We start from the raw sequence: 72,089 nt of genomic DNA on the forward strand, positions 1-72,089 counted from the left end.
CAGACATCTTTCTTTCTTTCTGTGTTGCTGTAATGTTTCAATGACACGGTACGTGGGACAGGGCCGGCGCAGCCGTGGGGGCCGTGGGGGCTCGGGCCCCCACACTTTTTGTGCACCATACAAAGGAATACATAAGGTATCATCACTTTGGGCCCCCACACTTTTTTCAACCCGGAAGTACGTAAGCGGCACTAAAATAGAAATAGAGAGATATGTTGAAGTTTTCTCTGAAGACCTTTTTTTTTTTTATAATACCTGGAAATGGGAGGGGGGAGAATAAGCTGAGGACCTTTTTTTCTTCTTTTTTTTTGCTTGTCAGCTCATGAAACCCGGAAGTGGGCCCCCACACTTTTGAAAACACTGCGCCGGCCCTGTGGGACACCCGTCTTTAGCAATACATTCAGTATGTCTTAGCAAAGTTGCGTTCTATGGCTATGCTGGATGAACAAAAATGAAGCATTATCATCATCATTATTATCATCATTGTTAGTATTGTTATCATGATCATTAGATTTTATCATTAGATTGTTAGTATACTTGCATTATTTCTAACAAAATAGGGAGAAAACCAACAGTAAAAGAAAAAAAAACAGTAGAAGACAGTATTATTATAAAGGGTATTCTAAGAGACATTGTACACAAAACGATAACTGATAGTTAGGTAGCAAGTAGCAATGTATACGAACGGGAATGGGCTGTTAGAAAACATATTATGAGGACTGGCATATTTGATTTAGGGGTGATGGCTGTACAACACAGGCACTGACACTTAACCACTGACATTTCATGATATATGGGGTGGAGAGGGGGGGGGGGGGGGGGGGGGTGAGAGGCTGATCCCCTTCTTTCTTCAATACCTCCCCGCATGAACTTTGCATCATTCTTTATACATACCAGACGATGCGCCACTATAACTAAATACTATAGGCGTTTTGTTCCTTCATGTACCAAATTTCTGAAAACAACATTTCATACTACAGTCTCGTGATCAAACTTTTTCTATTAACTCAAATCAGACAATTACTCAACTTGACAATGATAAAGAATCAACCAATAGACATTTGTCAGAATTGAAAACGATCACAGGAGCATGACGGGCGAGGATTTCGTACAAACATCGTGCCTTTTTTTCTGCGAGAAATGACACTAAAGGGACACGCAGGATACATAGTCCAAATCCAAGGCAGTAGGAAACCAAAACCCAAAGCGAAATGGAGATTGAGTGAAATCACCAGCATTAGCAGAACATATAATAGTGAAAGTTTGAGGATAATCGGACAATCGATGCAAAAGTTATGAATTTGTAGAGTTTTAATGTTGGAACCGCTGGACGAGGAGACTTCTTGAAGTTATGGTATCATTGTGTGAACAACAATGTAAAGAAAATATGAAAAAAAAATCAACATGCTTTCACTATTTTACAGCGTAATAAAAAAAAACAACAACATCAGGGAGGTGGAAGGAAGAGCTTTCCACCTCCCTGGCAATATTGATTAACCGCTTTTACAAGGCTGGGGGAATAATTTCTGCCCTTAACATTATGTCAAAACCAACTTCATGTGTAATTTTCATAGAAATAATATTTGTTGAATTCCCTTCACACTTTCTTGTTGTCCACACATGACGTCATGAATTCTAGCAGTCTCCATATCCATTCATTACAAACTTTAAAAATTCATAACCTTTGCACCGCTTGTCCGAATTTCCTCAAATTTTAACTAATAATGTTCTAGTAATGATGCTGCTTTCACTCAGTACACCTTACTTTTTGGGTTTGGGTTTCCTTTAAATGCAATTTCGCTTTAATTTCATTCAAAGATGTCAAAGTGTAGAAGAGCCACGATGGATGTTGCTATGACTACAGCTGAAACAACATTAACGTGGCGATAACGTCAGACATTCATTCGTGAAGTATTAACTGTGATGTCATCTAGACGCTAAAATAACAAGATTCTATTTTGTAAACACGTCCCTCATAATAGTTCAAGTTTCTAGTTCAAGTTTGTATAACATTTATTTTCCATATTTTTTCATGTAGGAAATCACATGCATGAAATTATTTTACAGGAAGGCAGAACCTCAAAAAAGCAAAGCTTGTGGTGAGCTGCCTTACAAAATACATTAAATCACAAACACAAACACAAAAAACAAACAAACAACGAAAACATGATAATAGTTCCCATGACAACATTGAAATGAAATATTCCTCAAAGGGAGTAGTACAGAGAGGCAACAATGAGTATGAAAATACATTGTATGTGACAAGCTACAGGCTATGGCAATTGTTGCATATACCAGGGTACAGCGAACCTCGCACGAGCCGAAGCTCTCGGGACTGAAAAAAGAAAAAAGAAAATGCGACTTTCGCGAGAGTCGATTTTATTCATTTTATTTATTTTTTGGACTCACAGTTATGTACATGTATAGTACATTTACATGTGTGTGTGTGTGTGTGTGTGTGTGTGTGTGCATACATGTGCTGTGTCTATAGTGCAACATAGGTAGCCACTGCTGGCAGACATTCTCTCAGCTGTGTGCTTTCATCCCTGCCAACCCTGAGACATACCGATGAATAAAGTTAGATTCAAATTTGAATTTCACACCGAGGCTTGATTTTACTTATTTATGTATTTATTTATCTATTGAAAATCTTTATACAGAACGGCCTGAATAGCATGACATATTATACAACAATACAAGATGGAAAAAGAAGATTCAAAACGACATAAGGAAGACACATTATTAAATATTCTGGATAAAATGTGACAGTGCGCCTCAAAACGAACATAAAGTCGCACACACTGATTTTGCGTGAGGACTTGAAATAAGTGAAATGGGTCAACCTAGCCGAACTTGACTTTTTCATATTTTCTGAAAGAGCGGGTCTTCTTTTACATTATGCTAAAATTTGGTATCATAAAATGGGCAGGAAAGTGTGTTTTTTAGCAGTTTATCTCGAACATTTTTGGTAGAATAGTGTGATTAGGTGTGTCTTTAGATTCCCTTTTTCATTTCTGAAAAACCTTGTCCACACTCTTCACTTTCAACTCTAATAACTTTTGAAAGGATAGTGCTACTGCTTTGAAAGTCGGCATTAATTATGGACAGAATGTGTTAATGAGGCATGCTTAATTTCAGTATAATCTGATAATCCCTTTATTGTTGTTACTCTGGTGGTTTACTTCCTGTTTTTTGTCCCATTCATCGCACAGCCAGCACGGTTTGGTAAAGATTAAGCGCTTGAATAGACATTGTACTTCAAAGCCTCTTTTCTCGGTTCACACTTTTCCTGAGTTTGTGCTTTCTTTCCAATATTTAGATAGGTTAGGAGAGTCCATTTGAGTTGAGTTATACATCATTTTAAAGCTTAAAGTCTGCTCTTTGAGAATATGGTCTTAACTAGAAATTCATGTCTGGCGACTTTTTGTTTGTTTTGAGGTGCATTGTCACAAATATGCAGATTTAAAATAGACGAACTAACGGTCTTCCTCACGGCTCTGTTATTGGTTGAAATACATTGAACATAAACAACAACAAAAACAGCAACAACAACAACAAATCAATTTGTTTAAAAGTAAATACTCGTGATAAATTAAAAACGAGACATACAATACATTTAGATAATATAAACAAAAACAAGTGCAGAAGTGCAAAATGAGTATATTATGTAAATGAACTTTAGAAACATCCTCAGATAGAGAGAGAGAGAAAAAAAAAAAGGACATGATTCAAAGTCACGTATGGCGACTGCCACTCGTCACGCTTTTACCACCGCGAGTGAAAAAAAAATGAACATGAGGGTGTCTTATGAACAGGGGAATCCCCTAATTCCAATGCAATATCTTGCCCTCAAAACAAGCTTTGACGCGTTTCAAAGCCTAACGTATTTGCATAATGGGGGTCTACACTGTATTACTATTAGGCATTCCAAAAGGTTCTAGGAACACTACCCCCTGGAAAACCACCCTCCGGATAACTACCACCCGGATAATTGCCCCCCAGGACAATTCCCCCCTAGGGCAACTACCCCCCGGACAACTACCCTCCAAGGGCAATTACCCTCCAGGGTAATTACCCCCTAGGACAACTACCCCCCGGACAACTACCCTCCTGGGGCAATCACCCCCTTGGGCAATTCCCCCTTAGGAAAACTACCCCTCGGATAACTACCCCTGGATAACTACCCCCTCGGATAACTACCCCCTGGATAATTCCCCCCCGGAAAATTACCCCCTGGGTAACTACCCCCCGGAGAACTACCCCCTGGATAACTACCCCCCGGAGAACTACCCCCTGGGTAACTACCCCCCGGAGAACTACCCCCTGGGTAACTACCCCCCGGAGAACTACCCCCTGGGTAACTACCCCCAGGATAACTACCCCCCGGATAACTACCCCCCGGATAACTACCCCCCGGATAATTACCCCTCGGATAATTATCCCCCGGATAATTACCCCCCGGATAATTACCCCCAGATAATTACCCCCCGGATAATCACCCCCCCCCCCCGGATAACTACCCCCCTCCAGATAATTACCACCAGGATAATTATCCCAAGGTTAATTACCCCCTCTGACGAAAACTAGACCCCAGATAACTTCCACCCGATAACTACCCCCTCCGATGACTTCCCATGGAGGATTACCCCGGATAAATAGGCCTACAACTCCCCCTCCCCTATAACTATCAAGAGGAAAATTACCCCAGGACAGTGCACCACGCCAATTACCCCCTGGGTAACTACCTCCCGGGTCATTGCCCCCACCCCCACCCCCAATCTTACTTTTAATAAAAAGAATATCATTACTACAGGAAACGAAGTTCTTTGTATTATTTGCCAGGAATCACGGAGATGCCATACTGATGCATCATCTTATGAAAACAACATCTTAAGGATTTACGATTTGTATCGTTTGCATTTAGGACGATTTATGTACAAGCTTAATTTCTCCCTCTGTATTTTGACTCTATGTTCATAAAAAAACGAAGCTGTCCCTTCATATCCTACCCGGCAATCCAGTAAATGTCAATGCCTTTAACCAAAACTATTTTCGCTAAATCTGTATTTTCTTTTACTGTTCCGAAATTTTGGATTTCTCTTGATAGTATAGTATAAAAAAAGTTTTAAGTTTGAATGCCTTTACCATTGAACTAAAGACATTTTGAAGAAATGTTACACTTCAGAATGAGTTAAACTTTTTGCAATATTTTTTTAACCACAATCGTCTATCGTTTACCACAACTCCATGTTATACTTCTTTATTTTGAGGAGCTTATATCTCATGCCTCACGTGCCCTGGTTTTGACCCATCATCTTCCTCTTCCCTCTCGCTTTTCTCTGTCCATCGTGAAGGTAGTCTATTCCTGTCATTCATAACTCACCATTCCTCTTTCTCTCATTACAAGGGATTTATCTTGTGTGTGTTCATGTGCAGTGCACTCCCATTAAAACGAAATGCTCAGGACCGGCAGTTTGTTTTTTTTTTCGTTTTAGCGAAATTTCGTTATAACCGAACAAATATAATATGCAATGTATGACGAAAAGAAGGAAACCACGCATAAAAAATTATGTTTGTTGAATCCTCATCATACGCTGGAAAGCTATGTGAAATGGGAGATTACCTTTTTAATTTCGTTTAAATATTACATTTTAAAAAGAGCATGAAGTTGTTTGTGTTGTCACACATGTGTAGAAAATGACGGTGTACGATTTGGTTACAGTTCGCTATTCCAAAGGTTCTTTTCTTACTAAAGTACGTTACTCCGAAGGCTCCTTATTCCGAAGTTTCGCCATCCCCGGGATTCCGATGGTTTGTTTATGTGAATGTTCGCATTTCCGCAGAATCATTATTCCGAGAGCTCATAATTTAGATGAAAATAATATATTGTTCATTTTCCGAAGGTTCGTTGACCTGAAAATGAAATGAGGTTCGTCATTCTGAAGGTTTATAAATCAAAAAAAAAAAAGAGAAAGGTTCACTATTCAGAAAGTCCGTTGTTCCGAAGGCTTTTTCATCCGAAAATGAAATAAGGTTCGTTATTCCGAAGAAATTTTGTTAATGAAAAAAAAATGAGAAAGGCTTGTTATTTCGAAGATTTATTTATCTTAAGACGATTATAAGAATTGCAATTCTTAAGTTTTGTTGTGTACTCTCCTTTTTCCACCATGGATTAACGATACTTTTTGTAATGTTCCGATTAACGAAAGTTTTGAATACCTGTCATTTTCGGACTAACGAACCGTATAAGAATAAGAATAAGGACTATATTTTATTATCGGATTAACGAACCTTTGGAATAACGCCAAAATGTGCTTAATAACAAACCCTCTTTCTTTTCCGAACTAACGGACATTCAGTTGTATCAGAATCTGTGTGTTTTGTATTAAAGGACTTCGGAACAATGAAACAAACCTTATCTGAATTCAGATTATTGTATTACAATAACGCAAGTTCCCCTCGGAAACTGTGCGTGATACACGGGAGTGAACATTCAATGATGCGTTCGCTCATGCAGACTGAGACGCTTTAAAAATGCTTGTTCCGCTATGCATTTTCGAATGCGATCCGCATTTCGTTATAACGGAGCACATTTCTTTTGTTTTTCTTTGTCAGTGGCGCTCAGAAAAGACTTCGTGATAACGAAAATTTTGTTATAACCGTCTTCGTTATAAGCGAATTTTGTACCATAGACTTTAATGGCGATAATTTTGGGACCAGAAGTTTTGCTTCGTTATGACGAAATTTCGTTATAACCGTGTTCGTTGTAATGGGAGTGCACTGTATCTTTATTTGTGTACTTCGTCTCTGTCTTAATGTGCTTTCTTTGTATTGTTTCATCAATTTTGTAACTATTTTACTGTTATACCGTTAACGCTCATTTCAGAATTGCCCTACTGCATTATCGGGCATATTAACAACTAGTATATCAAGGATGTGGGAAGGGATTGTCACCTCCTTGGTATGATCACTGCAGAGCATTACCTCCCTTGACAATTACTCCTTATTAAAATTAGGCTCCAAACAATCACCCCTCTTACAATAACTCTCCCCCAGAAAAGTACGTCTCTCATTGTTATTTTCGAACAACGTTTGCTATTTGAATTGAAAAAAAAAAATCATATCATCTGGTTTTGGTCGAGACCTATCTTCAGGTTTTAAACATCTTTTGGGTGAAATAATTAGAAACTCCTTACGAAATATTAAAGAGCATGTTATTCCAAGAAGAATTCAAGTTTTTGTGAAACAAAAAATACTCTTGAAATGGCCGGGATAAAACAGAGCAGCTCTTTAATGTAAAAAGGATTCTGTCAACTACAACTCTCTATAGATCTATTCAAAAAGAGGGTGCGGGACAAAAGACTTCGTTAACAACTAGGGGTGTTTTGTAAAAAAAAAAAGTACCGTTAAACTCGTAATATTTTACTCTTTCTAATGAGACTAACTTATATTTGAACTGGATTTCCACTTAAAGTGTCGAGAACATTTAATTTGAAAACTAGCACAATTCTACTTGTATGTAAAACAAGCTGTAATTTTACTCTTATGACAGATTAGGGCACCGTTTGATAAAAGTTGTCAGTTATGACATCTTGTTAGTCTCTAATAATTTCAATAAAACCATGGGTTCTGCTTGATTGATAAGCTCGAGTCACTGACTTGTTACCATGGACCTGCTTTGATCGACCTCTAACGATTGGTAATTGTGTGGAACTGTCAGGACTGATAACTTTCATAAAACCGTGCCCGGATCCTATCAGAAATTATGGCTTTATATCGAAGGGTCCCTCTCTAATGTTAAGGGAATCTTTCGGGGGGGTGAAAATACAAATGGATTTTCGACCAATCAGAGGAAGTTTGATATCATCGGAGAGAGAATCTATTCAGCTTGCCATAACCGTTTACCCAAAGGTTGAACGAAATTTGATCACGAACAATCTGTGGAACAAAGATAGCAAGGTCTGCAAAATGCTAATTCTCGCAAAGTTCGAGCATTTCTCATAGGCATCGCTTAACATTAACATGTTTGAAGGAAAAAGGATCACTGAATTTTGATTGAGATAAGACGAAACATGTATCAGTGGGAAAGTAATGAACTTTAGAATCCGTTCAACCCATCGTGCAACATCTGCTCCTTGTACAGGGATAATTATGTTTGCTTTTATCTTACGAAATTGTAGCCGAAAGCACATGTGCTCTAGAGAAGAGATGGGAGAAAAAACGTGATGAGGGTGCTGTTCGTTATTCCGAAGGTTCGCCATTCCGAAGGTTCGTTAATCCGAAACACACAGATTCCTTATAGTTAGAGGTTCGTTAATCCGAAAATGGAAAAGAGTTTGTTAATCAGAACATTTGTGGCGTCATTCCGAAGATTCGTTATTCCGGAGATTCGTTAATACGAAAATGGAATTCGGAATAACGAATCTTCGGACTAATGAGCCTTCGGAATAACGAACCTTCGGAATAACGAGCTGTATCCCGTGATGAGGTACTCAAAGAGTGGGTGCTTGACAATAGGTCACAAGCAAGTATCAAACAGCCCCTTTATGTGTTTGAGGTAATACTTAAATGACTCTATGCTATTTATAAAGCGGGAAGGTTCAGGGAGCTTGTTCTATTTCTCTAAGTCTGTATAAACAAATGATTTTTGATAAAAAGGCTGTACGACACTTTGGAAATCTTAAAGTTAGTCTAACTGTGCTACGGGTTATTCTTGTCGATGCCTTTTTATGAAATAAATACTGATCACGACGGTGACAATGTTTTCTTCCGTAATCCAAGGGGCATTGGTTCTTTCTCAATCGTTTCCTTTTATCATGGAATGTGTTTATTAACAGTCTTCATGAGTCAGGTATACCAGGATTTCCATGCTTCATTTTGTTTCACACATACTATGAATAATACTGAAATTTTCCTCAGGCAGCCTTATGTTATTCTTCAATGTTTGAAGTTTTTGTAATCTCTCCATATTTCTTCTTTCAAATGATTTGGGGCTCTCGTCTCCATACACAGTGAACAAAATGTAATGAGGACTACTCTCTTTAAAAAAAATCGAGTGAAAATATACAAAATAAAAGTGAATTTTGAGTGAAAATGTACATTTTCACTCATTTTGGAGTGACCTCAGGGATCACTCGAAGAATTTGGAGTGATCCCTGAGATCACTCCAAAACGAGTGAAATGAAAATTTTCACTCACAATTCACTCCAATTTCACTCCAAATTCACTCTTTTTTGTATTCACTCTTTTAGGAGTGAATATTTTCACTCGATTTTTTTTTAGAGAGTATAGATGGCGTTAGTAAATACTCGTGAAGTACAGTGAATATCTGGATTAGTAAAAAATATCAAATAAATGATAGATTTAGAGGAATGTGTTGTTTGAGTTAGGCATCGACTGATTGGTATAAAATAAAAATCCTGATATAATTCACTGTAAATTATTTCAAGTACTGTCATCTCCGGAAGGGGTCATATCACAGTTACCAACTATGATAACATGATGCATTTGAGTCACAATATTGGCTACTATGTAACTTAAAGGACAAGTCCACCTTCATAAACATAAGGATTGAGAGAATGCAACAATATTAGTAGAGCACATCAGTGAAAGTTTGAGGAAAATTGGACAATCGATGAAAAGTTAAGAATTTTTAAATTCTTGTGTTGGAACCGCTGGATGAGGAGACTACTACAGCTTGTGAGTCATATGCGTACAACAGTATAAAGATAAATGTAAAAGAAAATTCAACATATTTTCACTTTTTTCGCATAATAAAAGAGCACTTGACTTGCCTCTTTCTATTATACCCATAACATTTGTCGGTAACGAGTCGGGGGAATGCGTACTTTTTTTCAAAAGATGGAATTTTGTGAAATTCTCTTTATATTTTCCTTATATTGTTGTACGCATGTGACATCTAAGTTATACATACACTGCAGTAGTCTTCTCATCCAGCGGTTACAGCACAAAAACTTCAAAAATTCATAACTTTTGAACGGATTGTCTGATTTTCCTCAAACTTTCAATGATGTGTTCTACTAATATTGCTACATTCTCTCAATCCTTATGTTTATGAAGGTGAACTTGTCCTTTAATGAGACGATCAAAAATATGCAGAGGAAATTTGCGGGCTATACAGTCAGTGGTTTATTACCTTTTATTACCGTTTGCATTCAGATTGCTTCAATATCACTTTCCACATTGTTGACACTTCTAATAACCAAAGTATTGCTAACGTACATGGCTACTCCTCCGCCATGTCTGTTGCGGTCCTTACGGATGATCGTGTAATCATTTTATATCAAGCTCAAAGTCAACAATATTGTATTGTCATATTTGGATTCACATATATCAATAAGTTTTTTGTTTTTGTTTTTTGTCCGTTTGTTTGAAAAACAAATCTCATAGGCTAAAGAGAGAAAGTTTGTTTTTTTTGTTTCTTCTGTTTGTTTTTTCTCTTACCTCTCACTAACTAGGCATGTCAAATAATGTGCTCATAATTATATTCAGCAGAAAAACATACTAATACGGCAGAGGCGTTATTCATAAAAGATTATGTCTTTTATGACACCGTAACGTATCTTTCATGAAGGAAACCAGCACAAGTTTCATAGTAGGCCTACTTTGGGGATTGTGTGGGGACCTTTCAGTAGATTTCAAGGATGCATGAGTTGCGAGTTGCATCATGTAAATTTAGATTCAGATTAGGCACTCTTGAAATATGCTAAAACCAATCAATTCTTTTCATCTTTTGCCGATTCAGATGGAAATACACGTACATCTTTTCATTTCATTTCATTTCATTTTATTGTTTATTTCTGAAAGTGATCAGAATTGATTATATTGTGCCATACAGAAACAATAAAATGAAATGAAATGAAATTTCTCCCACAGTAAAATTAGTAAAATTCGTTAATTTCATAGATTGAATGGTACAAGGATTAGATTCAAGGCCCATAAAGAGTCCGACACGAGGCAAGAAATGGCCCACCAGATGGACACTGCGTACAAATAATAGCCGCGTGGAGTGTCGGATTCGTGAGAATTGTAACTCGCTGAATAGTAATGTCGATTTCCTGGGCCTTGTTTGCCGACTGTCAGACTCATAGGCCTTTTCGTCAAGTGTCGAGCTCGTGGGCTGTATGATTCGTGAGCTGTATGACACGTGGGCTGTATGACTCGTGGGCTGCGTGACTCGTAGGCTGTATGACTCGTGGGCTGTATGACTTGTGGGCTGTATGACTCGTGAGCTGTGGATGACTCGTGGGCTGTATGACTCGCAGGCTGTATGACTCGTGAGCTGTATGACTCGTGGGCTGTATGACTTGTGTGCTGTATGACTTGTGGGCTGTATGACTCGTGGGTGTCAGACTCGTGACGTGCACCCTTGCTTTCTGCCCACGATATCTACATAATATTAACATGTATACTTATAACATTAACTTAATCCTCCTGTTTCCACACATGGGGCTAGGTTGGAAGCATACATCTTTATTTTGAAAACAGTGCATAGAAAATACGCAGTATTTCTCTTCCTGGGAGTTATCATTTTATTCTGGCACGAAAGAAAATAAAAAAGATGAAATAATCTGCATGTAATAGGTAACCGCACTACTTTGCAGGTGACGGTATTTCGTCCCAGCGGAGCATTGGTAAAGTGAAGATGACGGTATGTTGATTCTGAAAACAAGCTCGATCACAGAATGCACTGAAATGAAATGTCATTCCCCCTCCCCTTCAATTCCTATATTTCTTGAAGCATCTGTCGCTGTGTTCGCAAGTCGGTACTCCATTTTTGCTCCCATCTTTGCTTAAAAAAAATAAAAAAGGATAGAAAGTCGATCCAAATAAATGGACAATGATAGGACAGCGGCGTGTGTGTGTGTGTGTGTGTGTGTTTCTGTGTTTGCGCGTATCTGTAGATAGCTAGGGAGATGTAGATGCATATTGTACTTACCTTCAAAGGGCATACATAATATCATTTATGCACACAAATACATAACCCTATAATATAGTTACATACACGCGTACATGATGTATAGTACATTCACCCATACCTACACATTGGCGCACGTTATGGTTACATTAGTAATAACCATACAAACATACATACACAATAGTACATTGCATTCACCATACATATAACGCACATTATTACATAATACACCTGTATCATAACATAACGTATCACACATACATGTACAAACCTTGTTAGGCCTAATGCTAACTTCAACAGTACTGAGTGTTATTAGTTATAACTGTGTGAAAGCGCGCAGATGGACAAGTTAAACGCCTTGTTGTTCTTTTGTATATGCCTTCACCCCATTTATTGATACGCTGTGGTGATTCGGTACGTTCTGTAATGCTACCGTTGTAACATCATCCACCTTTGTTTGTTTTCTAATTATGCTTAGAGATGAACACACATGACTACCACAAAAAAGGGAAAAAACATGATATCAGCCACGCATGCATTCTCCTCGGAAATTTGTTTTGATTGTAGTACTGATAGGATGACCATGGTTACACGCGAAAAAGAGAAAAGTAATTAAAAGCGTACCGGCAGCTGTATGAGTCTAATTTACCGTAAATCCAACCACGTATCTATGGCCGATATCTTGATCCAACGAGAAGCGCATAGCCACATCATAAGCGGAAGGTATATAGAACTCTTGTTGAGGTACTTTACTGCACTAGGAGCGAAGGGCGACGCTTGAGAAAGGGGAACCAAAATTAATAAGGCATTTTATAAGGCTTGATTTTCCGTCTCTTCGTCGTCGACTGACTTGAAGGTAAGTAGCAGACCCAGAATTCCTATAAAGAGTTTTATGATAAAAGTTCTTAAAGGGGGTGGCTAATAAAAGATCAGTGGAAATACTGGGGGATGATTGTTACAATTCTTGTGGGATTCATGTAAGCGTACATTATCGTATCTATTATTGTTGTGTGAAAATTATTTGCTTCAGAATGGTCTCATATTCAAGTAATGTGTAGTTTAATGGTTCCAGGCCAGCATGCCTGTACAGTGACGGGGCATTAAATTGCACATTACTTAAATATGAGACCGTTCTGAAGCAAATAATTTTCACACAACAATAGTTATATAATGTACTCTTAAATGAATCCCACAAGGATTGGAGCAATCATCCCTCAGCATTCCTACTGATTCCCACTGATCAGTTACTAGCCATCTCCTTTAAAGGGGATGGCTAGTAACCCCTTTACTGATCGCTGGAAATACTGGGGGTGATTGTTCCAATCCTTGTGGGATTCATTTAAGAGTACATCATAATATATGTATTTTTGTGTGAAAATTATTTGCTTAATAGAATGGTCTCATATTCAAGTAATGTGTAGTTCAATGTTTCCAGGTTAGCATACCTGTACAGTGTTGGGGCGATCGGTAACGACCCGTTAATGATAGTAATAATAATAAAATAACCTCTGACAAAACGCTTGATGAACTGCCCTCCAGATGACAATGTTGTCATGAAGACAAGAAGCTCTGTGAGAACACTGCCAACAATAGAGAGGCTATCCTATGGATATACAAGCACCATACTATTTGTATTAGATTTTGTTATCATTAATAGCGCTATTATTGTTGCCGTTATCATTGATAATTTCAATATCCTTAATTTTGTCACATTGTTAAAAAAAAAATATCATCGAGTCCCACTGGTTCCTTTCTTCCGACATGTTTGTTAATTTACAGATCAGCAGTTGCGATCTTAACAAATATTTCATTTGTAGAGGGAGACAAACTGAAGAAACTCAAACCTGTGTCTTTATCATTATTATCATTTTCATTATTCTTATTCTCATTATCATTATCAACATCATTATTATCATTATCAACATCATTATTATCATTATCAACATCATTATTATCATTGTCATTGATATCAACTCTACTATATCTTCTCTACTAGACATTTAAATATACCTTTTGTACATAGTTCAAATAAGGCACAGCGCTTATGAAAATCTACATAAAGTGTTGTACAAATAGATTTGATACATTTTTATGGAATCGTTCCAACTTAATCTTGATCATGATGATAGATCATTGCTGTAATATTTATTGTCATATCATCATGATATTCTAAGTGTTCTCCCAGAATGCACTGCAGGTGTCTTCGAATTGTCATTTCCGGCCTCGTGTTCATCTCCGTCTTGCTGACCATCACTCCGTGGTCGGATCACTTCACCCGAGATCACAGGACCAATCCGAGGTAAATAAATCAAACGTTTTCTTCTTCGACGCCTTTCTCTTTTTATCTCGCCTGAGCCAAAGCTGTTATATAAATCAGGAAATCTTTCTTCCACCTCCCTGTATAAATGTAGGGTACCTACTCTTTTGCCCAGGCAGGCTGAGGCAGCTCCCTATTTTAACACACGCACACAGAGAGCAATGTACTCGCACACAGAGAGCGCGACCGGCGAGCTGGGAGAATGTGCTTGCTCGGCCGTCACATGGTAAAAGGATATACATGTACAATCTTGAAAATTGTGACTTAAAAAAAAAAATCAATATTTACTTAATTCAAGATGCTCTTTTCATCGGTGACATTGGCTTGTCTCAAAATATTTCGTTCTTTAGATATTTCTGATCCTTTTTCTCTATTAAGATAGAGAGATATAAATGATCCGTACTATCGGTGATGTTTTGCAAAACGGGCTATCTTCGAGTTAGACTGTTTACGAGAGAAATCTGTCGATCGCACATCAAGGTTTTGTATGGTAAAGTCGGCTAACTTCGAGTTAGACAGTTTTATTGTAAAATATCAGTCACCGTACCGTCTAACTCGTAGTTAGCCGATTTCAACACGTTTGTAACAAGGTGACCTATACCACCATGAAGACCGCCCGCCGTATGAGAATCCATACCCATTGCGAGCCGCCTTCGCAGAAGGCTATTTTAAGTGAGATATGAATGAAAAAAACAACAACAACAACGTAGATTTTCTCCAAACTTGGTAGGTTGCAACCCAAGGGGGATAAACTCTCAAATTCTATATGCAAATGGGCACCATGCCCCCGGGACTCCACCCCATTCAAATTTAGGAATTTTTAACAATCTGGAACAAGAAGCATTATATGAGAAGTGATAGACCTGATTTGATATCAGTAGGAGCAAGTGCATTGATGACTGTATAGTTTCAAGTTTGTTCATGGCGGAGCCAGGGGTGCCCCCTTGGTGGTCGTGGGGAAAGGGGAAGGGAGGGGTCCGAATCAGGGCCTTACCATTGACAAAGTATGGTCAAATTTTCACCAAATTTTGGTATGGTGATAGATTAGATATTTGTAAAAATGGTCACAATTCAATACACCTAGCCTCCCTGGAGCGAAATTTTCTTGGCCTGGGGATAGTCAACCCCCCCCCCCCCCCAAAAAAAAAAAAAAACAACAACAACAACAACAACAACAACAGAAAATTATGCAATCTTTACCAATCTTCTTCTCACAAACCTGAATTGTTATAGCCAAGTTAGTGCTTTGAGAATCAATGGATAAGGGACTGTATAGTTCCACGCATGTTTGTCAGACAGATAGGGGGGGGGGGGGAGGTAAAAATTAATGGAGCCGATTGATATTCACATTTTCATCTTTTTGAAAATAATGGTCAGATTTTAACTAAGCCTAGCAGGGACTATCACTGGGGTGGTAGAACATGAAGAAAAATATCAGGTAATAGTCTTTAAGGATGGCTGGAAGGTGAACTTGCGACACTCATGTGAGGGCGAGACCCCTGCAGGCTTCTTGCTCTATAGTCCTTATTATCATACTCTTCCAAATAAACTTAGTGGTATCACAGCAGAGAAATATTCATTGAGAAAATGACTAATTGGTACAGACAGAATAACAAGGCGTTTCAATCTCATTCCTGCAAACATTGATACTGCATAAACTTTACACCTGCCATAATTAGTGTATATCCTTGCACTTTCATCGTTTACTTTTTAAAGTTTGTGACGTATGAAAGCTTCTTGTTAACCTGTTGAGTATGAATCCATGACGAGTTCATGCATACAAAGCATAGTGTAAAGGATCGGAGTATACGCAATTATACATTGTTTCCTCTTTTTTTTGACGGAAAATAAAACAAACTGAACTGAATTTATCTGAATGTTCCAGAACCTAAAACTGCATGATTAAAATCATGCATTACAATGATGGTTAACGGAAATGCGACATAATTATCTGTTCAGGCTCTTGCAGTGCATTGCTGTTTAAAAGCATAACAACTTGACGAGTATGACGTGGTGAATGCCATAAGTGACGTAATATGCTGCAAGTGTATCAAACTGCATTTACATCTTTTTATAATCTTTCATAATTATGTTTTGTATCAAATTCTAATAATTCCATGCTAAACCAAGAACTTGTGTGCTTACTTTCAGGCTGAATTACGCACCTCGCGTTCAGCCGACGGATAAGTTGAAGATCCAAGATTCTGATCGCAATGTTGTCTTCTTGAAAACCCACAAAACAAGTTCCACCACTACGGCTGGTATATTTCAGCGCTATGGTCTACGTCACAATAACACGTTCCTGATTCCTCAGTACTATCACATACTCTCCACCCGTAACTTGTTTAATGCGTCAAAGGTGAAACCCGCGCCGCCAGGGATCAACTTTAACTTTCTGACCAATCACATTCGCTTCCACCGGGCAGAGTTAGACAAAGTGTTTAAAGATGCGATATACGTGACTATACTTCGAGATACCGTATCCCAATTTGAGTCTTCCTTCACCTTCAACTACCTCGAATTATATTTGCCACCAAACTCCAGAAGTATCGAAGCGTTCCTAGGTGACCCGGAAACATTTTATCGGAGATTGAGGGAGAAAAGTTCACCATGCGCTCACATGTATCGAAATTATCAAATGTACGACCTTGGCTTAGCACCGGAAAATATGGATAATGAAAGTATCGTGAGAGAAAAAATTCAGGTGAATATTGTAATGTTCCTAATACTAAACTTCCATTCTTTTTACACTATAAGGAGAGTTCGTGGGATGTTGGTAAAGTTCACTTTGTATAGGTATGGCGCCTTGTTACTATGTCACGCGGGGGGAATGTATCATGTGATCATTATTTTTATTGTGCCAACTCCCTTGTCATACAGTGTACCAATTTATTATTGTCAAAAAAACGTGTCGTAGGGGCTCTATAGGAGCTAATAAGAATATCGGTGACCCACCATAACAAAAGGATCCGAAAGTCGCTGACAGCTGAGCGGAGAAAATCGAGTCTCGAGTCAGATCATCAAGACAGATCAAAACCACCATTTTGGGGTTTTTAGCATAATGTTGTACTGATCGTTCGTCTATCATCTCCCGAAATTTCGAAGCGAAATGATAACAGGAAAGGCAAGAAACTAGCGGGTTTTTTTTCTTTGCCATGATTTTTCTGATTTTCAACGCAACAGAAATGTGTAAGTCCGATTTTGGTTTTAGCGCCGCAGATAGACTCCGTCGCTAAGACAACGAGGAAGTGATGTTATTGGTCAGTGAGTGACATCAAGGTTACTGACTGGTCGCGCGTAGACCGCTGGCGCTAAACTTGAATGAACATCGCAGAAGTTACAATGATCGGACCTTCTATTGTCAAGAGATAAAAAATCGACCTCACTCGTCTTTCGGATCCTTTTGTTGTATGCGGATAACAATGAGTTTTAAAGTCTTAGTACGGCACTATCATTGCAATAAAATGACGTGGATAAGGTGTAAATATTCACAACTGGATGACACGCTGCTTACAAATTACAATAACAACAATAACATGATATATTTATCTTCGATACTTTTATTATGATGTCGATGTCATCTAGAATATCGCGTGTCATGCATTTAATGAACAGTCATGGTGATAAAAAAAATAATAAAAATGGGAAAAATCTGCATTGCTCCCTCATTGTCAGGAAGTAAAAAACAAAAATAATCAATTTCTAGCTAAAATTCTAAAACAACGAATAAACTTAACCGCTTCCGCTACTATGCTATACTGCTATATCAGCTTCTTCGACAATGCAATGTATAGCAATTTGCACATAACAAGTCTTCTCAAATTCTTCCCACTCTGACCTGATTGAATCACACGCAGGAACTGGAGACCGAGTTCGATCTCGTCATGATCACGGAGTTCTACGATGAGTCACTGGTCCTTCTCAAGAAGCTGCTCAATTGGGACTTTCCGGAAGTGACGTACCTCAGCTCGAACGAGCGAGTTGACGAATTACGCGCCAATTTAAGCGCCGAGCGCAAAGCCAAAATCCGGCAGTGGAATCACGCGGACGATCTCCTGTACAAGCATTTCAACCAAACGTTTTGGAAGAAGGTGTCGCAGTACGAGGGCAACTTCACAGAAGATTTGGCTACATTTCGAGACTTTCAAGCAAAGCTGATGACTGACTGCGTAAATTCTAGCCACCCGTTCCAGCTTGGCGACAGACGAGTTCGCCATTATCTCTTGAAGCAGGACGCCCCCTCTTGGTGTGATATTTACACTTTGGGTGATCAAAAGCTGACGGACATAATTAGAGATAGAATGATAGCAAGGAAGGTCCCGCTGTATCCACAAAATTGACCCTTTTTTCTTTTCGTCCACCAAGGTTCAGAGCGAATGGGTGCTCGATTTCCTTTGTTTTTTTGCAGAAAAACACAAAACTAGAAATGTTGCAATGGCGACTGGTATGCATCAGCCGTAATGTATGTTTCTCGTAATATACAATGTCTTGACAGTGTGTAATGTCACATAATTAGCAAAATTAGTAATAAGCAAAATGTTAAATTGACAGATTGGCCACAAATGTGCTGAACGTTCACTTTCCTTGAATAAGGTTTAACTGGATTAATGGCTAAATAATTGTCTGAGAGTGCAAGTATCTGTTTATTTGATGAATTTTATTTGACTTTTGACCCTTTAGTTTATGCATTGAGTAATTTTCAGGGCATGGAAAAAGTGTAATTTCAGTGTTAAATGGTGAAATATTAGCATTCAAACCTGGCCTTTGACCCTTGACTTTACGACCCTAAAGTTCTCAAGAGAATCACTGTCAGGTAGAACAAGCATAAATATGTATCAAGTTTTATGATGATACCTTGAGTCACTTTCGAGGTATGGAAGAAGTGAAATTTAGCACTTCCACTTGACCTTTGACTTTTTGAACTTTGACCTTTTGGCAAGAAACTTCCTACAGAATCTCTATTTGGTAATTATACAAATATACATATATGTATTATCAAGTTTCAAGAAAAATCCTACAGGCATTGCATACGTAGAAGCAAGTAGTGACATTTTGAGGAGTTGACCTTGACCTTCGATCCGGACCTGTGACCCCTGACCCCCAAATTCCCTAAGTTTACTACTGCCAGTCAGTAAATGCATATATATTAAGTTCCGCAAATAAAAAAAAAGGGTGGGGCTTAAACCATTTGTGAGATATGAAGAAAAATGTGAAATTTCAACATGACATCATGACCAAAATCTCCCTCATCTCTGGAGAATCTTTATTTGGTAGTACATGTAGACACTAAGTTTAAAGAAAATACCTCATGAGGCAAATCTCTCGTTTGAAGAAGCTACACCCCTGTAGACAATGCCAGTGTATATCTTGGCAATCAAGGACTTAAAAACCAAAGATATAAAACACCTGTTTCTTGACCCTGGCCTAATCTAAGCATCAGTCACCGCCCCGGGGGGGGGGGGGGGGGGGGGGGGGGTCACCCGCGAGAGGAGGAGATTGTTTTGGTTTTGGCATGGGCTATGTAGCTCCATGGTGCGTGTGTGTGTACGTATCTGTGTACGCATGCATTGTCAGCATCGGCAAACTTCTACAATGCTCTCCTTATTCCTGTATTTTCGTTATTTATGGGTCAAATTTTTTCGTTCGAAATTTAAAACGGATGACCATAGAATTTCTCAATAGAATATAAAATTGAAAACTTTAGAAAGAATAGAGAAAATTGAGTTCACTTTGAATGGTCTGCCACAGGCAGATATCCTTATCATGCTCTTACATAATATGACAGCTGTTGTAGTCATCAAACCCTGGCTTGGCCTCCAGATTTGCCACGCCTGAGTAGAAAGTTATTTTGCAATGGGCAAATACATATCCTCCCACTTCTCAAACGAGGACTCGTTAGGGGGGTATAGCACCCCATCAGCTTCGTTTGCCAATGGGGTCTCGTCTCAAACGGGGGTTTGACGGCATGTTCAGGCATTGCATGGATATGCGGTAAATAGTGAAATTTTGAGCATTTGACCATGAATTTTTGACCTTTGACCTTGAGCATGTGCGCTCAAAAGTTGATAGGCTCAACTTTGCCCACTCGACGTACATTACATGCCAAGTTTCATTAGGATACCTCAAACAGTTGTTTAGTTACGCTGTCCACAAAATTGATTACGGACGGAAGGACGGACGGAAAGACAGACGGACGAAAGGACGGACGGACGGACGGACAACCCGAAAACATAATGCCCCCGGCACAACTTCGTGGTGGAGGCATAAAAAATCTTTTCAGGAATACATCACTCATCGTTTTGAAAATGAAATCTCTCTACTGAAAAAATCATGACAAATGAAAAATTTGATGAGAACTGACTTGTTCTGTTTTTTCTCCTTTATGCAAATTAATTGTATGACCCCAACGGACCCGGTCCCGGGTCAGTTCTGACTCGGATTTTTTTTTTTCTTTTAGAGTGTCGATCATTTAGATTCACACGAACTGTATATGCAGTTAAAGGTCATGCCGCTCTTTTTATAGTTATATTGAATTTTATTCACTAGAATAATACTAGTAGGCAGTGGTCTTATTGTCTTATCGGTAGCGTGTAGTGATACCATGGAGAGAAAGACTGGCACGACTTGCGATGTATTCGGGAATAACCTTAACGATTTATGGCAATCAACTTTATCAACAATCTTTATGTACATAATAAGCATAGCCGAAAAATCTTGACTGGAGTCGAATGTTAGTAATGATTGTGCGCTTCGTTATAAAATGGGCTTTAGAATCTCTGCAATCTGATTGGTCAATTGTGACGCATTGATTTTTGCGGATCCACACTGAGCCTATATGCGTCCGGTAAAATCCGAACGCATGGCTCAAGTCTTGCATCACTTGCATTCACTGTGCTGTACGATAGCCCCCCCCCCCCCCCCCCGATGCTGTACGATGCCCCCCCCCCCCCCCCCCCGGAATTCAAGCTTGATAAATAGCCCAGGTAAGTTAGGGTTAAAGTTATCATTGCGGAGGGTCCCGTTGTAAATTTTTGAGGGGGCATATTACGGTATTATAACGAAGTCTTTGAGACCAGCAGTTTTCTTTCGTTCATAACCAAAAACCAAAGTTCATAAAGCGACATCGATAACCCTGTTGGGACTGTAATTCATACTTCGTTGTAACGAGAATGTCGATAACTGTGTTCGTTATAACGGGTGTGCACTGTGTCGCACTCTTGGTTTGATGAATTGACAATCTATCTTGATCCTATGGTATGTAATTATTGTATCGGAAACGGGCAACTACTCAGTCACACACACATGTACAAGCTATGCACACATTCACTCAATGAAAACTAACAGCCGATGCACGTCTGAGTCTGGTTACAGTATGCTGTTTTATTGGATCATCTTGGCAATGTGCTTTGTGTAACAACACAAGAACCAAATATTTTATAACAGGAACACAATAACAAAGAGAGAGAGAGAGAGAGAAAGAGAGAAATATATATTTCACAAAACTATTCTGACAACCTAGCATGAACTGTATGCATGAATATCAGCACTATGGAATCTAAATCATATACTAACAAACTACACTGTAGTCTAAACATGTATTGCCATAAAACAAGCAAAAATGTATTTACATTGTCATAAATATGTCTAACATTAACATAAAATTCACTGGATAAAAAAAGACAACATGAATGTGCTAACTTCAGCATCTGATAAGTCCAAATGAACCAAAAATACTGATTTTCATTCAAATTAACTCTATGCTTACAACCTGCTGCTCAGTTGAATATAATTATTGGTAAACTTGTAAAATGTACAATTATATACACGTCCCTCAAAGTTGGACTAGTGTTTCACAATCAAATGTAACAATTTCCCACAAGTAGATTCCACATTTAAAAATAAAGTAAAATGGCACCAAATTCTATCCTGCATCTGGGCCTGATTTAAAGGTAATTTCCCTCATTTACAAGCCTTAATAAAAGTTTTCAATGTCGGTTGAAATAGCTTGAAACTGGCAACTCACTTTTCTTTTTCTTTACACGATTCACAAATTTAACAATTCATCACATTCACCTACGCATCTCACGAATGGCTTTAAAAAGTGAGAACAATTTCAAAATCAAACTACAATTTCATAATGATTGTATTGAAAGAGAAAGATGGGAACGTCTATCTTGAAGCTACATTGTACTAGACATCTGGAGATGATGTTAATGGACATTTACCACGCCTGCAATGAAAGGCTCATACCTTTTCATGAAATCAATCATTACTACACAGTGTATAATATATGCATTTTGGCTCACAGGCACCAACCTAGCATAGCGTTGTCATGGCAACAAAACTTTGCATCTCAAAAACATCAGGAATACCAGAGAACAAGGGGGAAAAAAAGGAGTCAAATAACTAGAAAAAAATGGGATTACAGTGCACTCCCGTTATAACGAACACGGTTATAACGAAATTCTGGATAACGAAGTAAAAATTTGGGCTGCAATATCATCCACTCTATGTATTTCTATTGTTTATTTGTTCAGTTGCAACAAAATTGTGATATAACGAAAGAAAACTGCCGGTCCCGAGGACTTCGTTATATCGGGAGTCCACTGTACCTCTCCGTTCACATGCCATGCAGAAATCACTTTGGGGGTGAGACTGTAAGAATTTGGACAGGACATTGCGTAACTGATTATCTGACAATTCATATATCAAATGAAAGTGATTTTTTTCCCTAAAAATTTGAGATACAAGTCCTAGAAGCCCTAGAAATACTAGACAAGCTGACCTTTGACACTGCAGTCTCCAACCAATGACAGTGACTGTTGCAGGAGGAGAAACTATTTCAACTTGCTTACACAGACAAACTGTCAATTACCCTACAAATACCACGTACAACCATTATGGAATAGAAACAGTTGCATTCGTATTCAAAATCTGAACCTGTTTCCATGAGCATCAAAAATAGTAAAGTCATCAATCTTTGAGCAGATACTCGCACATGTGATGTTGTCATAGGATTCAATAAACTTTTGACCATGAAAAACATATTGATCAAGGAAGTGGAGGACTTCAAATGAAATAAGTGACTGCTCTGTTACTGAAGAAATTGCATCACAAAGTGAGAGAATTGCTCACTCATGAATGTTTTCTAGGACCCAGTGGTCACCTCACTGCTGTAGAAGAATCATTACAACTAGATTTCTTCCTTTTTTTCTGTGAAATTGTGAGAGGAAGCCAGTATACCTGTTTTTGTGTTATCAATCTAAATGAAAACACATCACACTGAAGTGTAATATGCATGTAAAATTATTTCCAATGCAGTCCTTTACACGTGCTTCGGACTCTCCTCTGACAAACACACGAAGACACCTTAACCCGTAGAGGACGTTGATTTTGCTACAACACGCATTTCCCATAGACACCTGCCCGAGTATACTCGGGACTCATCTTCAACGGGTTAAGGTTTGGGTAATTTTTGCTCATCAGAGCTAACATTCATTGACAACTAGACTGGGTTTGCTGTATTTGTTTTAATTTTCTTTCCCTTTTCACAACTCACATCATCAGGACTGCAAACAGTCCCACAATAACATCAGAGAAAATCCAAAGAGTAGTCAGGGAGATACAATACACTCCTGTTTTACCAAACATGGTAATAACGAAATTCAGGTTACAACAAAGTAAACATGTAGGCTGCAACATTACCTGCTCTTTGTTTTTAATTGGCTATGCGTTCGGTTATAATGAAACTGGTGGCCCCGAGGACTTTGTTATGACAGGAGTCCACTAAACTTGTGTTCTGAAGCATCTCCATGGGTAGAAATAATTCCTATTAAAAGAGATCTGTATATTCCCTTCTCAGTAGAAAAATCCCTTTATATGTAATCATGATGGAAATCTCTATTAGCAGAATCTGATTGTAATTGAGATGTTTCTTGTGTCTGAAAGCAAAAAATGATTCCTATCAGAGAGATGTGTACATTCTCTTCACAGTATATAAAGATGTGATAACACCCCTTTCAGACAGTGGATAAATCTCTCATGTAATCATGATGGAAATCTCTATTAGCAGAATCTGATTGTAATTGAGATGTTTCTTGCGTCTGAAAGTAAAAAATGATTCCTATCAGAGAGATGTGTACATTCTCTTCACAGTATATAAAGATGTGATAGCACCCCTTTCAGACAGTGGATAAATCTCTCATGTAATCATAATTGTAATCTCTATTAGCAGAATCTAATTGTAATTGAGATATTTCTTGCACCTAAAAGCAATGGATTGTAATCATGATTACAAAATCTTGATTACCAAATCAAGGTCCAAAAGGCCTTTTCATATCTTGATTTCTTCCATTTGTGGTTCACAATTTCTGTTCTAACAGGTTTTGATCTCCTAAACATGATTGACGAGGCAGTACTTATTCGACCTAACATGAACTTCCACAGATCACGGGACATAATGTAATCTGCCTCTGCTGCACAAGCTAGTGTCTGCTTTGCAAGTTTCATCATCATGTTACGAAGGTCATACCTCTAAACCTCATATCGAGATTGCAATAATGATTCATAACGATCATTACAAGAAAGATTTTCTCTATCCTGCGTTATTCTAAAACAGTTTACCATTTCTTTGTTTGTTTGTTTGTTTTTTGACATTCAAGCATGTGAACGTTTGGTAGCTCAAATTAAGATTAAAATCACAATTCATACAGATGATAATACGAGAGATTTCGTCATTGTCTGAAAGAGCTCTAAATTTTCACAGAGGGTCCTGTCGATTCAGGGAAACACGGCCACTTTGCAGCAGTCTGTTACTGCATGCATGTAGCTGTACAAATACCATACATTATCCTCATTCCTTACACATGCACTGCCTATGCAGGAAAATGAACATTATAACAATTCTTGTGTGCTTCACGAGCTCACTGCTCGCTGATCTTTACTTTTTCAGCTCATGGAAGCTGGCAATGGACATTAAAGCCATACACTGAAAACTCAATTTCCAAGACAACTGCACAGTACAGTTGTCAACCAATCTTACTTCTAAACTCCTGTGCCACTGAGATGCAGAAGGACTTATTGAGGAAAACTGGAGTAATTCCACTGAAAACACCAGACTTTTGGTCTACAACTTTCACAGTATCGCTCTATAATCATACCGTTCGAAGCAAACATTTTGACTTTAGACTGTGTAGCTACAAGCAGGCATTACTTTGAACTTGGAATTCTCCTCTGCTTTTGCGGGATGCAACATGGTACTGTATTTGGAGGGAAAGCAAAGCTGGTAATATATTAGACAAAGAAACAACATGGACTCCCCCCCCCAAAAAAAAAAAAAAACAAAAAAAAACAAAAAAAAAACATGCAGTCTGTGGTACGTGTGTAGCAAACTACCAACTTTTCATTTCCCCTTACACGTAATGCTTACCAGATCTGCCTCATTCCCCCCCCCCCCTCCTTTCCCAACCTTCTCCCGACACACACATGTCAATAAACATAATGGATCAACATACGCCATCTCAGTAGCCTGCGTTTTAAAACCGAACTTATCAACGCTAGCATCGATATCAACAGGAAAATTGTCATACTGTACTCACAAAAATCTATAACGTTCTGTCTATGATAGCTGTAGCTTCTAAACTAGGACAATATTACACCCACTTTTTAAATCATTATTGATTTTTCTTTGTATGCCAATTTTTTCATAAAATTGGTAGCGTTCCTGCTTTCACAAGAAATGAACCACACAAAATATTCAGCAAGAACAGCCAATCTCAGCTAATACAAGACATGGGAAATAAGTAGTACTCGTTCTTAAAAGACAACATGTGTAGAATACAGCTTTCCAAGTTTACAATCACAGTTTTGGCAGTTGAGAGTCAGAAAGGCATTAACTACATGGACTATGTACACTCTTAACAGCTTTCTGGCACTCAGCTAACATTTCTTGTTACTGAATGAAATAGAAATACAATGGTTAAACAGTTATTTACAGGTACACACATGTTCTTTTTTGTTTGTATTTACAAATACCTTAGCTTGAGGTTATGGCTAAACGAGAGACATAATCATGCTCCCTGAATCAATGTGGATTCAAAATTTCTTGTCATGTTTCTTAGAAGACTTGATCGATCCTGAATTGGGAAGGCCCTTGCTATGCGGACAGGAAACAAATCACTCTGTGTCTTGATTAAAGTAAAAACATTCGGCCTCCTACATATTTGTAGAAAATCAACAGAAAAATTGACCAAACAATTAAAAAATAGAAACAATCATTTTAATTGACAGAGCCTACAAGTTTGAGGGACTTCTTTTTGTTGCCATGGTAGACAAACTCATTGTTAAAAATTTCTTTGATGGCAACGCATGTTTCCAATAAGGACAGGTACGTAACAGATTGGTGTCTGTACAATTTACACGAAAACAGTATATTGGCTGTCAGATGCTACCATGCTGTACTGTCAATAGCCTCCTTCCCTTAGGCCATGTCATTTCAAGAGATTTCCTAATGAGGTCTAAATGAAGTCTAGCTTGAAGTCATCTATTCCTAACTTGAACACCCAGGAAGGTTCTAGAAGACTCTTTGATGATCTTATTTAGATCACACCAAAAACACAGGAAGGTTCTAGAAGATTCTTTAATGATCTTTATTTAGATGACACTAATGACCTTCAAGAAGACCAGATATTTTTGAGGAAAATTGACATTCCTGCAACCCTGCACAACTTTGCCATGAAGCCAATCCCACGATGTCTGAAAATTAGGAAATTTTTAAGCATTGCATGGAATTCAAGCAGGATGTTACATTCACTAATTCAGCAATATCTGCTGACAAAAAATATAGTATTAAAGACAATGACAGCATTAAGATGATAACCATTTTTCTTTTTTCTTTTTTCCATTGAATTTCGTTGGTTGCCTCAAAAGGAAGGTTTTAAGCTTGGTTTTTGAAAAAAATTATACTTCTTCAAAATACTTATCATTCTGCGATTACATGTTTTTGGTGGCCTTACTGTAAAAACAAATAAAAGCAAAATTAAGAAAGGACAAAATTACAAGCAATAATTCACATTTTCTTGCAGAGTCAGAATAAAATTGAGTCAGCTCTACTTATTCAGAAAAATGAATAAGAAAGAAAAAAAAAAAGAAGGAGAGTTAGGAAGTTTATCACGTTCACTTTACAATTCACACATAAATATTCTAAGTAATGAGCTTAGGAGGTAGAAGTGTATCCTGCTATACGATGCCTTTGGGAACGATAGTACATTTATACTGACATGATATCAACAGGAAATTATCAAGAAAAAAGAATTCTATGGGGAAAAGAGAAGATCTATGCATTTCCCGTGATTTTTGTCCACAACTGTTCATATATCTACAAGTTTAAGAAGACCACAATTACAATGTACAGCCATGATACTCTTAAAAAAAATGAAGAAAAACAAGATTGAGTGTATAGAGAGTTTCAGCATAACAAATCAACTGATCTGCAAACATGGTTTTGAGGACAAATCAGACAAGAAGGAATAATACTTTTTACCACAGAATTGAGGAGGATACAGCGATTACAACATGTCATCCCAAAAATTGCTTAAAGAAAAAAAGGACAAGTTGCTATTTCTAAAGAACGGATCAAGTTTCTTTTACGTGCTATAATTTGAACATGTCCATATGTCACATCAACCTAGTCAATACTCTTGGCAAATCAAAATGTACATAACAATGTTAATGCCCTTTTGAGGAGAGAGATTAAAGTGGAATGAAGGTAGCAGGCAATCACATTAAATCTAAAGCAGGGCTCAACATTACCAGTGGCCCAGAGGCCCAGGGCCACCAAAATTTGATATCCTGCCACGAAATTTCCAACAAAGCCAAATTTCAGTGGCCTGATCTGGCATCTAAACTTCAAAATGAATTTTTATATTCCTCTTTTATTGGTGTGGGGGTGCAACACATTTCTTTTTATCGGGCCACCAAAAGTTCATATTCAAAGATTTTAGTGGCCCAACGTGCCCCACAGATAAAAGTCAATGTCTGTCCTTGTTTGAAGTATTGATGCATCAAAGACTCCCAAGCTGGTGGTGATAATATTCAAGAGTTTCTATCAATAACACCCATCTTTAAAGGGATGCAGTCCTCACGAAATAAAAAAAAATATGTTGTTGTTGGTACCTCCAATGAACTACTTTCATCAAAAACAAACTTTCAAATCACCAAATAAGCTCGTACATTTCGGTTAAAAAAGTGTGACTCTGCAAATGAGCAAGTCTTGGCGGAGAGTCATACGTCATCGATGCACGACTCTTTCCAGCGGTGTTCTGCTCGTCATCCCTAGTTATTTATAAATACATGTTTACTATTTATTTTTATATTAACTGTATGTATAAATAAGCTTGAAATATTTTGTTTGAAATAATAAAACCACATATTGTCACATTTTTTTGAAAAAAATCAGATATGATCATTTTGAACACTTAAATTGGTTTTCTGAGGCACGGCTGTCAACTTGAGAGTAGGGCATCAATGACGTTGCACCTTTTGGCAGGCTCTTACACGATTGCTTGCAGGAATTATTTTTAAAAAATCGCGTACGGAGACAATTTTTGATGTCCACGCGTATAAATTGGTGAAAGGTTATATTTTTTACTCTTCTTAATTATCAGTACAGTGAAAATCTCAGGACTGCTTCCCTTTAAACACCATACGGGAAGCTGGTGGTCTGCCTATAAAGTCTATGGGCACTTCAGAATTCAGTATTGAATGGGTTAACAACAAAAACAATGAACAGGTAACTGAAAAAGTTGGCTGGATATGGTAGCAGTTTTCATGTCACTTTGTTGGATTATCTTAACTCTTGTGTGAGTTTATCATTTTAATTGGTGCATCAGTTTGTGTGAAGACAGCCCAAAGCTTTAGTCTTCTGCATCACACACCTGGATCAGCATAAAGGGACTATTAAACTACACTTTGAATGATGTCTGTGAGTCCACAGGATTCAAATTAGCCCTTAATGTGCACAGGCACTCAGCTTTTAATGGGATGGTATAGTCAGGATTGGCGAAGATGAGGATTGGATTTTTAACTTATGGAATAGTACACTTATGAAATAACACAGAGCATACCATTCTAAGAGGAATTCAAACTTTATATGACGAAAATCAGTTTTGGACTTGCTGAGAGATCAGGTTTTGGAATGGCCAAAACTATGCGATCGTAATAAAGACACTTAAAGGGTTACAGGAAAAACTCAAATCCATCCACCTTGGGACAAGCTATTACTATGTACCATAGTGGCTATCTGTTCAAGTTTAATTTTCATATTCTGTTGCAAAAATTTTCCAATCTTACAAAGAATCACTGACACTGACCTTTGTTTCACTAATTCACTTTTGGCCAACATAATCATGAAAAGGACTACCTGTACTGCTAATACTGAGTTTAAAAAAAAAAAAAAAGGATGCAGCCAGCTTTTATGATAGAGTCATAAATCTCTCTCAATGGCAAATACCACGCAGAATTTGAGAGAACTATCATTTCTGGTCATGAAATGACATTCATTGGCAGACTGTATCTTTAGAATGCAGTCAGATATTGAATGCGGGGAAAGACACCATTTTAAAGATTTGCTAATTTTGCTACTTGATACTACTGAAAGTGATGGATGGTATAAAACCTGGTGTGAGGCATTTAGGGAAAATCATCATCTTTCAATGCTCAAATGGTTTGATAAAGACCCTTTTAACCCATTGAGGACAGACTGGTTTTGTTTTACAGACTGTAGCACTCATTTCCCTTAGATACCTGCCCGAGTATTCCCGGGACTGGTCTTCAACAGGTTCAAACAATGATGATCAAAAGCAACTTCTTTCTATACTAAAATTAATCTGTGAGCAGGGCGGGCTGGAAAACTGTATGTCTACCAAAACTAAAGGATTCGCCATTATTTGCAGTAGAGTATCAGTAGTGGGAAGCTACCAGTTGGTGCTATGTGTTTTATAGCAACTTACATTTTAGTGCCATTCCTGGTTGAGCATTAAGAAATAAAGATGCTGGTATTTTATCATTGCACCTCCTTTGGTATATTTTGGCATGACTTCATCAGCAGATAAAATATATATGAGCATTTGTGAGTCAGTCTCACAAGAGTCTCACACAGTGCTGAGATGTAATGGTTACCGTCACCACAGAGACCACTACAAAGTATCTGACTGACATGTAGATAAGGACACAACCCTCTCCACAAAAAAAATGCTGGTTGAAAGTACCATAGGATGGCTGGAAGAGAAAGAAAACTGATAACAGACAGACAGAGAGACGGACAGAGAGATGGACAGACACAGACAGACAGACAGACAGACAACTTCCCCTCGGTTTCCCTACAGTCACGGAAGTAGTCAGTCATCTTCAAGGGAATCTTCAGAGACTGAAACTGTACATCATGAGCAGGGCAAGATTGGACAAACGAGGCCAAGAGAGGGCTCACTATCGTTACCCAGATCCTGCCTGGATTTTGGCGGTCGGCCGTACGAAGCCGAGACACTGTCAGCTCGCCTCGCCTCGTCTCCTCACCAGGCTACAGAAGCCCCTGGCGGGACTTGGTCACCAGGTAGTTCCTGATGAAGTCCTTGACGTTGCTCCAGGTTCGGTGACAGAGGACGGGTTGCCGTGCCAACAGCTGCTGGATGGGGCCCTTCCCCGGGAGTTTGTTTTGCAGGATTTCGTGCTGGAACATCTCAAAGACCGCTGCCTTCTCTTCCGGGGTCCAGGGACGCTTCTGAGGTTTCTTACGAGGACTGTCTGAGGAGGACTTTGTCCGGTTCTTTTTGGAGGCTGTAGGAGAATATGAAAGGCATAAGAGAGAGAGTGAGTCAAACAGCTTTTTATAACTACCCTGTCTTAGGAACATCATTGTATGAATTCCTATCCTTCAAGATGTCCATTCTACAAAGCATATAAATCGCCGAGGTCAGAGGTCACCCACTGATAATAATGAACTTGAACGTACACTATTATGGAAGTAGTCATTGTAGCTATGGATGGTCTGCTGTAATGTAATGGAAACCACACATTTTTTCATCCAGAAATGAAGAAATATCCACATTTGATTACCTAACAAGTCAGCTGCATTAAGTACAACACCCCAGGGTCCTGTTGCATAAAAGTTGCTACAAGATATAAGTCAGATAATTAAACATAAGTCTCTGAATACTCAGTTCTGATTAGCTGATAAAGTTCATTTACTTGAATTTCATGCGACACACACACATAATGCTAGGGCATCAATAAGAAATAGGACAAATCATGACACACAAAATACATGCATAGTGAGATCCAGTGGCGCTGGCAAAACTTTGCCCCAAGCCCAGAGGTGGATAAGAACAGTGAGAAGGAATGTGAGGGAGGATAACATAAAGCTGCTATGTGAGAAAAACATGAAGAAGACATACTAGGAGAGAAGATGAGGAAGAATGAGGAAGAAATGAATCAAGAGAGACAGAAGAACAGAAGAAATGTAACTGGGTGCAAAGCCCGGTGAAAATATGCACCCAAAATCGTATCAGGGCAATTACTCCCCCCCACCCCTGGCTAAATACTGGTTAGTGATAAGGTTAGGGTTAGATTAGGGTTAGGGTTAGGGTTACGTTTAGGGTTAATAAAGTTTGAGTTGGGATGTGAATTATGTTCAGGATTAGCATTAGGGTTAGGGTCAGGGGAAGGATCTAGGGTAATTATCCAGGGGGTAATGGCAATAGAACCGCCCCTAATAGACAGAGAAAAATGTAGCAGACCCGAGACCAGTCAATCATTACAAGTACAATAATATACCACAGGGCAATCAATGACTGTGAGGAAGAGGAAAACATAGAAAGAAGAAAAAGATGATAGAGAAAATACGGAGTTAAGCAAAGAATACAAAGAAGAGGATAGACAAGGCAAAAAAAAATAAAAAAGCAAAGAAAATAAAAAGAATTGAATGAACAGAGAGAAGAGAATGAAGTACGATGTACTTTAGAAAAAAAAAATTGAAGAAGGAAAAGAACAAAGATAGAAGAAAAGGAACACCATAAAAAAGATCAGAAAGAAGAGGAGAAAGAAAAAAAAACACAACATCATACTTGATTTGGTAGAGTTGGAGGCCGATGCCGTCTTATGTTTCTTTTTGTGAGATTTCTTGGCCGACGGTCTCCTCCTGGGCTGCTCCGTCACACCAAGCTGAGTCTCCAGGAACCCATCGTCAAGGAAGTTGAACTCAACTGTGATTTCTAGGAAGTTGGAAAGACAGCGGAAGAATTAACTTTCAACTCCAGCAGGGCTGCACATTAACCCATTTTTTTCTACTGGTCCGACCTGTCAGTGTGACCAGTAGGTACCCAGTTTTCCCACCTTTTACAGGTTTATTCCTGAAAAAGTTACTGGTCCAACAATGATTTTTACTGGTCCTGGACCATCAGACTTGTGCCAGTATGCAGGGTTGACTCCAGTGTAAGTTGTGACCACACCTTTTACAGCCCTGAAAATAAGATCTCTTTCTCAATCTAGCAAATTGTAGGGGTAGGTGAGTCAGACCTTTCCTCAGAATTATAAAGCTGGAATCTTCTTCATAATGGAGGAAGAATAAGATCTCATATCCACTGAATAATTGTTTGGACCCCCCCCCCCCCCCCCCCAAGAATGCCAACAATTACATTTGGTACAAAATGGTATTCTTATTAGTATTCTTAACCCGTTGAGGACGGACTGATTTTGCTACAACACACATTTTCTGCAGACACCTGCCGGAGTATGGGGACTCGTCCTCAAAGTGATATGGGGTTAGTTTTTACTTCCTTTCATTTTCAAACTCTTGAGATGTATTTCCTTCAGATCTCACATATAATACAATGTTGGGAGACATTATTCTTCAACCAGGCAAAATTTTGTGAAGTTTGTGAAAGAGATACTTGAACTACCTCAGGGTATAAAACACACAATGTAAAGATGTTGAACCTATGAAATCAATATCTCTCAAAAGATTGTGACTTTTTACATATCGTCGCTGGGGCAAAAAGACCCCGTATCTACAAAATGTCATATGTTCAGGAGAGCCAAAAAACATGGCGGCCAAAGCACTGTGGTGAATGGGATAGCCTTTCCTTTGACATGTCATGGTGGCTTCATTTTTGGAGTAAGACAGTTGGGATATGGACAGGACATCACTTAACCCATTATTTGACCATTAATCAAAAATTCATTTTCACCAAAATTGCAGATACAAGGTCTTGTCACCCCAGCAACGATATGCAAGTTTGAAAAAAAAAAAATAAATAATGATAATAATTTAATAAAATAAGTGAATCCCTGCACAAGACAATAAACAATTTTGGTCGTGATATGAATGTGATCCATCATGAAGGAATTATACTCACTCTTTGTGTGGTTTGATTGCCAACTGACACAGTAAACCCCACAGCATTGTACACACTGTCAAAAATTCCTAGCATAGAAAGTGTTGAAGGGGCTGTACAGTACTGGTTGAGGTGGGGATTCAGGTTTATGACATTTTTTGGAGAGGTAAATAATGAGAAACATCTTATGAAAAAGGAAAGAGCATGTAACTCCAAGAAGGATTGACCATTTATTTGATGAAAATTGGCCTTGAAATGGCTGAGATATTGTATTAAAAAAATTTTAAAAAATCCTAGTAAAATTGGCAGGCTACAACTTTTATTAGGATCTCTTTGTTTTAACTTATTTTACGATATCTCAGTCATTTCAAAAGTGGTTTTCATCAAATAAACTTTTGATTCCCCTGTATGCTCTTTAACATTTCACAGAGTGGTTTCTAAATATCTCGCAAAAAAATTACAAGCCAAATCTTCACCTCAAGCAGTACTGTGCAGTCCCTGTAAGGGAAGTTTTAATGCGATGGAGGGTTGGGGATTTACCTTCATCTCTGAAGAGTGGGATATCATCGAGAGACTGGGCCACCGGTCTAGACCTATCTCCATTCTCTATGGAGATGAGCACTTTACACAGCTTGATGACCTTGAGGAAACATAGACACAAACATTTGGTTTAAAATAAATACATAGATGTCACATCCTGCAATACTGACTGGACACTCATGGCATCCATGATTTATAAGAACACATGAAAGTTTGATAGCAAAATGGTCTAAGTGCAATTTTCAAACATTTTATAGTATGTCCATCATCAAATAGAGCAAAATAAATCCTTTCTAGTGATACCTCACAAAAAGGGAAAAAGTCAACCTTGCTTATTAAATATAAACCTCGCACAAGTTGAATAATTGCCTAGTCGAAGGTCTTTTAAAGATAATATAAAGTTTTGGTACCTCAAAAGTTTCCCTGAATTTCTTTGTCTTAGTTTGTGTTTCAGGTTAAAGTACCTTTCATATAACTAACACTGTGAGACTTAACTCGCCCCAAAGTGCTCTCATGTCTTTATAGTAATCATGCAATTAACTGCGACCTGTAGCCCCATACGCAAAGCGTAATGGGGCTTTGCATTGCAGCATTCAGGATCATGACAGATTTAGTATCGCAGGTAAATATCAACTTAAAATCCAAAAATTTCTTCAATTTGAAGACTAACCAATTAAGTTGAAGTATTGAAAACAGGCTTCGGGCAACATTTGGTTCTGCCAATAGTCCCTTTCTGTTCGAATTGATGACTGAATGTGACTCGGTCGAGAGGACCTTGGGAGAGCTACATACACTGAATACTACGGCCAGCACACGCGCACACATCACATGCGCACAAATTCCAAATCCATGAACGGATAAGATGTTTGTGTGCGCATACGCTGGCCGTCAATTCAGTGTAGCTCTCCCAAGGTACTCTCGACCGTGTCACATTCAGTCATCAATTCGAACAGAAAGGGACTATTGGCAAAACCAAACGTTGACCGAAGCCTGTTTTCAATACTTCAACTTAATTGGTAAGTCTTCAAATTGAAGAAATTTTTGGATTTTAAGTTGATATTTACCCACGATACTGCAAATCTGTCATGATCCTGAATGCTACAATGCGAAGCCCCATTTAGCTATGCACATAGGGCTGCTGGTCGCAGTTACATTGTAGTTATGCGTATGGGGCTGCACGCTGCTGGTCGCAGTTAGCTATGCGTATGGGGCTGCACGCTGCTGGTCGCAGTTATCATGCAATTATGGTTTCGTACAATATGTGTACTACAACTGTACCTCGCCGCCGTACAGCTGTACGGCAGCGGCTCTGGTACGAAACCATTATTGCATGATTACTAAGACATGAGAGCACTTAGGGGCGAGTAAGTCTCACAGTGTTAGTTATATGAAAGGTACTTTAACCTTAAACACAAACTAAGACAAGGAAATTCAGGGAAACTTTTGAGGTACCAAAACTTTACAGCATATTATCTTTAAAGTCCTCTTCTCTTTATATTCTATTGACTTTAATCCCTCATAAGTCTAATTTTCTCTGAATCGAAGCTATTTTTTTTCTGTCCAAATAAATTCAACCTAGTCAAGTTTGACTGTATTCTTGATGAAAAAATGAAAAATATCCTAAATGTTCATATTATTTTCTTTGGGTTTTTTTTACGCTTTCACTGCAAACACTTCAACTTTAAAATGATGGAGTAATTAACTCATTTAGCGATGAAACTCTTCATACAGTATGTATAGCATGGTGTTGCCATCATGCACTAATATCAAAGATGCATCTAACAGAATTTTAAAGGTCAATTTAATTTCTATGCAGCGCCACAGCATCCACAATGATTAGGAATGATCCAAGAATGTGTTAGCTGCAAAGTCTGACAGATAGACAGAAACCTGCTAATAAAGAACAGAGAACTACTGTATAAGCTGTAATTTTCAGGGGGATTTAATTTTGGCAAATTTTGCAAATCACTATTTGAGAGACACATATTCTCTATCTGATCAATATTCAATACCAGTGAAAAGGAGAGAGACAGGAATTTACTGAATCATTAAAATCATTCTTTTTCTTTCATTTTGATTTTGAGAGTTGATTTTAAGATTTTTAGCCCTTTCATTATTAAATGGATATTTCATTATACATATCAAGAAATTATCAGTTTCTAATTTAGTGGGTTTTTTTGCTGTTTTTTTGTTTTTTGCAATTATCACTTTCATACAATTATGTCATTTCATTTTGTCCTAATAATTACTTTTCCCCATAGATGCACGTGTTAAAAACCAGCAATATGCCGGCCTCTCCCACAAACAACACGTTGAATGACCGCAAACACAGTGTGCATGGTAAACAAAGCTGTCATATATTGGGCACACTGACTTTGCACACGTACCATACATTACTATAAGTGAAATACAGTACGACAGTTTGGTGACCACAGGTACTGTGCGCGCGGCCAAACAAACTGTCATACAATGTGTATATTGGGGAAACACAAGTGTTATGACGATGGTCTTTGCAGAAAAAAAACAAACAACATAGGCCCCGTTTACAGTGTGGGGCCGGGCTTGTCCGTTTACACTGCTGGGCTCGGCCGCGCTTTTAATTCAAACCTTTCTATATTTTGTCGTAGTGGCGCTCTGCTTGTAAACAAACGCAATTTAGTATTGTCTGATTTTCAGACCCTTTGCCAACTGAATTCCGTTGCGACAAAGTCGCCGTTCGGGCAAAGGCCTTTGCCGAAGGAAAAAATCCTTTGCAGGACAAAACCACCTTAAACTATATTAGTTTTCGACGTTGAGGGGGTCAATATCCCGAATAGCAAAAGAAACAGGCAGAGGGTTTGGAAGCCAGACTAAAATTGGCCGCGCATTAGGCCCAGTTTGCGTTTACACTGAGAAAACGCCGGGCACAGCCGCGGCTCGGCCACGGCCGAGACCACCTCCAAAGCGAGGCCAAATGCGAGACCAATTTTGGCCTCGCATTTGGCCTTTTGCGCGTTGACACTGAAGTAGGGCTGGGCTCGGCCGCGGCCGAGCCTCGCACTGTAAACGGGGTCCTAGAAGTTGCTCTTTGGCAATTTCTCGCTTAACTCTGAAAAATACAATTCGATGAAAACATCACACATTAGCGTCTGATGTATTTCAAAAAATAATTGGACATGCCAGACAAAAAAGTGTAGCAATCGTGATTAAAAAATGGGTAAGTTTCAAATGCGATTATCTTAGAATATCGATCTTACATGCAAACTACAATATGACAGTTCGAATGACGGCCGACAATACAATAAGAAAGTTGGATACTGTAAAAACCAGAAATATCTGCTGTGTGAAACTTATGCAAATTGGAGCTGACAGCTTTTTAATGGCATGATAGTTTCAAAAACTGCCACCAGCATTTAAATGCATCGCATCAACATAAAAAAAGAAAGAAATTGACTGTATTTAACTTTTGTAAATCTTTGCTCCTCACAAAATACCCAAAAGTGTCATGCTTTCAAACATTTCTGGTTTTGAAGAAATGAGAGTCTAACCTGCAACATGGCATCCGGGCCGTGAATCCTGACATCATGTCCAGTCAGTCTGGCCACGATACAGAGTTCGTTGTCCTTCAGGTTTAGGATCTGACTCAGCGTGGCGATGTGGTTCTTGAGCTGCTTACACTGGAGGTTCTCAGGACTGCTGGCCCCGCACTCAAAGGCAAAGCGCTGCAGACACTCCAGCCCCCACACCGAGTTGGAGACCCTGGAATCTGGCTGGATCACCGGAAAGAGGAACTCGTTGGTGTCTGGGATGCCTACTTCGTGTCGCTTGGCGACCAGGATGTCGATCCAGAGTTTGATCTCGTCGGTGAGTAGGACGGGGACCACTTTGCCTTTCTTGTTGATGATCTCGATCCGTGTCAGCTTCTTACAGAGCTCCTTCTCAAACAGGCTCATGGCATCGTAGACCACGTGGACGTCGGGGTGAAGGGGTTGGTGCTTGCGAGCGTAGTCAGCGAGCTTCATCTTCGTGATGCTGCCTAGTCGACGTCGGTTGAAGAGGATCACTTGTGTGAGAGCAATCTCGCTCAAGTTGAGCCACGCGTCGTAGACATCCTCATTGGTGTGCAGCATTCTCATCTGTTCGTGCGCGATCCGTTTGAGATAGGACGTCAAACAAGCAACATCCTGAGCCAGGGAAAGCCACTTGGGGTTTCCCCTCCCTTCATCCAGAATACTTCCAAAGTGAGGGAGTGAGGTCTCGTCACCAAACTGAAATTCAAGCATGTCATGAAACTCTGAGGCTCTCTTGTAGGCCATGGTATCTCCCATACCTGAAGCTTTGGCCTGCAAAAGGTAGGTACACTTCTTAAGCGAGTACCCAACATTCGTGTTCAAGCTCGGCGACGCGTTGTTGTACCGCCGGTGGTTGAATCCTGCCAGGCGCCGCGCCGCGATGACGACATTCTGAAACTTGGTCGGGTCGATGAAGGTGTGGAGCGTGGCAAGGGGATCACCACTGACAAACCGGAGCTCTAGGAGGAGACGACCCAACTCGCGGAGTCTGAGTTTGATGGAGATCGCTTCGTCGCGATCGTGGTTCAGCTTGAGACACTCCTTTTGGGCGAGTTCCAGTATGAGAGGATCGTAACTGATACAGTGTGACACATCGTCCATTTTGTTCATACCGAGCACCTCCGCTCGCAGCTCTTCCAAAGTGCAATCGCGATGTGACACCGATAAAACCGTTTCCTCTGACTCACCGCTCTTATCCTTCGACTTGTCTCGCAAACCGTTGAGGGGACAGTCGTGCTTCCACAGGTCCCGCTTGACATAGTATGCGTAGCAGTACGAGCATGGAATGTAGTCGCGAGGATCGGCGCCGGGCGATGGTCGCTTTTTCACCATGAGGCTTCCTTTACCTTTTTGTAAGACATCCATGTTGTGCCTGTGGTTACCTGTAGAGGGAGACAAAAACATATTTTTGTAAAACAGGCAGTCAGTTATTACAATCCTTTTTTATGCACTACAACTTCAACATAAAGTCTTGCTTGAATGAAGGGATTATCAAATTATGCTGCAATTATTCATGCTCTATCAACACACTCTATCCATTACAATAGCAACTTTCAAAGCAGTTTGTATCATCCTTTTGAAAGTTCTTAGAGTTGAAAGTGAAGACTGTGTACAGAGTTGTTTGTTGTTGTTTTTTTCAGGAATGAAAAGAGACCTCTAAGGTCTAAGACATACCTAATCACACTATTCCACACACACACACACACACACACAAATGTTATAGAAAAAACTACTAAAACCACAACTATCTATTCATTTTATGATCCCAAACCTTAGAATAGTATGGAAGAGGAACTGCTCTTTCCAAAAATATGAAACCCTCAAGATTGACCCATTTCCCCTATTTTGAGTCCTCAGGTAAAAAAGAGCATGGGAATATTTGTTGGTTTTGTGATGCGAGATCACATAGTAGTTCTGGTTTTTGTCAGAGAACTCATGAAACACAGACTCAAACAGGGCTTTCTCACGCTTCATCTCACGTTCGCCTACCAAGGTTTCGGAGTTTGGCCAACTTTGCCTCCTTCGTCGTTTGGTCCTTTTCGTGAACGAAGTCGATGACGGCGGCTTCATTGTAGTGAACTTTAACCAGATGCCTCGGTAGTTTGGTGACAGGCTTCTCACAGTACAGACAGATGTACTTCTTATCCCACTTACGACGTCCGTCCTCATGAAAGTTTGTGGACATGACAATGACATTCTGTAGATCTTTGGAGAAAAAACAGCATTTCTGAAGTTAAAGGGGCAATCGAGACAAGATGATTTTTTACCTAATGATATACCTAAGTCCATACTTGCACATACAGATCTGTGAAATGTATTGAGGTCCTTGAGTAGATAAACCAATACTTTGAGAAAAGCCAAAATATAAAAACACTCAACAGGAATGATGACATACATTGTAGAAGTTTCACATTCCAGTAAAGTGGCAATGAAGAAGTTCTACTACAATACCATCTGCTTAACAAATCCACTTGCGCTTTGTTATATCAAGCTGCTGTGTCATCATCCTTGTAAATTGTAATTTGTTATGAATTTCTAAAGTACACTTTTATTCCTCATCCCAATCATTATAAATTCTGAAACTCTGTACCGGTATCCAGTCTACCCAATTCATAGATGTTTACATGCAAACGTCCTAATATCATCTGAAGGTCTTCTTTAAAATATTATCAGCTGGAGTTTTAAAGGCAGAAAGATTGAAAAGGATTGGTCAAAATTCACTGAACCGACTTGTATGCTCTCTAACAGGGGACACCATGGGTGTATGCAAGGGGGGGGGGGGGGGGGGGGGGGGGGGGGGGGGGGGGGGGTCGGGAGGGTCGTACGACCCCCCCCCCCCCCAAAATTTTCAAAAGGTCCACTTTTTGTAAAAGACACAACAGGAAAAAAAAGTGACCAGGTGGTGTTCCAGCAAATTGGCAAAAACCTTGTAAATTTCGTAACTTAGTTTTAATATGCCATTACCTTATTTCTAAGCCGCACTGCCATGCCGAAAAAGTCACTTTTGTATGCACCAAATGGCCCCATTTTAAGATATAAAATTCAAAAACTCCCTACCATGGGAGGGGGGACACCCCCCTCCCACACCCCCCCCCACCCCCGCTCGGTTGCTCCGCTCCCTCGCAAAGGTAAAGGTCCAAAAAAATTGATTACGACCCCCCCAGAAAAAATCCTGGATACACCCCTGGACACAGAAATCCATCCTTTCTACATACTGCATTTGGGTATGGAGCTACAGTTTGTACACTAAGGCACAAGAGTGGCGTAGTGCCTTGGTAAAATTAAACTTAGAATTTTCATGCATTCTGTGTTTGGGCATGAGGCTACAGTGAGGTAAGATACTGTACGAGCTGAAATTTTCGTGTACAGATATTTTCGCGAATTGCTACTTGGAGGACATTTTTGCATGTTGTTAATTTCGCGGTTGCGAGGGTCTACATTGTAACTGAACTTACTTATTTGGGCGTTGTTATTTTCGCGGTTCAAAGGCGATTCGCGAAATTTGCGAAAATAAAACCACCGCTAAAATTTCAGCTCGTACTGTAATGGCAAAGCGCCCTGGTAAAATGAGACGAGACAAATTCTGTCCCATATACTACATCTGGGCATGGACCTACAGAGAGGCACAATACTGCTGTAGTGCCTTGGTAAAATGAGACGTAGACATTATTTCTTCATACTGCGCCTGGGATATGGAGCTACAGTGAGATACAATACTGCAAAAGTGGGAATCTTTGCGGTGTTGAAATTTTCACGCATTCCGCACAATGAGAAACTAGCATAAAAACAAAAGGACACAAACACTTTTGCTTGCCATATGTTCCAGTAGTTGATGTCTTGATCCCGCATAAAGAAAAACATGCAAAACTCTTCTAACCCTGCCGAGCGTGAAAAATTAGTCACATGAAAATATCCAATTAATTTTACAGTAGTGGCTTAGTGCATTAGTGGTAAAAGGAGACATGAAAATTGTTTTGACATACTGCGTTTTGGCGCAGAGATCGTGATGGTGTCATTCTCTTCCTCCATGGCGTTCCCGTCTGCTTTGGTTGTATTGTTTGCCTGCGTTTGCTGCAAATAAAGTAATCACAGAAAACAGAACGATACGTTAATATTATCAGTAGCAAGGATACCAACATCCACAAATCAAAACATACATTTATCAATGTAAAGCATGTTTGGAAGTCAAAAATCAAATTTTGTTTTCAGGACATAAAACGTGCAATTACTTTGCATGCTAAAACAAATGAAAAAAGCAAACATGGTTTTCTTTTTAATACAAACAAAATTTCTAATTGCTTACAACAACAAAAAGAAACACGTTACACACTGTAAAACTCTACAAGTTGATGGAAAACCTGCGACTGTAGCAGCAATTCTTTCACATGATTCCAAGGGAAAGAGTACAAGAGATAATTTCTCATGCAAAAACAAACAAAACACAAAAAACAATGAACATTACAACTTCAAACCTCCCAACCTTTCTGACTGAAAAATAGGGATGATTTGGATCAAAAGCAGGAAAGAAAGAGCTGATCACATACATAGTGTAGGAGTGTGTACTAAAATTATCCAGACAAATAGGAAACTCCTGTTAAAACAAGAGCTGGGAATGGTTGAAATTCATCTTTCCTCCACATTCAGTATGGTTGGGAGGTCTGCAACTTCTCTGAACTGGTTAATATTGCCTCTGTAATATACTACAAAATTATGGTATGAGATAGCATCACTACATAACATTATTCAGCAAGGCTGTGACCTGCATAAATTGTGACCGTGCACCTCAAAACGAACATAAAGTCGCACACACTGATTTTGCGTGAGGACTGAAAATAAGTGAAATGGGTCAACCTAGCCGAACTTTACTTTTTCATATTTTCTGAAAGAGCGGGTCTTCTTTTACATTATGCTAAAATTTGGTATCTTCAAACGGGCAGGAAAGTGTGTTTTTTAGCAGTTTATCTTGAACATTTTTGGTAGAATAGTGTGATTAGGTGTGTCTTTAGAATCCCTTTTTCATTTCTGAAAAACCTTGTCCACACTCTTCACTTTCAACTTCAATAACTTTTGAAAGGATAGTGCTACTGCTTTGAAAGTTGGCATTAATTATGGACAGAATGTGTTAATGAGGCATGCTGAATTTCAGTTTAATCTGATAATCCCTTCATTGTTGGTACTCTGGTGGTTTACTCCCTGTTTTTCATCCCATTCATCGCACAACCAGCACAGTTTGGTATGAAAAAGATTAAGCGCTTGAATAGACACTGTACTTCAGAGCCTCTTTTCTCAGTTCACACTTTTCCTGAGTTTGTGCTTTCTTTCCAATATTTAGATAGGTTAGGAGAGTCCATTTGATTTGAGTTATACATCATTTTAAAGCTTAAAGTCTGCTCTCTCAGAATATGGTCTTAACTAAAAAATCATGTCTGGCGACTTTTTGTTTGTTTTGAGGTGCAGGGTCACATATACACTACTATAAAACCAAGAACATTTGCAGCATAAGCATCCTTGAAAATTGGAGTCGACAGCCATTTTTACAGCATGTAACTTTCACGAATTGCTGACAATCAAAAAAATTGTGCGTATACTGCTGTACACTGTACATAAATAATTATGCATTGTGCTGGGGGAAGTAAACTCATCCGGGGGGTGTTTCATAAAGCTGTTCTTAAAGTTACAAATGACTTAAGAACAACTGGAACACGTTCTAATGTGATATACCTATCAGAATTTCCATACTTCAGCACAAGAACTGATCACCAGTTGTTCTTGAGTCATTTGTAACTTTCAGAACAGCTTTATGAAACACCCCCTGGAGTCATACAAGCTTCCACATGGTGTCCACTTTCTGAGAGTTGACCACTAACCTGTAAGTAGGCGGTCTCATAGACCAAGGGGTCAATGGCCACTGTGGTGGTTCCGGCCAGGTTGTTGCGGCCGGCGTTGACCCACTGGACATCAGCCATGACTTGAGCTGTAGCCTGTTTGAGCTGCTGGTTCTGCTGCTGGTAAGACGTGGTCACCGTCTGGTAGAAGACCTGGGGCTGGGTCTGAGCTTGAGTCTGGAGCTGTACCTGTGAGACGGGGAATCCCCCAGAATGATAGAAATGACATCATTCGTAAACACACAAATAGGAACACGTGAACTCTCCTTAGCATTCTGGCAGATACTTCAAATTAATACAAGGAAGTCTGGGTTTAGAAGCCGTTAAAGGAGACCTCCGGATGATTTTCAGACTTTTACATTTGAACAACAATATGTCAGTCATCCTGAGTACAGAGTTTCAAAATCTATAGTGGCTGGGATGAGGAATAAGAATGTTTTCAGAATTTACAACAAATTGCAATGACCAAGGATGATGACATGGCAGCCTCACTATAAGAATGCATGAGTTGGGGCTCAAGGAAGCAGAACAAAGAAGATGGCATGTATACAATTTACACAAGTGAACTTGTTTAGCAAGTGGTATTGTAATGGAATTACAGAGCTACATTGTACATTTCTGAAATATGTGAGGCTCCTATGTCATCAATACTGTTAGAGTAATTTGTTTACTAATTTTCAGAGTATTGTTCCTCTGCTCAAGGACCACAATAAATGCCACAAATCTATACATGGAGCTGTCGATTTATGTACTACATGATGTGAAATTATGAAAATTGTATGGAATGTCCCTTTAAGACCTGGAGGCATGAGGATATCATGGAGTACATCGTACAAGGACTGGTTCAGCTCAGATATCTGAGAATCCCTGTAATAACTTGTGTACAGCTTAATCACAGATCTCTGTGTATCAGAACATAACACAGCTGGACAATCTTGACCGGGGTCAGCCATTAAAGATAATATAAAGTTTTGGTACCTTAAAATTTTCCCTGAGTTTCCTTGTCTTAGTTGGTGTTTCAGGTTAAAGTACCTTTCATATAACTATTTAAACACTGTGAGACTTACTCGCCCCAAAGTGCTCTCATGTCTTAGTAATCATGCAATAATGCCGTGGTTTCGTACCAGAGCAGAGCGGGCTCTGAAAAATTCGAAGGAGCCGTTAGTTTGACTTGACGCGGTACCGCGACAATCAATATACACGTATTGTACGAAACCATTATTGCATGATTACTAAGACATGAGAGCACTTTGGGGCGAGTAAGTCTCACAGTGTTACAGTGTAGTTATATGAAAGAAAGGTACATTAACCTGAAACACAAACTAAGACAAGGAAAACTCGGAAAAATTTTGAGGTACCAAAACTTTATATTATCTTTAAGAATGAGAATGAGATGCACATATTCGATGACCAGTGCTTTTCTACTGCCCGGTTCTCTAATGTACTTGAAGGAGTAGCAAATGAATTGGACTGCCCATGAATACTGGCTACTGGGTCTTTAGTCAGGGGATTTGTCCTTGACCCGTTGAGGACGAATCCCGATTATACTCTGGCAGGTGTCTATGGGAAATGCGTGTTGTAGCTAAATTAATCCGTCCTCAACGGTTTAAACTAGCCCCATGGTATCTGACTACCACAGAATCAACTGGTATCCATTTGAAAATTGAGAGTTTACAGAAACATTTTCTTAATCATTTTTTATCTTCTTGAGCTTAAATTACTATAAAACATGATATATTTGCGGCATGAATTTTTGGTGAAGTGGAGCCGACAGCCTTTCTTGCGGCATGAAATTTTCGCTAAATGCCACTGGCATTCAATGCATATAGTGTAGACAAGAACTTTCGCGTGCATTTTAAAGGGATCATACAGTTTTGGTTAAGACCTAATTTCAGGTTTCTAATATTTTTGGTGAGATAATGAGAAACTTCTTATGAAATATGAAAGAGCAAGTAATCCCATGAGGAATTCAACGTTTATTTGATGAAAACAGGTTTTGAAATGGCTGAGATATCCAAAACAGAGCGATTCTAATGTGTGGGAACCACACTTTGTTATGACTGTTATGATTCAAAGTGTGGGAACCACACTTTGTTATGATCGCTTTGTTTTACTTTGTTTTTGGATGTTTCAGTCATTTCAAACCCAATTTTCATCATTGCTCTGTACTATTTCATACAAATTGTAAGTGTTTTCTTGGTATCTCGCAAAAGTTTAAAGCCCAATTCTCATCTCCACCAATACTGTACTATCCCTTTAATTTCGCGAATCTTGGCACTCGTGAAATTCGCGAAATCAAAATGCACACAAACATTCGTTTTACATTACATTGACTTCTAGTCACTTTAAAGGTATTACAAAGTTTTGATTGAATATTGATAAAGCAGGGCTCGACACTAACGGTGGCCCGGTGGCCCGGGGCCACCAAAAATGAAAGTCGGGCCACCAAATTTCCAAAAAGGGCAAATTTGGTGGCCCGCCTCGGGCCACCAAAATTTTTTGAAAAGTATGTCAATAAATTCGTAACTTTTTGCGCCGGAAATTAGCAGTTAAATTTGTTCACAGGATGGATGAAAAGGACTGAATGAGTGCCTGAGAGTGAGTGTTGCAAGTTTGTTGAAGTTTATGAGTAGATATGTCCAACTTCTAATTCTTACTATCATAAATCTTAAATATTCGACTCATTTAAAAAAAAGGACTTTTAATGTTTTTTATTGTTTTTTTTCGGGACACCAAATTTTTCTCTCGGACCACCAAAAATTTGAAATTTAGGATTTTGGTGGCCCCATCGGGCCACCAAACAAAAAAGTTAGTGTCGAGCCATGGATAAAGCATTGTTTGAATAGGCATTTGCATCGCGAGAGCACCGCAAGCAGACTGTGCATGGATATACAACGTATGTCATTGATTTACTACTTCTAATCGCTAGCAACAACATAGCATGCCTGTATTTGTACAAACATTTAAAAGACAACTCACAATTCCAATTCAGAGGACAGGATATTGCAATTTAAAAATTACAGCCGTTAAAATATTCCCTCGGCTGATGAAAGAACAAACTAACGGTGCTCACGTGCGGACACAGCTCAGCTAGACGACAGCGTAAAAGCAGCACTACACAATACACAGCGCGCACGAGCATGTGAGTAATTCCTCAGTGAACTGGCCCCACGCCTGGGTAACTGGAGATAAAACAATATCGTGGACTTTTAAACAGTCGTTATGATTTTTGGATATTTGCTCACCATGCAAGTTATAAGATTGGCCCCACTTGCTAGCCAAACTCAACAAATGACTGCACCGAGTCTACCAAACAATTAGTCGGCTTGTGATTTCCCTCATAACCACTACTTACTGAAACCTTATCAGGGCAATTACTCCCCAGCTAAATAATGGTTAGTGATAAGGTTAGAGTAAAGATTAGGGTTAGGGTTACACGTACACTGTAGGTTTAGGGTATAGAATTTGGGTTAGGGTTTGGATTAGGGTTAGGATTAGGTTCAGGATTAGGATAAGGGTTAGGATCAGGGGAAGGGTCTCGGGTAATTGCCCTAGACCCACTGGAACACTTAAAAATCAAGCTACCTCACCTACAATATTCAAAGACATTGAAAGTTTCTTCTTCTTTCTAAAGTCACACAAGAACTGATGCAAAATCAGTCACCCCATGGCATTTGTTGTCGTTTCAACATCTATTCGGCAAAAATCAAACAATATTCAAGACCTCACTACACAGCTGATGGGCTAAGAATTCCTGAAATGACATCAGAATACGGCATACTGTGTAAGCTATGCCCACAATATAGTCTTTGCAAGCATAAAATCCTCAGACTGGGTGTTTTTGTTTTTGTTTTTTTAATTTTCTGCTCAAATCTGAGATTTACAAAGGAATACAAAGGGTGGAATGCAAAACATTTACAGTTATTGATAATGACATCTAAGGAAGTTATGATTAAATTTTGGTAGTGATCAAGGAATTTTTATTGCTTTTTGGAGGATTTTCTATTTTTTCTTTCAGATACAACTTGTAGAGGCAATCATTTGGGAGTAGAACCTGCACATAACTGAGGTTTGCAATGATACGCACGCTACAGCGCGCACTCTGCTCATGGGCATGGAGCTGCGTAGCTGGAAGCTGATGACGTTAATAAAAGGCTTATTGGGATATTGGGCGATTTGCAGCATGCATGTATGTGTGGAAATCACTGATTTCTATGGAAGAAGAAGATCAAGTGGTGGAAATGAGCTGGCTTGGTGGAGGTCTGTGCTCTCAGAGTGATTCTTTCTAAAGTTACCTCTCAAATTATGAGCATTACTGGAAATAGCTTACAATTGTAACTTAACATGTACATGACTTTAACTGTGTGTGTGTGTGTGAATTCTTTTCATTACAAATTTGCCTTTCAGGATAAAAGAACTTTAACCACGCATCCTGCTGTCTTGGCGGGGAATTTGTCACCTGTTGAACTTGTCCCGTTTGTCCCGGCTGGTGGAGAGTGGTACCATTATTGTCCCACACAGCCCCTTCCGCCTCCTCCTTGATTATGATGGCGTCAACCAGTCCCAGACAGGGAACGGTTGCCGTGGTGACACCTGTGGGAGTGGCTTCAGAGAGTTGCTTAGGTTCAGCTTGAACAGTGGCTTGCTCCATGTCCTGAAAGGGGGGGGGGGGGGGGGCAGGGTGAGATGAAATGAGGATTATCAAAACATTATTACAATGCATATCATGAGGTTAAGACTCTTTGGCATTAATTCACTCAGTTAGTTCAATTCACATTCAGTCTATAGTTATGTCTGTGGACTGAACTACAGTGTATGCACTCCTGTGATTTCCAGTACATGTTTGTAGAGACTGGATGGCTATTGTCATTTAGAAAAACGCATGTAAGTCACATACAGTTGTATATGTTTACACAGTCAACTTTCTTGGTTTGTGGATTTTGAATAACAGAAAACAAAAAACTATAAAAAAAAAATACACAAAATGAAATACAAACTTGTGTATACTAGAACATGTACAAGCATGTATCTTCTTACTACATGGTCCAATATTGACTTCATACACAAAATACAGGTGTTCATGTGCATGTTCTTTGTACGTATGTATGTAGTTCTTTGCTCAATGTACTGTTGCACACCCTGTATGAAAACTCTGATTCTGTTCTGATTTGCCATAATATTTTAAGCATTATTAAAGTAAATCTAGTGAACTTGAAGGCCCAGTCGTAGTGTCAGTATACCAAGGAGTGGAAACATTGGCAAAGGCTAGCAAAACTCTCAGGCTGTATTGGAGAACCGTGTCATCGTGTTCGAGAGCTGTAAAATCCAAAGCATGTATGTACATGGGCCTTATTTGACCACAGCTGGAGTATGGTTCTGAAGCCTGGAATCCCTACACTCCCAGTACTGCTGAAGCAGCTGCTGAAGGCAATAGAAAGAGTGCAGAAAGCAGCTGCTTGCTTTGTCACCTGCGACTACAAAAGATCCACCTCAGCTTCAGGGCTCGTCTCCAGTCTGGGATGGGATCAACTGCACATACGTCGTCTCCACGCACAGAGCACCATGTTCTATAGAATACATCACCAGCTAGTCAACATCCGCCTTCCTCTCTTCATAACCCAAGATCCATATATCAGCAGAAGAGAGCATGTACTCAAGCTCACCGTCCTCGAAGTGACAACTGATTCCTACAAATTCTCCTTTTATCCCCGAACCACTCGCATCTGAAACTAGTTGCCAACCATGGCAGTTACTGCCCCAACAGTAGCTGCCTTCCAAGAGGCTACCCTTCCTGTCATCAGAGGGCTGAAACCTCCTGAGGCAGGTTCCATGTTACTGTACAGCTTACAGAATGTTTAGTGTGCATGTCACTATAAGATATTGACTGCACCATCACCTATTGTCACAGCACATCCCATCCCAGTTTAGTTCGGAAAGAGCTGCTTCAGGGATTATCTCCTCAAGGTTCATGGTCATACAGTTTACACTGTATTGGAGAATCCCCATAACAGGGTACAGCTTTGTCAGTGATCTCTACATGCACCATACAATGTATTTGTAGGTACACATGCAGCTGAAAAATCTTAACTGGAGTTGACCTTTACAGACAAGCATATGCTTTGATTCACATAAATTTATGTAATTACTGACCAGTGTTTTTCAAGTGTACCACGGCAATTACCGTACAGTCGCCACTTGCATGTACAGTATTTCCTATGCACTCCTGAATTGGCAAACTATCGATAGGCACTGAATTAGTTCACTGCCCATAGCACGCCACGTATTATTAGCATGTTCAGAGACTCCAACTCTCCCGTTTTCGACGGGAGATCTCCCGCCAAAAACCCACATTTGCAAAATCTCCCGTTCTCCCGTTTGAGATTTAATTTCTCCCGCCCTGGCTCTGTGTCTCTCCGTTCGAAAGGATTTCTTACTTATTGCTATCGTATGTTGAAAAAATAAGCCTTAGATAGCACCAGAGAGCATCTAGAACCCTAGGAACTTGGCGCTTCGCACACATCAACTTGGAGTCTCCCGTTTGCTAGGGGTTTCAGGCAGGAGAATCTCCAGATCAGAAGGTACTTTGGGTTGGAGTCTCTGCATGTTTGTTACGTACACACACTTCAATTAGGACGCATTGTGCATCATCGCGTTTGAAAACCTTTGTTAATCTGCCACCTGAAATCCATTCGAAATCAAAAACATTCTTGCACTAAAAATGGTTTTGTCACCTGTTACATATGGTTAACCTACATTTGGATTATTATTACAGCTGTATTTGTGTTTTTACTTTTACAGAAGAAAAGGGTGAATTAGGAGTGTCTTTTGAGAGCGATGAAAATTCTTGGCCCAGCTGATCTCCGATCGCGGCGCGCGCTACATACGATGTGAATGTCTGCCTACTATGGGTAGTGGCGACTTAATGGTAATCGGCATTAGATGGGCAGTGAATGAATATAAAGCTACAGTACAATGAAGTTATGTACAAAGCGATAGTTTGTCACATGCAGAAATCTCTCAATTTCCACTCTTGTTCTTTGCAGTCTCAACATAACACTGATGAACAGCATATCAAAATTTTCTCTTAAAAGTGTTCTGGTATTCCACAATCATTCCAGTTTTTCTGACCTAGGCTTACTGTAATTTTACTTCATATTATTATATAGGCAATGTACCTTAAGTTGTTTTTATTCTCTCTCTCTTGTCCCCCGGTCAATTCCACGGAAAGGTTGCATTTTATGAAAATCAAACTATTGAGTATAGATGATTAATGAACCTTAATTAGATGATCTGGTATTGTTTACTCAAAGCAGCCTTTCACAACGGATATTTTGATACCTCATTTGTGAACATCGGTGAACGTGGAGTGGAATTATGTCCGAAAAACCATCATTTTACATGAAAATTGCTAATTTTAGCAGAATTTATGTATCATTTCTGATACACTATTATGAACATAATACAGCTTGTGTAATTCTCAGATGGCTTATTTTCTGAATGTTCTTTGGTCATAGATTGGTTTTATGATGTTCTAGAACTTGTTCCGGCATCAGTAAATATTATTCTCTCAATCTCAAAATGTGGTAGTTGATAGCGTCCCATAAGTCACGTTTTTGTGTCCCATCAGTCACACTGGTTTTCCCTATCCTGCTACTGTACCAATGAGTAGATATTCATACCACTTGGCTCAGGGTAAGCACCAACCCTTTGCTACATTCAGGAAAGAAAATATCTTTCCAGAGACTCTGTGTGTAAGAATATTTCAGAACTTACTTTCCCATGTGAAAAACGGTGGTCCTCAAATGTCCCATAAGTCACGACAGCAATTTTTCGTTGCTGTACGTAATGCAATGATACTTTTCAAACTAAGTATGGTGTTTTCATAAACTGTGATATGATGGATCTAACCATGAACTGAGAAAAATGCATTTGATGCAACTATTTTCTCAAAATACTGGTTTGAAATTGCCGAAAATTGTCACTTTGTCCCATAAGTCACAATGGAATTGACCCCCCCTAATTTCACCCACATTTACAATTTATGCTACTGCTTTGACTCCAGATTCTACTTGATCTTGATCTTGATCTTGATGGTGTACGTTGATCAGCCCTGGTAGAGCAACACTCAACTTTGGTTCATAGGTCATGGTAGAAGGGACATTACTCAAAATGTTTGAATAATGTATCTTTAAATGAACGTGGATCAGCTGTATTGGTTATTGCTTGCGGTAAGGAATTCCAGTATCTGGTGGTTCTTGGGAAGAATGAGTGTAGATGGAGATCAGTTCTGGAAGTAGGGAGCTTGATTTGAAGAGGCTTCCAACTCCTGGTCCTTCTAAGTGGTTCAGGGTTGAATTCACCATGTCTTTCGAAGGGCAAATCAACCAGGCCATAGATTATTTTATGCATGGATATGATACTGTTCATGTGACGCCTATGTTCCAGGGTAGGTAGTTTGATATTCTGGAGCATGGTTGTTACAGAGCTTCCATAATTGTAATCGTTGGTTATGAAACGGGCAGCTTTCTTTTGTATAGCCTCTACTTTTTGGATAAGCCTCAAAGTGTGCGGGTCCCAAACAGGGCTACAGTACTCCAGGTGAGGGCGGACTAAACTCTTATATGCTTGTACTTTGACATTAAGAGGGGCTCTATGGAGGTTACGCCGTAGAAATCCGAGCATACTGCTTGCTTTGTTGGTGATGTTGTCAATATGTGTATTCCATTTTAGATCCGATGACAGGGTTATTCCCAAGTACTTGTGTTGTGACACCTCTGCAAGGCGATGGCCGTAGAGTGTATATGAAGTTGGGATAATGGTACGCCTTTTTGTGAAGTGGATCATCTGGCATTTTGGCAATTTAAATGACATTAGCCACGTTTTTGCCCACTTTTCTAGGCGCTGGAGGTCATTTTGGAGAACAACACTATCTGACGGTGAGCGGATTTCATGGTATAGAATACAGTCATCGGCATAAAGACATACTTTGGACTCAATTCCAGATGGAAGATCATTGATGTATATTAGGAATAATAGGGGTCCAAGGACTGTCCCCTGTGGGACACCTGAAGTTACCTGAGCAGGACTGGACTTTGCCCCTTCGATAACTACTGATTGCTCTCGTTTTGTGAGAAATGCGGATATCCACTTGTGCAGACTCCCTGTGATTCCATAGTGGGTGATCTTCTTCAATAATCTACGGTGTGGCACAGTGTCAAAAGCTCTAGCGAAATCCAGTAAGATAGCATCCACTTGCTTGACACTTGGGTTATCACAGGCATCCGAGATGCTTTGGATGGTGGTAATCAGTTGGGTTTCACAGGATCTTTTGGATCTAAATCCGTGTTGATAATCAGATAAAACATTGTGGTCCTCAAGATGATTTATAACATGACTATATACTATATGTTCCAGAATTTTACAGCAGACTGATGTCAGTGATATCGGTCTGTAATTTGTTGGATCTGAGCGCTTCCCATGTTTAAATACTGGGGTGATGTTGGCCCTCAGCCATCCGCTGGGAAGTGTACCTCTTTGGATGCTAGTATTATACAATTTTGTGAGTATGGGTGTTAATTCTGGAGCACACTGTTTCAGCACGAAGGGTAGGATTCCGTCAGGACCAGGGGCCTTGTGTGGTGATAATCCCTCTAGTAGCTTCAAGACTCCATCAGGATTGATCAGGAGAGTTGTGATGGGTGGTAGATTCACACCTCTTAGTCCAGGGATGGGTCCACTGCTCAGTCAATGAGACCCTTGCAAGATCGTTATTAGATTACTGTCCAACAGTCTGGGACCCCGATACCCAGACTTTGATAGACAGGTTGGAAGCTGTGCAGAACAGAGCAGTGCGATTTGTTAGAGGTGACTACTATACTCTAGACACAGTAGTGTAACAAACAGTAAACATGAAGCGTCAGCTGGGCTGGGAACTGCTGAAACATCGACGCAGAGTAGGACGCATTACCACATTCCGTGAAGCGCTTGCGAGTCGTCTATCCAACCAAGTTCGAAAAGCCCTGCAACTGGTCCGAAGAGTTCTCCAGAAATCATCATTCACAAGTTACATCCCAATCGCCAAGAAGAACATCAAAAACAGTTTCAAATACTAGATCTAGTTCATCCCAAGAACTATATCACAGATTGGAACTCACTCCCATCGAATCAATTTTACTTCATACAAACATGAAAACTGCTCATTCTAAATTGGAAAACTTCCTTACGACAAACCACACAAGAGACAAGGCACCATAGTAAATATGCCATGGCGCGCTGGCGCGTTTGAGCACTGGCGCTTCTCTATTAGTCCCACGCGTACAAAATCACACATGGGAGCGTCACCAACACTACAGATTCTAATCAAACATCGATTCGGAAATCACTCTGAATTCCGCGGACTTCCGCGCTAAGATGCTCATTAAGATACATAAAAGACTAACATCACATCACTTATAGGGATTCAAAAGAGCTGAGAAAGCAAAATATTCCGGAATTGTCTCAATGAAGTCTTTACTGAACGTCATGTTGTCCTTCATCATTAGAAATCCGTCTATGGCTAAATCAAATCATGCTCGCCATTCTTGCGGGCATTATTCACACACACGCACACAGCGAGGACAGCGGCAGCTGCAGCGCTCACACACAATACAACTACGACGCACGCTGTCTACATATTTTTACAAACTGTCAAGAAGGACGCTACACGTTTTGGTCAAAAATGCACCTTTTAAAATAAATCTTAATCGACAGATCATCTACTATCAGCAATCTCAATTAATCCTAATACTACATGCACGCGTTGGAAATTGTAAAAATCCTACTTTTTCTGCAAAATCTGAAATAGTTACCGTCTTCAAACCGTCTTTGGAACAAAGCGCTGCTGTTGCTTGCTGGGCTATTATTTTTTACGGAGGCCATTATGCTGCCCTCTGCGGTCAAGTATAACCCCATCAAAACGACCGTTTTGCTGAAACAGACAAAGTTCACATTGGGACCTCCTGTTCAAAAAAAAAAACAATAATAACAAATATGATAATTAATAATAATATTATTAATAATAATAAAAACAACAACAATAATAATAATATTATTGTTATTATAATAATAATTACAATAATAATAATAATAGAAGAGTAATAATAGAAGAGTAATAATAATAGTGATAATGATAATAATAATAATATAAAGAAGAAGAAGAAGAAGAAGAAGAAGAATGATAATAATAATAAGCAAAATACATTAATTAATAACAGTGGGCATATATGCGTTTCGTTACAGATTGTTCATTATTTATCAAGTATAAATCCAACACAAGCTTTAAATGGCCTTATGAAACGAGATTCAAGGACGATTGAGAGAAATCATAGGTCCAAGTAATGAATAAAACTTATTATTATTAATAATAATAACAACAACAATAATAATAGTAATAATAATGATAACGATAACATTTACGAAACAATAGTAATAATGATAACAACAATACAGTGCTTAGCTGCACATATCACTACCGAAGTGTCTCTAACATGCGCTTTAAGGTAATGTGATTAGCGTGCAATTTTTACATTTTATTCCGACTTGTATACAACATGATAGAGGGGCATTTAGGTTAAGAAGAGTTTGTTTGCAAAAACCGATAAGTCCATTTTTGAAGATTTTGAAGTACGGTCTCTGTCATAAAGTACAAAATAATACCTTTTAAATGATATATTGCTCACTACATATAAAGGTACATTTCTGAAGTTATTGTCAAAAGAAGCAAAAAATTTCTTATTATTCTCTTTATTTTTCTTGATCTTTAATCGCAAATATCTCCATTTGACAATTTTGGACTTATCGGTTTTTGCGAACAAACTCTTCAGGTTTTTGTTTTTTGTTTTTTGTTTTTTTTTTTTGCTTTTTTTTTTTTTTTTTTTTGTTTAGACGAGAACACTGATCGCATAAAGGGTTTAACTAAAAAAACACACAACACAACAAGAAATAAAAAAGACATACCAGTCTTGATAATTCAAAATAGGCCTATCTGAGATTGAAACTGTCGAGAAACAAAGGAAAGAATAAAACAAAACAAACATAACAAACACTTTTAATCGGCACCGGTACTATCTTTGTTATATTCCTCGCATCATTATGTTATAACAAGTGCAGAATAATAATAATTGAAAAAAAAAATCATTTTATTTCTTCTAGTAATAGATAATAAACCCTTACTTGAAAAAAAAGTAAACAAACTTTGAAATAGCGTTTGCCTGTTTTTGCATCGTAGCTCCCCAATAGTTACTGCACAAAATAAAAAAATCGATGCACATAGTCCCGTCATGGTCGGGGACCACAACACCGTGGTATTTAGGAAGTAAGTTTGCTTTTAAACAATACTCTGAGCTTTTTTCTAACCTCCATGGGGCCTGTAAATTCTTCGCCAAACAATAATATTGATAACGTATTGTTGTTCCTCACAACACAAAAATAATTAATCAGGGCTGCCAACTCTCACTCATTGAGAGTGAGACTCACTCATTCTGGTCATTTCTCACTCTAAAACTTTATTTCATTTGCATGCATTTCTATTGATCTCACTCATTTTGACTCCTAAACTACCGCATTGGCATATGGGAGTCTCACTCTCAACTAGTTTCCAATGTTGGCAGCCCTGAATTAATAATCCCTTACATTCCCTTTGACCAATTTAGCTCTATGCTCTACCCATCCCCCTACTCTTATTTTATTGCTCTGACCACGCTGGTAACCTGAAACAAAGCATTATATGGTCCGCCCAGAGGTTGGGGGATATAAATAGAAAATAATGGCAAAATGATTACAATGATTTTGATAAATTATGCTGGTGAACGATGTATGGATAACGCCCTCAACGACATGTTTATGAAACACGGATATTGACTGAACTGTGCAGGAGAAAATGAAGATTTTTGTTCGCAAAAACCGATTTTTTGAAGATTTTGAAGTACAGTCTCTGTCTCTTTTACAAAATAATACCTTTTAAACGATATATTGGTCACTACATAATACAATTAAAGGTACATTTTTGAAGTAACACAATAATATGGTCAAAAGAAACAAAAAAAAATCTTATTATTCTCTTTATGTTTCTTGACCTTTAATCGCAAATAATTTATCTCCATTTGGCAAATATGGACTTGTCGGTTTTTGCAAACAAACTCTTCAAATGATTATGAAAATGATCCCTCATTTTCTTTCTTTCATTCATTCTTTCTTTCTTTCTTTTTTTTTTCGCTGCCTATTTTACATAATCTTGCCACCTTACATAGTCTTCATTGTGCCCTAACAATCCTAGTGTAGTTTGGCTTATTCTTAACGATCAGTCATGGTGCAAGACTTGTCAAAAACTTTAAACATGACTATTAGGCCTGTGGGAAATATGAAAAGATGAAATGAAGAGCTTAAACGCTGAAATGGATTAACTCAATATTTTCAAAATTTTGGAAGCAGGAACATCTGTAAATTTTAAAAGAAAAATTGGATTATTGTGACCCCGCGCCACAAAACCAGCAAAGAGTCGCCAGACATTGATTTTAAGTTAGTTTAAGTCATATTCTGAAAAAAGCAGACTTCAAGCTTTAAAAGTAATGATGTATAACTCAATTCAAGTGGACTCTCCTATCGCCTATCTATATTGGAAAGAAAGCACATCACTCTGTAAAAGCGTGAACTGAGAAAAGAGGCTCTGAGGTATCATGGTCTATTCAAGGGCTTAATCTTATTATAACGCTTAATCTTAATCCATAATATAGGTTTCCCCTCCATTTTCGAACGTTTGTCATTCAATTTCAACGATTTATCATTCAATTTCGTCCCGAGAAGCACGTGGAACGCAATTGTCATTGTAATTCGTTTTTCGTCAAACATTTTCGAAGACATAGCATTCAAAATCGTCAGTTGTCATTCAAACTCATCCCTCCCGGCTGACGGATCGCAGAATGTGAAGATCAAATTCGTTTTTGTTCACACAATTTCATGAATTTTTCATTGAAATTAGCAAGATGTTGTCGATTCTTTATTTTGAGGGTGAATGAACTTTAAGCCGACATATTTTTACTTTCTCTCGTAAATTGAATCGTTATATATCATTCCCTAACCTGGAAGGCAGCAAACATTTAATAATTCTACACTCAAAATTTTGTCTTTAATCATGTTTGCCTAGAAATCGTCTGTCAGTGTTTTCGTATGCGAGACGTCTGTTTCTAACAGTGTGTACTCGGATTGCTTGTGTGTGTCTGTATCATGTGGTTCTGTGTGTGTGTGGGGGGGGGGGGGTGCACATGTGTGTATGTTAACTCCTGAATGTAAAATGTGAAAGGTTTTTTACAGAAAAAAAGAAATATACATGAATGACTGGGAAATTACACCGTATTAAAAATTTAAGATTTGAGACGAATATGAATGAAAATTTAACGAATTGACAAAAGACGAAATCGATCCTGCTGTTTTGAGTGCTGCGAGTGAGACTGACGAATAATAAGACTGTAAAATTAATAACAAAAATGTATGCCAAATGACTAAATTGAATGGACTTTATTTGAAAGTGAACGACGAAAGACGAATTTGAAAGTAAGATTGGCCTATTCCCGACATCCCGCGACGAAATTAAAGTAAAAATTTGTGAAATTGAATGAAAAAAATTCGAAAATGAATGGGAAAACCTATAGCTTTGCGATGAATAGGACAGAAAACCAGGATGTTAACCACCGATGACGAAGCAACAACAATGAAGGGATTATCAGATTAAAGAGGTCCTGAAATCCAAATGCACGTTGATTTATGTTGATTTATGATAATAGGGGCCTCAACATTACTTTTGCGGTGAAACGAATAACATTCCATATATTTTGAACGATTTTTTTCTTCTATTTTTCTTCAGATTACTTGGGAACGTCCACAAAAAATCCTTCCACACCAATCAATAGTAATATTCTTGAGATGACCTCATTCTGTCAATCCGATTGCTAAAGTATAACTGAAGTGTTTAACAAAAGACATTGGAATCCACCTTCCCCTCGACTCAGCATAACTTGCACGTTCCCTCGCCATGTCTTTTGTTAGTCACATAATAATCACCGAAACATTTGATTGATTGATTGATTTGATTTATTTCTGAAAATAATTCCGTTACATCAGATTTAGGATCATGTACACAAAATGACAAACAGTATATCGACACATAATTTTTAGTACAATTATACAAGACAAATACAAACATACTAGCTTATGGAACTTAAACAGAAGGGTCTCCAAAATAAGCCGAGGCTTGACGGTATGGAGACTATATGCTTACCTACTCTGAATAGAATAGGGAATAGAGAAAAAGAGAAATAGGGAAGGGTAGGGGGAATAGGGAAAGTCACAGAGTGTATGGGTACCACTCCAACTACTTTACAATAATAGTAATGATGATAAATACAATATGATAATGATATTAAAGTTAACACGTTCAGTTGCCTTTGCCGGAGTAATGACCGATGGATTATGCACTATGAAAATAATAATGTGTGAATACAAACATACAAGTCAAACAGCAGGCCAGGATTCCGACGTGGTTAAAGTAATCATTAACGTTAACTAATGACCAGAGGTGGATAAGGGGGGGGGGAGGGGGAGGGGAGGGGCGCACCAAGAATAAAAAGAAAAATAATGGGGGGGGGGGGAAGAATTTATTTGCGCCCATCCTTTTACGGAATTCCTGGATCCGCCCTGATCACGTGAAGCTCTTTCAACCAATCACAAGCGAATAAATTCTTTATCCAAAATAGGCCATGATAAAATGCATCTGTCTACTCACTTCAGGACTGCCGCCCAAACAACCAAGCCCCTTAATTGACATTTACTATTTTTGGAGTCACCTCTGAAGTAATCTGACTACACAAGACAAATAGGCCTATAGGACCTAGGCCTTATATTGGCATCGGCCTACTATCTCATCTCCCACAAATTGCTAAAGAAACAATATGGCTTGCGCACATGAAAAAGCAAGGAAAAATTTTGCGGATGTTGAATGTCATGTTTTTTATAATGGCCTAGATTAGGCCCTATTGTTTGATGAATACACGGAACTCAGTAGCCTTTTCACCCAATAGCATGATAATGTTTAATCAGCGCAGTGCAAGAATATTATCATAAATGAGAGGTCACCACTTTAAAACAAAAGAACAACAAAAACGTCATCAACGCATCACAGTCTACAACAACAGCAACAATATTTATACGTGTATAGCTACACCCAGTAACGGACCCTATCTGATGACATATCGACACACAAAGTACGTGACTGTGTATTCTTGCGGTCGGCTACACGTCACTTCCGGTTGACTGGAGTGAAAACAAACAGCTTGCACGCGCTAAGCCTGCATATGCTATGCATAATGCGCATACTGCATGCTGTGCCTGCATGTGCGACGCGTTTTATGTGCAACTCTACGCAGACATGGGGACTGTTTTTCATTACTAGTATTCATTTTGTCATTTATTCATGAGATACATACATCATGTCTTGCCAGCAATATTCTAAAAATCTGGATCCTGTCGATCGATCGGTCGGATCCCGGTATTTTGCCAAGTTGAAGGCAGCCGGACTGGACCTGTGCCCGTATGAAATCGCGGCAGGACTCTGGATCAACGACCCGAAAATGGCCAGATGTGCTGTAGAACCTCATTGAGTAGGCCCTACCCCGATATCTACGTTTACTTAGTACCTCATAGAAACTTCAGGTAGGTCTATAGGCCTATATAACGTTAGTACTGTAGTAGGCTTAAGGTAGGGCCTAATTTAGGGTAGGCCTAGTCTAGGGCCTAATCCTGCTGCCCGCACAGCTACAGTAGTACAGCTTGTGCTCGCGGGGCGCCCCGGCAGAAAACACGTACAGCGTTACCCCTCCAGGCTCACGCGACTGTTTGTTTTCACTCCACCGCTATCCATGACCCCATGACACGCAAAATACCCGGATGTCCGACCATGAGAATAGGGCTTATAAATCCACGGGAAGATAAAGGGAGCGAGCTACTATGGGGGGATTCCCATATTGTGCATACATGCAGTCGCATCGCAGTACATGCGAAGCGTGTAAATACGGATACCCGCAATCTTCAGAAACAGGAACCTTACAATTAAATGAAAGCCAGGCTCGTTAATGATCGACTCAAAAAGCACGAGGTAACTTCAATTACGACCTTTCCCGGGAGTATTACAGCGTAGGGCCACATAGCAGACGAAGGAAAGGAAAGGTCATAAACTGTGAGTGTAGGGTCTAGAGCTTGCTGGACGGCAACTTCCGTATTATCTTAGACATTTTTGACGAGACAGTACAGTCAGCGACACAGTGCCAGGGCAGGGCATCAGGGTCAGGCAGGCTGATGTTATGTTACTTGGAGCTGAGGTGACACTATCGTTTGATATCTGCGACATTTTGTGACACTCTTCGTCATCACTCAGTGTGTAATCTTCATAAATAGAGGTGAGATGATGCTACTGCTGAGTATAATTTGTGTGAAACATTAGCGTCGTTATGCTTGATTGTTTCTGAAAGGCCTTAAATTATGAGTTAGTAATGTGCACGGGCAGCAGGTCGCTCGAGGTCTTCGCTCTTCGATGGCGTCGGCGGAGTTACGGCCCCCTTGTGTGGGAGCACCCGGCGACTGACACAAGCTCTTGCGCTGCGCTGCGCTCGATGCAATGTTCCACCTATTGTATTGTCTAGATACAACATGCAGGCCTGTACACCGCACGGTAGTAGTTTGTAGCTGTACAGATCTACATTACATAGTTAGAGAAGTAGGGTATTCCACTTCCAATCTTTGAATCAGTTTGATGGTTTGTGGCCATAAACTATGGAGATATAGTCTATGCTTGTGTTCAACTTCTACACTGTGGAATCTCAAGCAAAGCATACCATTATTGCTGAATTTTGCCAGAGACATTCTAGAATATCAGCAGTTTTGACTGATATATATCAAGTTGGGAAATTTCATAATATTATTAGTATCTATACAACCATATCAATCACATTATTATGTTTTTGAATATAAGCCGATGATTGCATGCTACTTATTGGCTTAAAGCAATTTCTTTATTCATTCATCCAGAGACATCCTAAATACTATACTCTCTGACTAAGGGATCAATTCTCTTATACAGAACCAGTATCCTAAAGTCACAATTCACACCCTAAAGTAAAATACACACAAATCCTATACTAGAGCATCAGTTTGTCTTGTGTGTAAAGAATTAATGAATCCTCTTCCATCACATTGTGTCATCTGGTAGTGGGGGTCCTTATTTTGTAGGGCCGGACTGTTACATTTTGAGCTGTAGTGCAATTGCTGCAATTATTGCAATTATTGCAGATAAAAAAAATAAGAAAAAAAAATTATTTTTCATTTCTGGAGTCCCTGCATGTCTGTTTCATGTTGATTTGAACAACATCTTCACAAATTTATCAGAAATATGTTTAAATGCGTGCTCTGATGACAAGGTACTGTAGAAAACAACACAAAACATGTACAAATTGTATTGTAGCCAAATATTGTTTGATATGATATGTCACAGTATCTTCATATCAAAGTGAATGAACTTCAAATGCTTTCAATGCAAATTTACAGTGTATGACACAGTTTGGTGACTGAAATCATAACATACACTTTATGTTGTGGGGGCATTTCATGAAGCGTTTTGTCCAAAAAAGTTGTCAAACAAATTTGCTCTTAGGAAGCCAATCAAATGCACAGAGTTCAGTGGTTTATAGCAGTTTGTCAAAAATACAATATTTCCGACCAAACATGGAATATGCCCCCTACTTTATGTTAGACGTGTGTGGAATCTAAAATAAACCCATGGCAGCCAGGATCTTTATGGATTGTGTACAAAGGCAATTATGGAGCTCACATATTTCTGGAGGAACTGGGTTAAAACTTTTGTTTTCAGTGAACCGTCCTTAACCTTTCTTGTGTCCATGGAGTCTGAAGTAGTGCCAAAATGTCCTCCTCCACTTTGTCCGATTTATTTATATTTTTATCAGCAACCATTTACTGTATGCCATGATTAGCAAACTGTCTAATTCTTCACGTTTTGGGATGTGAAATTGGGACTACAACCGTAGAGTACAGTACCGTTGAGAGAATGTATGTTTTACTTTTTTTACCAACTCGTCCAAACCCAATACCGGTAATATACTGGTCCTGTCCTTTTTTCAACCAGCCCTAACAATGTAAAATTTTAGATTGTAGTCTGTTAATATGTTGAGTATATTTGTCAATTTCTGAATTTAAAGGGATGCAGTCCTCACAAAATTAAAAAAAATATGTTGTTGTTGGTACCTCCAATGAACTACTTTCACCAAAAACAAACTTTCAAATCACCAAATAAGCTTGTACATTTTGGTTGAAAAAGTGTGACTCTGCATGGTGAATATGCTAATGAGCAAGTCTTGGCGGAGAGTCATACGTCGTCGATGCACAACTCTTTCCAGCGGTGTTCTGCTCATCATGCGTACGCTCCCTAGTTATTTATAAATTATACATGTTTACTATTTGTTTTTATATTAATTGTATATATGTGCATAAATAAGCTTGAAATATTTTGTTTGAAATAATAAAACCACATATTGTCACATTTTATGAAAAAATCAGATATGATCATTTTGAACACTTAAATTGGTTTTCTGAGGCACGGCTGTCAACTTGAGAGTAGGGCATCAATGACTTTGCACCTTTTGGTAGGCTCATTACACGATCGCTTGCAGGAATTATTTTTTAAAAATCGCGTACAGAGACAATTTTTGATGTCCATGCGTATAAATTGGTGAAAGGTTATATTTTTTACTCTTCTTAATTATCAGTACAGTGAAAATCTCAGGACTGCTTCCCTTTAACCCTAACTAGGCCGGGGGGGGGGGGGGGGGGGGGGGGCCTCCGAGGCCCCCCCCTCAACGTTCCGCGCAATGTATCGCAATCGCAAAAAGCTATCGCTGTGACGTTTCATGACTTTTTTCTTTCAAGTCTCCCGCATCTTTTGACACCAAATTTGCGACACCCGGGTGTGTGGTTTTGAAGTTACGCATAAATATGTACATGCATGTCAGACCAAAAATTGCTCAAAAACGTGAATTCGTGTACAATTTCAATGCAAACTGTGCTTACAGGCAAATTTCATAAAAGCATGATTATTTTGGTGTTTTATAGATTAAAATCAATGAATAACATATTTTCTTGTTCGGAGCGATGTCGCGCACAAATTTCATCGAAAAAACAACGAAAAACATAAAGTCGAAAAAACAGAAATACATAAGAAATTCCAAAAACAATGAAATACTTAGGAATTTTTTCTGATATCACAATTTTTTTTAAATTACATTTGCTAAGAACACTAAAAAGAATATTTACACAAAAAATGTGCCTGTTTTGAGCTTTATTTTGTGATTTATACCAAATAGTCTGATTTCATGCATCATTATACATAAATTAGCATAATTTAGCATAAATGATATTTTTTTAAAAATTTAACTTCAAGGTATTTGAGATTACATCATAGGCAACGTGTGTGCCAATTTTCGTTGCGATCGCACGGTCGACGGCCGAGATCTAGGCCCCCCCCCCCCGGCTCTACTCATCTGCCCGACAGTTATTCTTAGCGGTCTTTAATTGCCAGATGGGCACAAGTGTTAAGCAAGGACGAATTTGCCCATCAAGGCAATAGCTGGCTTTCACATCTCATGAAAGGAATCGTATCAAGTATCAAAAGCTTGCAATAATTATATTTTGGCATGATATTGTAAGGCTTTGATATCAGTGTCAAGTAAAAGTTATTTTGTTGGTTTTGTGCACACAGGTATCCACTGAGCCATGCAGGCAACTCTGTGAGATTCTTGCTGTACATAGTGAAGCAGAGGGCATCAATTGTCACCATGGCAACGGATGATGTGCAAAGTGCCTATCAGGATCTTCGGGAGAAAAATGTTTCTTTCTATGACTTCCTGTTTGGACCCGATGGGCGCCTCACTTCTGATTCATTCTCTGAGGTCAGTTTGAGGTCAATCGATATTAGGTATAGCACCCTGAAGAAAGGAACCAAGATGTACCGTCGGGTGAAAGTGGATTCTCTCGTAATGTATGCTCTCAATGTGAAAACACTGTCAACATTTTTGAGTGCGAACTCTGAGGAAGAACCAAACGGAATGTGGTGCATCAGTCTGTTTGAACTCTTGGAAGATGTCAGTGTGCTAGAGATCAGGGAGGATGTGGCTCAAGAAATCTGCAGGATGTGGATTGAGAATGGCACAGAGAGTAAGGAGACAGAAAACGGTCCTGAAGAGGTGGCCGACACAGCCCCAGAAACAAGTGATGAAGATCTGCAAATGAAGGAGAAGTATCAAAAATTACTGGAGAGAACAAATATGAAGCATAGCAATCTTGTTGATTACATCTTCGAAGTGTTATTGCCAGACTATACAGGTATGCAAGGTATTTTGTACTCAAGACTTGACCACACATATTCCCTGCTAGTTGTGAAAAACTTTATGAAGTTTAAAATCCGGGAGCATTATGCTCTCCGCCAGAACTTTGTGTTCCCAAAGACATCGCTGGGCAATCTGTCCTCAGATGGTGAGGGTTTTCTGTCCCTTCTTGCCTCCCCACAGTCCCTCACAAACCTGGATGACACAGACAGCGGCAAACAAGAAGAGACCAGGCAAGGGAAAGACCCTCAGCTGGAACTCCAGGGTAAAGCGGAAGCCGTGCCATCTTACGATGATCACTACCCCACCCCGGAAGAATACAATGACTACACATACAACGGCAACCTGGATTATGAGGATCTGAGGATCGATGCACCAACGGAGACTGGTAAATCTCTGGCGTCGAGACCGGGACAACCCCCTCCCCCTCCTCCAGGTTCAGCAGCATATGCTGAACCCGTCTACAGCGTGGTCAACAAAGCTAGCAAGAAGCCGACGCCCCTTACTCGTGCAGACAGCAAAGAATCACCGGGAGGTGGAGGTGGGCCACGCCCACCCAGACCACCTCCACTGGAGACGATTCCAGTAGGGGAGCAGGATTCCCCGGCCCAGATCTCGGTCCAGCAGAAACCATCCCGGCCAGTGGCCCCGCCCACCATCAGGCGTAAGCTGACTGACAGCAACTTGTCACATGATGGTCGCGACGACACCCTGAGCTCCCCGCCCAAAGGACCCCCAAAGCCGAAGGCTCGCTCCAAGAGTGAAACTACTAAATTTTAACTCTACCAGCACCGTCGTCAACCATGCTGTATGTGAAGTTAATGGTATCTGACATCAGCAGTGCCAAAAGGGTTAACTGCTCTTTCCCACGTCTCTCTGAAATCTACACTTCTCTTTCAAATAGCTGCATGCACTATTCACGTAAAAGAGTTTTGAAATACTTTAAAATAGTAACAGAGTAGAGTTTTCTCAGTTTGTTTCAGTGTACACACTAGCTCTTATAGACTTTTCATACTTATCAATTAGGTTCCATGGCATTTGCTCCTGTGACGATTGCAGCTATGAAATATCTGCAAGCTATAACTATAAAGCCAAACATGAATTTTACCTAACATAACACTAACCCTAATCCTAATCCTCATATCAAACTAAACCAAAAACCCTATCACAACTCTAACCCTAACAGTAAGTCCTTTACGAGAAAATAACACTGGAGCAACTGTTAATGGAGCAAATGCTGTGTCACCCGTGAATTCATATTGTTGGAAAGTCACGGCAGACAACAAGAAAAAGAATTATTAGTTAATCTGCAAGATGAGGTGATCTGTGAATGTTGAGACAATTGTATAGTAAAGTAGGCAGAAAATTCAGTCGCCAGTGATGGTAAGTAGGGTAATAACCAATTAAAATTCCAGTGTGTCAGTGCAGGGGTAGTCTGCATTAAGGTCACATGCCATTCTGTCATTGTGTACATTATAGCACAGTGATGTAGAATCCTGTACAATTGTAGCTGACCCTACTTCCCAAGTTGGCGTGGTGTTGCCATGGAGAATGGCCTCAATGTCTTTGGTACCAAGTTTGGTCCTTCAGTTATCTTTAGATTAAACATTCATGTGAGGGTACTATAAATTCAGTTGAACAAGATGAAATATTGGTATTCTTTGGAATTAAGAGTGTCTGTACCAAGTTACCTGCACCTAATCAACCAAATACATGAATAGAATCAAAACACCCCCCCCCCCCAAAAAAAAAAAAAAAAAAAAAAAAAATCAAAAGAAAAAAAAATGTCTTGCAGCCAATTCTTGCAAAAAGTTTGATCATAGGGAGTAATAATTAGGTCAGAAGTAGCAAAGAATGCAAACCACTGAAATAGGAAATACAACTCTTGAAGGCATCCACTTGCAACACCCCATTTGGCCTTTCCCAGGTATTGGAACTTAATGTAAAATTCCTTTTGTGTTCAAGTATCCTCATGTACTTCAATCCTTCTCTTTTATTCTAACTGGCAAACTTGTGTCTACAATTGGTACTACATGTAGATTCCCAAGCTGATAGTATTCTTTACCATAATAATAATAATAATAGCTGGTTTTTATATAGCGCATTTCACACACTTCAGGGTTTCAATGCGCTTTACAGACTATTATTACCCCGGTCACTGGATACGTTATTTCCAACCAGCACTAACAGTGCTCATTCTCCACTCCCTGGGGAGCATTCCAGCCAGTCGCAGCCATTTTACAGGCGCGCACATGCTGATCAACCAACATAAGCTTTCTCATCCTACCGGGTACCCATTTATACTCCTGGGTGGAGAGCAGCAATGTGGATAAAGTGCCTTGCTGAAGGGCAAACGTGTCGGGCTTGGCATGGGCTCGAACCCATCCATACCACGCTCATGTCGTTCACAGACGAGCGCTCTTATCCACTCAGCCACGACACCTCCATGAGTGCCTATGAATAAATTACAATATTAAACTTAACAACTTCCTTCTGGAATGCCCAATAATTAAAGAAATGTGTAAATATTTGATCAGCACAAGTGCAGAAGAGTTGTATGTGATCTCATAGATCGTAAAGTTAAATTGATAGGTAACAAGGGGGTATTTCATAAAGCTGTTCTTAAAGTTACGAACGACCTCAGAGCAACTGGTGATCAGTTCTTGTGCTGAATTATTGAAATTCTGATAAGTATACATAGCACATCAGAACTGATCACCAGTTGTTCCTAAGCTGTTCGTAACTTTAAGAACAGCTTTATGAAACATGACCCTGGAACTGTAAATATTCTAGAAAACAGCACGCATGTGTATTATGGGTGACGGAGAGGCTAAAGTACATCATGTATCACAATCAGTTTGTCATTCAGACAAACTGTTCAAAGCAGGTGCGCAAGGGTTAATGAACTTCACAGTGAGGCTGTGCAAGATGTAATCCTGGCTGGCTGTTAATCAGCTTGACATTTTTGACCTCTGGCCTCACAGGTCATGAGAATCCCAGATTGTCTTTAGAACATTAAAGGGATGGTAGAGTATTGGATGAGGTGAAGATTCAGCTCTTAACTTCTTTTTTGTGTGTGAGATATTTCAAAACCACTTTATGAAAGGTTCAAGAGTATACAATTCTAAAAGGAAATCAAAGTGTATTTGATAAAAATTGGTTTTGAAATGCCTGGATATACATACTTATATCCAAAAATTAAAATAAAATCAAAAGCGATCCTCATTAAAAAATGTGTCCCATCTTTTATTAGGATTGCTTTGTTTTGGATATCTCAGCCATTTCAAAAGCAATCTTCATCAAATAAACTTTGAATTCCTCTGACTGATTATACACTTCATAAAAGTTTTTCTTTTTTTTTTTCAAAAAGTCATCATCAAAAAATGTTGGAAGCCTGAAGCCCCATCTCAACCAAAACTGTACCATCCCTTTAAAGCTCCTCTCCTACCACACCATGCCCTTTTCTTATTGTTTTATTTCCTTCTTCAGTAGCTTTTTGACATGTACACAGTAATGCAGTGTTGAGGAAGTCTATTTGTGCAAAAAAAGAGAAGGATACAATGTATTCTATTGTAAGCACAGGTGTTCAATGTCAAGAGTAGGCCTTTTAAACAAGGCTGGTAGAATGAGGCAGTAACACCATAAATTTATATGGAGATTGCTATTGCAGGTACACCATGTAAGCTTTGGAGTTAAAGGTTGTGGTCTGTGTCTTGTGTCGTTGTACAGCTCACGTACATGTATGTGTGTGTAAACATTGGTAGAGGGTGTGCACATTATTGCATTTAGAAACATTGCAATGTCGAAGGGCAAGTTAAAAAGTGCTTGTTGCAGCAGTGTTTGTAATGTGATAGAAACTGTAAACAGATCTTTATGGTCTTTATTTAAGTGATATGATTAGTGTAACTCCTTTATTCACATTTTGTATAGACACAGAATCAGTGATGTTCAAACATAAGTTATTATTTGTTTCTTTTGTTATAATGTTGTATACTTTAATATCAAAATTGTGACCAGTATACAGATATTACTTGCCAGTGTCAGATTTGTGAACCTCCAATAATATGAGAAGTGTGCAGTATCAAGATTAATGTGCAGTAGATTTAATTTGTTTCTTCTAATTTCCCTTGATAGAATTGTTTAATGGAAAGTTGTAAGCCACACCTTCTGATTTGAAGTGATTATCTATCAGTTCCTGAGTATTTATCAATTCTGGGTTATCTTTTGTTTTTTTCATGTCATTGAAACCTGAACTTTTTTAAGTTTGCTATTTTTTTTTTCAGGACTGTATCTTCAGCATATTACTGTGAGGGCATTTAAGAGCTGAAATTCCTGCATCAATCTGTTGGATATCACGACAACAAACATAATATCTTGTCTGATGAGATTTGCAGGCTCAAAATACATGAATAAAGAAAAATGCAATCTAAGCCCCACATAGATTATTGTATTGAACAATTCTTCATTCCAGCATAGGTCAGTTCTTCGTGCCCACCTTCTACTAAAATAATGAAAAACAAAGAGATTTCAATAGTAATAGTACCAATGATCTTGTGTGTAATTGAATGGAATGGCTCGTAATGCAACATTGGAAAAAGCACTGAGTACCGGTACACTATTTGTTATACTCTAGAATTATTGTGTGCAGAAAGTCACGTTCAGCATATGAAGTGTCAAGCACATAGTTGTTTGCTTTCTTAATCTTTGCACCTTATTCGTAGGCCTACTGTAATCTAAGATTGTGATGAGAGGTCCATAATACATTCTAGTATAGTTGTGACATTATCCTGATATAGAAATGAATTGTTCGATTGCAGAACATGTTAACGTGTCAACTAGAGCCGCTAAAAACAAAGAAAAGGGCAAGAAAATGTGGTATAGAGGTACTTTCAATCATACAACTTCAAGAATATTGCTTGTTATGTAACAAGTGAAGTATCACTTTAAACTGTTGAGGACAATTTGATTTTGCTACAACACACATTTCCCATAAGACACCTGCCCAAGGTTCATTTGCTCTATCTGATGGTGGACTTACATTGTACGAAAGTTAAAAAAATGTTTTAAATGTCGCTTTAATAACCTGGTTTTGCTATTGCACTGTTCAAGTATATACACTCCATTAAGTTGCTTGTATTTCGCTCTCCCTGTTTGATTTACAACTTTGATTATGTTTTTACCACCTACCCGCTTCTTACAGTGTCAACGTGTACTGCCTATAGAGGAAGTTTCAATGACACCATCGAGTACACGTAAATATGCTTGCCCATGTGTTGGGGGCCCTCATACACGGTTTTTTCACCTCAGCCTATATTGTAGCTCAAGTTCAAGTTCAAGTTCAAGTTCAAGTTGATTTTATTTCACTTCCAACAAACAAATAAGAAATACAAAGAAACACTCATATACACAGACGTCGTGAAATCTGTTCATCGCATTGTGGTACAGATTTCACGACGTCTGTGTATATGAGTGTTTCTTTGTATTTCTTATTTGTTTGTTGGAAGTGAAATAAAATCAACTTGAACTTGAACTTGAACTTGAACTTGAGCTACAATATAGGCTGAGGTGAAAAAACCGTGTATGAGGGCCCCCTACACATGGGCAAGCATATTTACGTGTACTTTAAATGTTGCATCTCATGTCCCATAAAAGGCAGGTGGGTATGTGGTATACGTACAATGCACTAGAGCAAAGCGCTTGATATGCACATGATTAGTTTTCGCTCCTCAGTCATCACGTCATTTGACGTCACGGAACCTTGTCTATTGAAAACAGTCTATGTCACAAGATTCTGGTATGTTAAGCCCTTGATAGACTGGTCCCAAGTACAATTTTATACTGGGGCAGGTATCTGCAGTGGAGGAACGCATTCGCAATGTGCTATAGACCGATTCGGGTTTGTTGAGGGCAGCAGACATTTCATGGCACTAGACATTTCATGGCACTGGGCGCAACCATAGTGGGTGTCTGAGCCGACCCCCCCTGCTCTCCCCCACCCCGGGCAACATGTTTATCACGCACTTGTAACAAAGGTTCGCGCACTAAGCAAGCATTCGCGCACTCAGTACGAGACGCCCATTGGCTAAAGCAGTTTTTCATTCTGCGCGCGTGCTAATGTAGGGAGAGGGGTGGGGAGTGGGAAGGGGGGGTCGGCTAAGACACCAACTATGGCTGCGCCCATGCCAAAAATACACATAGCGTGTCACAGAATCGGTCTATAGTGGACTCCTGTTATAACAAATTCCTTGGGACTGACAGTTTTCTTTTTTATATCAAGATTTCTTTATACCGGAACATAATATAAACGATAAATGTACATAGAGCCGATGATGGTGTGGGATGAATTTTTATTTTGTTTTAACCGGAATTTTGTTACCGTGTTTGTTTTAACAGGAGTGCACTGTAGAAGGGATTTTACAGGGATGTCCGGTTATTTTGTGTTTCCAATGTTCATTAGCCTGCATTATAAAACTGTCACATTTTGGTCAGTCCACATTTATAAGATGTTCACCAATATAGTTCTAGAGATGGTATAAAAAACAGTGTTCAAAGGAATGTAAGTGTTATGGTACTTATCTTTTTTCTTTCATCATTATAAGTTGAAAAATAACAAATTGGCATTGACCACTAATTACTTGACATTCATGTGTTAGTACATCGATGTCTGTCCAGCATTATATATCAAACATTTTCATTTTGGCAAAAATTCTAATAGATGGCTTGTTTGATGCAGTTTTGGGGCAAAGTTATCCCTCATTAAGAGTGTTTTAAAAAGCTCATATTTTTGTATTAATTGCAAAGCAATTGAAACAGAAAATAACATGACATCCCTGAAAATTACCCTTTTACTCTGGAAATACCCAGATCTCTTTATTCAATGTTAGACGTACATGCCTCTCTTTTCTTTCCTCTCTCTCCAAACGTGTGAAGTGGCACTCATAATATATCGGTGAAGAGTGTAGATTCTATTACTGGCACTTATATGTATTTAGTCGAA

The 72,089-nt window shown here is 39.1% G+C and overlaps 3 protein-coding genes across 3 annotated transcripts; 2 read left to right on the forward strand and 1 right to left on the reverse strand.

Moving 5' to 3' along the window:
- Nucleotides 1-14,124: 14,124 nt before the first annotated feature.
- On the forward strand, nucleotides 14,125-18,595 carry LOC139741584 (galactosylceramide sulfotransferase-like). The gene is made up of 3 exons (XM_071652166.1): nucleotides 14,125-14,237; nucleotides 16,407-16,941; nucleotides 18,113-18,595. Exons 1-3 carry the CDS (start codon nucleotides 14,125-14,127, stop codon nucleotides 18,593-18,595), a joined length of 1,131 nt encoding a protein of 376 aa, XP_071508267.1.
- An 11,137-nt stretch (nucleotides 18,596-29,732) lies between these two features.
- LOC139741594 (uncharacterized) lies at nucleotides 29,733-54,507 on the reverse strand. Its single transcript, XM_071652174.1, has 9 exons — nucleotides 54,464-54,507; nucleotides 48,076-48,270; nucleotides 43,599-43,805; nucleotides 41,715-41,802; nucleotides 39,721-39,936; nucleotides 37,708-39,113; nucleotides 34,181-34,280; nucleotides 32,372-32,518; nucleotides 29,733-31,085 (listed from the first exon to the last, which is right to left on the reverse strand). Exons 2-9 carry the CDS (start codon nucleotides 48,265-48,267, stop codon nucleotides 30,829-30,831), a joined length of 2,613 nt encoding a protein of 870 aa, XP_071508275.1. The 5' UTR covers nucleotides 48,268-48,270; nucleotides 54,464-54,507; the 3' UTR covers nucleotides 29,733-30,828.
- A 6,201-nt stretch (nucleotides 54,508-60,708) lies between these two features.
- On the forward strand, nucleotides 60,709-66,923 carry LOC139741596 (uncharacterized). The gene is made up of 2 exons (XM_071652176.1): nucleotides 60,709-61,099; nucleotides 64,468-66,923. The coding sequence occupies exon 2, from the start codon at nucleotides 64,544-64,546 to the stop codon at nucleotides 65,870-65,872; it is 1,329 nt and encodes a 442-aa protein (XP_071508277.1). The 5' UTR covers nucleotides 60,709-61,099; nucleotides 64,468-64,543; the 3' UTR covers nucleotides 65,873-66,923.
- Nucleotides 66,924-72,089: the final 5,166 nt, after the last annotated feature.

This window comes from Diadema antillarum, unplaced genomic scaffold (genome assembly GCF_040938485.1).
Source record: "Diadema antillarum isolate AM-2024a unplaced genomic scaffold, OU_Dant_1.0 seq00000937_RagTag, whole genome shotgun sequence".
Taxonomy (NCBI): domain Eukaryota; kingdom Metazoa; phylum Echinodermata; class Echinoidea; order Diadematoida; family Diadematidae; genus Diadema; species Diadema antillarum.

Excerpts from the sequence above, each read along its gene's own strand:
- LOC139741584 (XM_071652166.1), top strand. The coding sequence starts at position 14,125 with ATGCACTGCAGGTGTCTTCGAATTGTCATTTCCGGCCTCGTGTTCATC. Across the intron at positions 14,238-16,406 it reads GATCACAGGACCAATCCGAG|GCTGAATTACGCACCTCGCG; the intron begins GTAAATAAATCA and ends GCTTACTTTCAG. Across the intron at positions 16,942-18,112 it reads ATATGGATAATGAAAGTATC|GAACTGGAGACCGAGTTCGA; the intron begins GTGAGAGAAAAA and ends AATCACACGCAG.
- LOC139741594 (XM_071652174.1), bottom strand. The coding sequence starts at position 48,267 with ATGGAGCAAGCCACTGTTCAAGCTGAACCTAAGCAACTCTCTGAAGCC. Across the intron at positions 34,281-37,707 it reads GCCCGGATGCCATGTTGCAG|GTCATCAAGCTGTGTAAAGT; the intron begins GTTAGACTCTCA and ends TGTTTCCTCAAG. Across the intron at positions 32,519-34,180 it reads CCCACTCTTCAGAGATGAAG|AAATCACAGTTGAGTTCAAC; the intron begins GTAAATCCCCAA and ends CCAACTTCCTAG.
- LOC139741596 (XM_071652176.1), top strand. The coding sequence starts at position 64,544 with ATGGCAACGGATGATGTGCAAAGTGCCTATCAGGATCTTCGGGAGAAA.